Here is a 72,089-nt window from a genome sequence, read left to right as displayed (position 1 = left end):
GAAGGGGAAACATTTAAGATCTAGTTCCCCCACTGTGGTCCATATAACATCTGTCCACCATGACCACTGTATGTCTTATCGGATGAAAGAAAAAAATAGGGATGGGGAGAGTTGTGATTCACCTCTCAGATCCTAGAAGTCCGTTAGTGGCGGAGATTGGAATACATTTTACTTGCCTGAAATTTCCATTTCCTAGAGTCCGCAGCCAGCGCCCAATGGGCAATTCTACTGCGGACAGAAGACATGTTAGTTAGTACTGAAAACACCTAATTAACATATCAAGTGCTGCTATAAAAGGAGAGAGTCTGACACCATGAAGGATATGCAGCAATAGGAATTTAAGGGTGGGAAAACGTGCTGCCTACAGACTCCAAGAAATGATCATTTTACTCTTTCCCGTAATAAAATAAGGGTCAGCAAAGTTTGGAATTCTTCTACCTAAGGCTGATCTCCACAGGAAGAATGGCTAGTATGTAGTGCCTAAGGAAAGCAGAATTGGATGGAGGACCTCGATGCATCTCTGCAGATTTGTTCAAGTGGGAACTTGTTCGACCCATGAGGCTGAAGTTGATCTAGTGGATTGGGCGCTGATCGTGGCCAGGAAGTAGATAACAATCTGGAATAGTATGCCGAATCCATCTGGAAAATGAGGCTTTACTGCCCTTGTTAGAACCTGAGAATTAAAGAATCAAGCTTTCTGCCTTTCTGAATGGAAGAATGCTATTAAGATAGAGAACAATTCTTCACATCTAGAAGATGGAAATTTTTCCTGTTTTACATTTTGAGGGTCAGGAAAGAAAACTGGAAAAATTTCGATTTATATCAGTAAATGAATTGAATTTTGGAAGAAAACCCATCATCAATCTGAGCACTATGTGATCAATGCAGTCTTTCAGATAGGGCTCCTTAGAAGAAAAGACATTCTTTTGGCAGATGCAATCGCCACCAGGAATAAAGTCTTGAGGGATATATGCTTGTTTGAGGCAGCTTCAGCATTCAAATAATAAGAACACAAGTGATTCAGGACTATAAAGAGGTCTTATGATGGAACTGGAGCATGGAAAGCAGGTTTAAGATTTGTTTTATTGTTTGTTTAATAAACTAATTGTTATTAAAGTTTAAAGTCAATTACATAAAACATCTACAAAAAATACTGTATAGGAAAATAACTGGAAAGACAAAAGATGCAGATGGTGTGTAAGGAGGGGGTTAATCTCTTTTGCTTCCCTGAAATGGTTGTGAAGTCACAACCACTAGAAAGGCTCAATAGCGCCTGCTGCAGTCCCCATATGAAGTTGTCACAAAGTAGGAAAGAAGGGGTTAACACCACACTGCCGTGAAGAAATAGAATACAGTAATTGTTCTTGGTGATCTTTTATTCAAAAATCCAAAAAGATCACCATCAATGACAAATTGTATGTTGCATTATTTCGTCACGGCCGTGCAGTGTTAACCCCTTCTTTCCTACTTTGTGACTACAAAAAATACTGACTTTTTGACATATCGAGAAGACGTAATTATTAGCGATGACCGAATACCTCAAATATTCGGCTTCGTGAATATTTTCCGAATAGGTCGCCGCTATGCGAATATTTGATGCACAATGTAAGTCTATGGGAAGCCTGAATAGTCGTTATTCGGGTTTCCCGTAGACTTACATTGCGCATTGAATATTCGCGAATAGTCGAATAGCGGCGATTTATTCGGCAAATATTCGCGAAGCCGAATATTTGAGGTATTCAATCATCCCTAGTAATTATCCAAATGGTAACAAATGGCGAGTCACTACCAGGGTCCTCAAAAGGATCCTGAACATTACATCAACTACAACTCACCTAGACAAATTAATATTAACTCTCCAGTTACCAGTTAAATCTAAACTAGAAGCAAACAGTGGGGGGGTAAAAAAAAAAAGAAAAAAAGGACACATACATGAGGAAAATATAGTAGGGAAGCTGTAAAAAAAAATTCTCAAAGTACAGATATTGTCTCAAATAAGTCCACCTTCACCTTAATTAAGAAACACCACGCTAAGTCTGAACTGTGTGCAAAAAGCCTAAAAAAACCCTTCACTATATAAAGGAAAGGGCTGCACACCAGCGACAGTTCAAGTGGAATTAATGTAAAGCAGAAACTGCTGTGTGAATACCGACATGAAAAATACAATAACTATATGTAAAAATCAAACTATGACAATGGTATCTGCATAACTGCTATGAATTTTAAGAATAAAGAGAAATTTAGCTATTGAATTGATCACTACAACAGAGCCCCAACACCTCGTCATGGTATTCTCTTACACCTTCATATTAAGTGACGCAGATATTCTATCCTCCTTATATCTGAAATTTTACCAAGCAGATCTTAATAAGAAGATGGAAGTTTTCTTCCAATAAAGAGCAAACATCTGTCAGCTGGTAAATGCATAAAGTAATTTGGAAGATTGTTTACCCTACTTCTTAGGGGTAATATTAAGAATGTAAATCAGGAGATCCAAAAGGCACCTCTACCGTGTTTTTCCAAAAATAAGACACTGTCTTATATTTTTTTTGCCCCCCAAAAAGCACTAGGGCTTATTTTTGGAGGTCTTATTCTTGGAGAAACACGGTTGAGGGGTAAGTTTACCCCCCCAAAAAAGCAGACCCCACGGACGTCTGATGGCGCTCAGGTCCTCCCTGTGATCTCCAGTGGGTGCTGCACGCAGTCCTCCCCTGCTTCTGGCTGACTGACACACACACACACACCACATCCAGCATTAAATAATGCTTCCGGGCACAGGGAATGATGGGAGGAAGTCACGTGTGTCAGCAGGTCCTGTAAGCAAGCATTGTGGCAGGTCCTTGCACTCCACTGCACAGCCTCTCAGGATTCTGCCGGCGAGAAGAAATCGGTGTCGCTGGATGCGATCCGATGTGTGTGTGATCCAATGTTTGTATGCGATCTGATTAGGTGTGTGATCTGAGAGTGTGTGTGTGTGTGTGAGAGAGAGATCGGATATGTGCGGGTGTGTGATCCACTGCAAGGCCTCCCACTCAGCGTCTGGTGAGTGTGATTGTGGGGTGTCTGCTTTCTATAATGAAGTGTCCTGCAGTATCTAACTTTTTTAGCTGCACGGACACTTCATTATTGAACCGCGACTAGGGCTTATTTTCGGTGGAGGGCTTATATTTAAAACTTGCTCCGAAAATGCTGAAAATCCCTGCTAGGGCTTACTTTTAGGGGAGGTCTTATTTTTGGAAAAACACGGTATTTATAACAACTTATGGCTCGGTGTTTTAAAACAGATTCCCAGAACCCAGCTAGTCTAAAGCAGGACCGAAATATGTGGGTAGTGTGCCCAACGAGGAACCATAAAGGCCAACATATATAATGTGGTTAGGTATTAAGTTCTGGCGTGTGATACCAGAACATCAATATCTTGTGTTGATTTTCTTTATCGAGAGTGGAAATCGATGTTTTTGCTGCCTTACACGAAATGGTCTGACAAACCTGTGGCAATAGTGCCCTTCCCAAAAAGGACTCCAATACAAATTGACACCTTGCATACAGAAATGCTATGATATGAAACCCATGACCCCCCCACACCCCCAAACATTGAATGCTGGTCACGCATATGGCGCTCATTTATCTTTAATGCTCAAAGTGGCCACAGCTGCAATGCACATCTGGACTCTGGACAGCATACTGTATCTTGCTGCACGCTGTGCAATATGGTAGGTGACACGTTTGCACAAGCATCTGTGATACGTTGTCATAGGTCCTGCAATGTTGGTGGAGGGGTCGCATACACCTGCTGTTTGATGTGACCTCACAGAAAGAAGTCCAATGGGGTCAGGTCAGGTGAGCGTGGAGGCCACTCCACGCAGCCACCATACCCAATGATTTGTAGGAAGGTCTTCATGAGGTATCGCTTCACGTCCGCAGCCTTGTAAGTTTTACACGTTCTAAACATAGCATTTCTGTATGCAAGGTGTCGATTGGTATTGAATTGATGATGCCCTACAACTTTATAATTCACTTTTTATCCTCTCGTTCCATTTACGAGATAAAAATGCTAACTCCGTTGTTTTCCACCAGGTGGCACTATAGGTGGTTTCATTGTGTAGCGCATGGCTACTTTTCTATACCTAGACACCACTTCTATGCCTATATCTGCCGCCGTTCTCAAGTTAATGGCGGTAGACAGGATATGGGTGGACACTGTATAAACGTAAAATACAGCTTTTATTATACTCACTTATAGAGCTGTCTTGTCTGATGAGAACCGCTTATCTTGATCTAGCACCTCCTCTTATTGTGATCTTTGTCCTCTTCCCCGCTTTGTGTGGATAATGAGTCCTACTCAAGGTAGTTATACTTCATCAGCAAGTATTTCCCCCAGCAAAAAGCAGACTAGGGTTTTAAACTATTCTACTCAAGCTCTGTTGAAGAAGTATAGAGAAATGCTGAGAATGGTTCACACAGCAGTTAGGCAAAGAAACTTAGCACAATGTGTCTTATCTGCTGCACTAACTTCCCTCAAAATTGGAATATGTCCAGCAGTGCCACCAGCTCAGAACTGGCAGAGAGGAGTAGCATCCAGCTACATGGAAACAATGTCAAGTGACTCAGCTATACACAAAAACATAGCAACTGGGGTGCAGAAAAACAGCAGCAGGTGCTCTGGATTGAGGAGTCAAAATGTTAAGTATGTGGCTTTAAACAGAAGTCAGGTTGTTTGCTGAATGGCTAAAGAATGTTACAATAATGTGTGCAGGCAACAGTGAAGCAAGGTGGAGGTTCCTTGTAGGTTTGGGGCTGTATTTTAATAAACATATCTGGAGATTTTGTCAGCATTAATGATGTTCTTAATGTTGAGTTACACAGGTATATACTTATCTATGATGCAATACCATCAGGGAGGCATACGATTGTGCTTAATGGCAAATTTTGTGCCAATCTTCAGGAGTCCTGGAAATTATGAAGTGTGTCTGTGATTAAATATAAATAGTGTTGAGCGAGTAGTTAGCGAGTACTGTCTGCTATTCACATATTTGTTACGAGTATTATTGATCCCCTAGAGTTTGCTTACCGGCATAGATTGGGGGTGAACGATGCTATTCTGTTACATACTGTACATTCATTTTTGGAGAATGATGGAACCACTGTGCGAGCGATGTTCTTCGATTTCTCGAGTGCATTTAACACCCTGCAGCCACTTTTACTACACAAAAAGATGACTGATATGAAGGTGGAGGAGGGGATGAGAAATTGGATAACTGACTACCTATCAGATCGGCCACAGTTTGTAATGATGGGAGCAGTTGTGTCTAGCAGATTATTGAGCAGTGTAGGTGCCCCTCAGGGAACGGTGCTAGCGCCCTTTCTATTCACACTGTATACATCAGACTTTCAGTATAAATCTGATTTTTGCCACCTTCAAAAATTCTCGTATGACTCCGTGGTTGTTGGATGTATTAGGGGGGACCAGGGGGATGAGGAATATAGAAGGGTGGTGTCGAATTTTGTGGATTGGTGCCATGGTAACTATCTACAACTAAATGTTAAGAAAACTTAGGAGTTGGTGGCCAACTATAGCAGGAGAAAGATGGAATGTTTACCGATCACTATTGCTGGTCAGGAGGTAGAGCAGGTGGAGAGTTACAAATATTTGGGGGTCCACCTGGATAGCAAACTGGACTGGAGATGCCACTCAGATAGGGTCTACAAGAAGGGGATGAGCAGATTGTATTTCCTAAGGAAACTGAGGTCTTTTAACCCTAGAACGCGCAACCAGAGAAATCAACCATAGAAAACAAGTAACCTAGCAGGCCTGCGAGGCCCCAGGTATGCGTTCTAGGGTTAATGTGTGCAGCAAAATGTTAGAAATGTTCTACCAGTCTGTAGTGGCAAGTGTCATCTTTTTTGCACTCATATGCTGGGGTAGTAGTGTGCGGGTCTCTGATGCTAATAAGCTGAATAAGCTTATCAATAAGGCAAGCTCTGCTGTTGGCTGCAATCTTGACTCTTTTGAGGAGGTAGAGGAGAGAAGAACGCTGAAAAAGTGTATAGCGATTATGAATAATAATGCACATCCATTATATGAGCTATTCATGAGACAGAAGAGCACCTTCAGTAACCGGCTAATCCTTCTGAGGTGTAAGAAGGAAAAATATAGGAAATCTTTTGTGCCAACTGCTATGGGAATGTACAACAATAACATTAGTGTTAAATCATCAAGGTGAATATCTACTTTATTTCTTCTACTTTCAGTTCACTGCTGTGTATGTCCTTATCTAATGTATAATGTTCTTCTGTCAACTCTACTGTCTTGTCAATTATGTAATTCATGTTATGATTTAAGTGATACTGCTGTGATACCAGAATTTCCCATGGGATCAATAAAGTGTATCGTATCGAGTAGCAGGCGCAATGAAAGTCAATGGGATATACTCGCTAACTAGCGAGTAACCCGAAAGCCGTACTATTCGCTACTCGCACGAAAAGTACGGCTTTCTGATTACTCACGACTTAGCGAGTACTTCCCATTGACTTATTGTGCCCGCTACTCATAATGAATATGCGAGTATTGGACAGTACTCTCTAACAGCTTAGCGAGTACGCATGTTTAACTACTCGCTCAACACTATATATGAAGCGACAGAAGGATTTGCACACGCTTACATCCACAGAAGATCAGTGGCTGGTCCTCCAAGATGTTTGGAACTACATCCCCTGCCAAGTTCCTTCAAAAATTGTGCGCAAGTGTACATACGAGAATTGATGTTGTGTAGAAGGCAAAAAGGGATGGTTATAGCAAATAAGGATTTGATAGAGATGTCAATTTTGTTATCAAAATATGTATACATACACATACGTACATACATACACATGTGTGTATGTATGTATGTATGTATGTATGTATGTGTGTAATATATATATATATATATATATATATATATATACATATATATATATATATATATATTACACATACACACACACGTAGTTGAAAACAATTACCGTATTTTTCGCTTTATAAGACGCACTTTTTTTCCCCCAAAATTGTGGGGGAAATAGGGGTGCGTCTTACAAAGTGAATGTAACTTACCAGGCAGTAATGCGGCGGTGGAGTGAGTCACAGGAGGCTGGTGCGGCCGCCATGGATCCCCCGGCAATCGGCTGCGGTGGCGGTCACCATGGATCCCCCGGCAATCGGCTGCGGTGGCGGCCGCCATGGATCCCCAAGCAATCGGCTGCGGTGGTGGCCGCCATGGATCCCCCGGCAATCGGCTGCGGTGGAGGTCACCATAGCCGAAATCTTTATCTGCGCCTGTGCTGCCTCCAACGCGACTTCCGGAATATGGCTGCGGAGGTGACGCAGGCGCAGATGGAGATCTCGGAGAAGCGAGATCTCCATCTGCGCATGCGCTGCCTTCCGTAGCCATTTTTCTGAAGTCCATCGCGCAGATAGAGATCGCGGCTCTCGAAGATCGCGATCTGCGCATGCGCGGGCTCCATGTTAGATCTCTGCAGCAGACGGAGACTATCATAAGAAAGAGGAGAGAGAGAAGAACGATTCTCCCTCTCCTCGCTAGGGCTGGATGCTGATTGGTGGAGACAACTTCTGCAGAGCTGCCTCCACCAATCAGTGATCTGAGCCTGACAAATGTTATCAGTTGAACAAAGGGTCCTAATAGGTGAGCAAAAAACACTGAAGGGGAACACAACCCCCATCATCAGCCTTCAGAATATACTGTATCAATCGGTGTATTCTGAAGGATGATGGGGGCTGTAGTCCTTTAGTGTAAACACTCCAGGGAGGGACTAATGTAGTGGCCAAAGTGTAAATGTGACTACCACCCCCCTCATCTTTCAGAATACAGCCATGTATGGTATACAGTACATGGGTGTATTCCTAAGGATGAGGGGGGTGGTAGTCCCAGATCCCCATAAAAGTGTGTCGCGGGCGGAGGAGGGGACGCTGCGCTCTCCCACTGCTCGGGTCCGGCTGCCGCTGCTGCTGCGGCCTCTGCTGCTCGGTGGCTCGAGCGATGGGCCGGATCCCGGGGACTCGAGCGGCGCTCCTCGCCCGTGAGTGAAAAGGGGATTGGTTTTGGGGATTTATTGTTGTCCGTGACGCCACCCACGGTTGTGGTGATTGTGTGGACACCACCGCTGCTCTGTATGGGGATCCCGAGAGCGGTGACAGGGAGCAGCAGAGTTGTTAGTTCTCCCCCTCCGTGGGTAGGGGGTTGGTTGTCCCGGGGCCCAGTGATGGGGTGGAGGATGAGGGATGACAGGCCAGGTGCGGGGCCTGGTGAGGTGCAGGGTCGCGGGGGCAGCGCTGTGCCGCACGGCACGGTGGTACTCACTCAGCCTGAGACGTTGACAGTTCTCGGTAAAACACACGGCTGGAAAGACGGTTCCCACGGACAGCTGCTGTTGCTTTTCCCCGGTAGTTGGCGGTGACGGTCTCTGTCCCTGCACCTAGAGTAACTGTTGATAGCGATGGATTCCCACCGGTTACCCGCTCCCCGACTTGGATATGGGCCGGAGGAGCCCCCTCTTTTGCCCGCAGGCGCTGGCCCTGAGAAACTGGTGCCTTGGCGGTGGCGGTGTCTCTCTCCAACGGTTGGACTGTTGCCTTCAATCGGGACTTAGTTGTTGGGAGACCTGGAGGTCCCCTTCACTGACGGATTTGGCAAATTCACGGCGACTCCTAGCCTTGCCGGGATCCGAAAGGCCCCTGCCAATGGTGCTGGCTTCTCTTCGTATACCGTTCCGGTACCGCCGGGCCACCACCCGTCCACGGTCCTTTCGGCAACCTCCGATCAGCCTCTCCTGCAGACGGTCACCACCGTCTGCTAACCTTGCTGTTCTCAGTCTGGGGCACACACCCGGACCAACTTCAGGCTTTCAACTGTCACTTTCTCTTCCACCTTAACTCCTTTCTCTTGCTCCTCTACCACTTCACTCCTCTCACTTCCTCCTCCAACACTAATCTGCCTGTGTTTTCCTGCCTCCAGGGCTGTGAACTCCTCGGTGGGCGGAGCCAACCGCCTGGCCCACCCCCTGGTGTGGACATCATCCCCTGGAGGAAGGCAACAAGGATTTCTGGTTTAACTTTCGTGTACCTATCCGGGGTGTAGGGTGTGGTGGTGTCATGACCTGTGACCCCTGGCTTGCCCAGGGCGTCACATTCCCCCTTAGAAAAATGCAGACCGTCCGCGGGCTGCCCGTCCAACACCGGTTTTATTTTTCTGAAAAAGATGAAAACGGTAACATATACAAGTAGAAGAACATCATCCCACAACGGGAGGCACTTTTCTTAAACGTTACGGTAACGGTTGCGGCTGCCGCTCTCTCCCACCCAAGTAACCTGGCCCTGATGCTGCCCCTAAGAAACAGGCAGCATCCCTTGACCCCAGTCCTGAACCAAGTCACCCGAGCGGGATCTGTCCTTCCCCTCCAGAGGGTAGCCACTGGTTCCGGTGGTGGCTGGGCCCCAGCCTGCTCCACTGTGGGCCCTCTCTCCAACCTGCCTCTCCGGAGGCGGTAACGGTTAGCTGCAACACAACATTTTTATTTACAACCCACTAACGTTTGTGGTTGCCCTGCAAGTTCTCGGGCCTGTTCATAGAAGTTTCTATGCATAAACTGTAGATGGTCCCCGCGGGGACAACAATGCCGGCAACGGCCGGTTCAATCACGGTTGCTGACAATCAGATGAGACTTCGGTGATCATTTTCATTCTTAAAAACTTTCAACACTTTAAAACACATACAGGTGGTCCCAACGGGGACAATTTGCAGCGGTGGACCGCTGCCTTTTGCGGCTCAACAGTCCATTCCCACTCGTGGGGCTCTAGTGCCACCTTCACATGGTGCACCGCTCAGGACCCCGATGGTAGCTCGCTGCAGGCGATCTTCCTCCATATACATGCGGGCATGCTCATCCGCTCTACACCCCTCTCGGGCATCGATCTCTCTGCGCAGCTGCCGTTGCCGCTGCTCCCAGTCTGGGGCACTTTCTGCTTGCTCCGGTTCAGCGTGTGCGGGGGACGGACCCAGCCAGAGTCCCTCCGTGTCGGCTACGACCGGCACCTTCAGTAATGAGGGATCCCGCTGTGACATGGCCTGCTCTGCCTCCTGGCAGCTGCATCCCCGCCATGCCTCCGGTTCTTCTTTGATGACTGCCTCAGCCTTCGGCTTCTTCCATTGAAGCGGATGAGGGTGGTCATGAGCTTCTGCTGCAGGTCGGTCCGCCGGGGCGGATTGGCAGGGTACCGCTACCGGTGGTGGTGGTAGCGGGCCTAGTGGCGGGGCAGCAGCAGCCAACACTGGTAGCGGGGGAGGTACCAGGGCGAACGGGTATGGACCGGGTCCCTCAGCCGCGATGACCGACCCACTAGGGGTACAGGGGCGTGGGTCACTTACCCTCCCTTCCAAGACTCCCTCCACCTCGTGTCTCCGTATGGCCGCCACCACTTCCGCCATGTCGGCCTCCCACTCCTCTAGGACCTGCAGACGGCCGCTTAGCTGGATGGTCCGGACTTCCACCCACGCTGCGGGGCCAGGCGCGGGGACCACGGTGTTGTTGGTCGGACTCAGCATCTTTAGCAGCGGCCTCTTCCAGGAACCAGTCAATGGTCGCAGGGTCCTGGCGTCCCTGCTTCCATAGCCGCGCTCACATGCGGCCAGCCGCCATTTCGTCCCCCTTAGCCTCTTTCCGGCCCCTCCTCTATCGGGGCGGGGTTTTGGCCTTCGCGCCTCCGCTACTCGAGAAGACGCTCGAGCGGGAACTTTTCGCGCCAAAGATGGCGACTTCCGAAATTTTTCGGCCGGACACCTCCGGCGGTAACAAGGCGCACCTCTACCCAACGGCAGAGCGGTAATATCCTGTTCGTGACGCCAAGTTGTTGCGGGCGGAGGAGGGGACACTGCGCTCTCCCACTGCTCGGGTCCAGCTGCTGCTGCTGCGGCCTCTGCTGCTCGGTGGCTCGAGCGATGGGCCGGATCCCGGGGACTCGAGCAGCGCTCCTCGCCCGTGAGTGAAAAGGGGATTGGTTTTGGGGATTTATTGGTTGTCCCGGGGCCCAGTGATGGGGTGGAGGATGAGGGATGACAGGCCAGGTGCGGTGCCTGGTGAGGTGCAGGGTCGCGGGGGCAGCGCTGTGCCACACGGCACGGTGGTACTCACTCAGCCTGAGACGTTGACACAGTTCTCGGTAAAACACACAGCTGGAAAGACTGTTCCCACGGACGGCTGCTGTTTCTTTTCCCCGGTAGTTGGTGGTGACGGTCTCTGTCCCTACACCCAGTGTAACTGTTGGTAGCGATGGATTCCCACCGGTTACCCGCTCCCCGACTTGGATATGGGCCGGAGGAGCCCCTCTTTTGCCCGCAGGCGCTGGCCCTGAGAAACTGGTGCCTTCGCGGTGGCGGTGTCTCTCTCCAACGGTTGGACTGTTGCCTACAATCGGGACTTAGTTGTTGGGAGACCCGGAGGTCCTCTTCACTGACGGATTTGGCAAATTCACGGCGACTCCTAGCCTTGCCGGGATCCGAAAGGCCCCTGCCAATGGTGCTGGCTTCTCTTCGTATACCGTTCCGGTACCGCCGGGCCACCACCCGTCCACGGTCCTTTCGGCAACCTCCGATCAGCCTCTCCTGCAGACGGTCACCACCGTCTGCTAACCTTGCTGTTCAGTCCGGGGCACACACCCGGACCAACTTCAGGCTTCCTCAACTGTCACTTTCTCTTCCACCTTAACTCCTTTCTCTTGCTCCTCTACCACTTCACTCCTCTCACTTCCTCCTCCAACACTAATCTGCCTGGTTTCCTGCCTCCAAGGCTGTGAACTCCTCGGTGGGTGGAGCCAACCGCCTGGCCCACCCCCTGGTGTGGACATCAGCCCCTGGAGGAAGGCAACAAGGATTTCTGGTTTAGTTTTGGTGTACCTATCCGGGGTGTAGGGTGTGGTGGTGTCATGACCTGTGACCCCTGGCTTGCCCAGGGCGTCACAAGTGCATCATGCAGGTCCCCATAGCCGTGTCATCCACAGATCCCACATAACAGTTCATCATCCACAGGTCCCCCATAGCAGTGCGTCATCCACAGGTCCCCCATAGCAGTGCGTCATCCACAGGTCCGCCATAGCAGTGCGTCATCCACAGGCCCCCAATAATAGTGCATCATCCTCAGGTCCCCCATAACAGTGCGCCATCCACAGGTTCCCCATAACAGTGTCATCCACAGGTCCCCCACAGCAGTGCATCATCCACAGATCCCCCCATAACAGACCCTCCTGTTGAGTCTAAATTGTTAAAATAGTTTTTTTTTATTTTATTAAAATGTTTTAGCACACTATTTGGCTCAATTTTTTTTTTTTTTATTTTCCTCCTCTAAAACCTAGGTGCGTCTTATAATCAGGTGCGTCTTATAAAGCGAAAAATACGGTACTTCAATGAATACAGACAAGTTATTAAAAGATTACAAAAATATTTTATTGATATGCAAGACAGAATGCAAACGTGAGTACAAAACGTTTTACACACCACTGCTCTAGTGTCTTCTGGAAATAAATTAAAACATGCCTACAACAAAAACTAAAAGAATGAAAAAGTAAAAATTTAGAGCATAACATATTAAACAAACAATGAAGAAAAGAAAAAAACACCGTAGATACAGTATGTCAATATGTAGAGTCAGCACAGAAGCATTTTTTTTACAAAAGTCCAGTTAAAAAAATAGATTTCTATGAAACAGATAGGTCTAACACTTACAAAATTAGGAAAGTGGAGGTTTTCAACTTGCATTAGTTAATTAGAAGGCAAAAGGTGAGGACAAAACTCAAACATTTTGCACAGTAATGTGTCACGCCTGTTTTCTTGACAGTCAAGAATTTTTTTTATTTTTAACAGGAATCTGTCACCAGGTTTTTGCCACCTAATCTGAGAAAAGCATAACGTAGGGGCACAGATCCTAATTCCAGCGAGGTGTCACTTACTGGGCTGCTTAGTGTAATTTTGTTAATCTACTGCTGATTAAACGGTGCTTTTTTCATTAGAGGACTACTTGGTGTGCTGCCAGGTAGTCCAGCATATTCATGAGCTCTGTATATATGATCTGCAGAAGAGAAAAACACTGCTTAGCAAAATGACCACAAACAGCTCAATAAGTGACACATCGCTGGAATCAGAGTCTCTGTCTCTACATTATGCTGCTCTAAGATGGTTCGCAAAAACCTAGTGCAGATTCCTTTTAAACAAAAAGGCACATTTTCCCCAAAAATGTTTAATGGATGGCTGGTAGTTAAGAGGGTTGTTTGTTTTTAAACTTCATTCCCACTTCTAATATTTACAGGTCACCAATTGCCTTGTGTTAGGTTACAACACCTTTCTTCAAATAGGATACAAGTTTATATTCAGATTAAAGCCTTTTTTTTTCTAACCCTGTTTCCAAAAAAAAAATCCTGCATTAACACACAGTTTAGACTTGCGTTTCAGACTACCTGAGCACACAGGTATGCGATTGTTGCCTTCTAGGGCTACATGGCAATATTTGTGAGGAGACACTAAATTGAAGTGTTGCATTGTGACAACATACCGGTATCTAATCATTTCCAATGGTGTTGCACAATCATAAATCCATTGGATGTTCTGTCACAAAGCACTGAAGTCTAGGGCAAGTAATTTGCAAAAGGACATGTCATTTCAAAATTTTATTTTACAGCAAAATCAGAGTTTTTAAAAAGGGAATCAGTCATCAGTTTTTCCTATCTAAACAAAGACTAGCACCTACAGCATCGCCTGTGCTGCATTCCATAAAAGGTGTATATTATCCCCGTATACCCCCCAAAAACCTTTTTAAATTCTTGCTCGCTTTATGTAAATCTGGATGGTCTAATGGGCATCCTTGCTGGGTCTTCTGTCCCTCCTCTCCACTGCTGATCGCCGTTCTATTGCTTTAAGTGACGTGGATGACGCCTCGTGTTGTGTGAAATCTCGAGTCTGCGCAAAGACACTAATGTTTTAGGCTATGTCCGCAGTAGGACAGAACAAAGCGCACATGCATGAGCTGATGTCTCTGCGAAGAGGAGAGCCTTCACCCAGCTATGTGGTTGACGAAGGAGGTGCAATTCACATACCACAAAGCAATATGATTGTCATCAGCAGAGGAGAGGAGGGATAGACGCCACAGGAAGTACGCCTATCAGACCGGACTGTCCAGACTTAGGCCGGTGTCTCATTTGCGATTGCCTCGCGTGTATCTCCTGTGAGCAGTGTGAGTCCATGCCGGGTGATGCACTGCGAAACTCACGCGAGGCAATCGCAAGTGTGACACCGGCCTTACAGAGAGTGCAGGAGGATTTAAAAAGCTTTTTAGGAGGTATATAGGGGGAGTCAGGGGATAATATATACCCTTATGGAATGCATGACAGGCACTGCCGATGGTGGTAGTTTTTGTGCAAACATTAAAAAACCGGTGACAGGTTCCCTTTAAATTAGTTGTGCAACAGGAATTTACACAGATTTTTTTTGGCGCAACTTTTCTAAAAATTGCCATCACGCATCAAATGTCACCATGTAGCCCCGGCTTGAGGCTGCACTCACACGAGCCAGGATTCTCTCTTCCGAGGCAATCGATCATCATGACACACTGCACAAACTCCGATCAGAGTTTGAGCCCAATGTCATTTACTGGAATCAAATGATTCTCTCATATGAAAGAATCATAACAGGTGCGGAGAAGAGGGAGAACTTAATGTCTCCATCTTCTGTGTAGGCATATATCGGACTGCACTGGAATGACATCTGAATGCGTTCTGATGTTTTATGTACACCAATACATTACATACACCAATAGACTTAAGGGGTGCTCGTGATCTGATCTGTGGAGCCACACGATGCATGCGGCAGGTTTTTTTTCCCCTCATGCTGAAACAGCATGAAAAAACATAAAAAACAAAAAGCAAACCCTGCAGATATAACATTGGATAGCACTCGTCCGATGTGTACGCTCGTGTGAGCAAGCCAACAAGGAGGTATTCTGTACTAATGAAAAGGAATTGCATTATTAGCAACTAATAACTAGAGCTGAGCAAGTACCCAACTGTTCCATACTCGCTATACTCATAATGACTACTGTCTACTACTCGCATATTCACTTCGAATAGCGTGTGCAATGCAAGTCAATGGAAAAAAAAAAAAAACCACACTAACGAGTAACCCGAATACCACACTATTCGCTACTCGCATGAATAGTATGGCAATCCAGCTACTCGTTACTTTGAGCGTTTTCCCCAATGACTTGCATTGCACACGCTATTCGAAATGAAAACGAGTACTGTCTAATACTCGCGTAATGATTATAGAGAGTACGAATAGATAGGTACTCGCTCAACTCTACTAATAACCAGAGCAAAAAAAAGTTGCAGTGAAATTAATAATCTGCTTGGCTGCTTAACATTAGAAGTCCCAGAGAGGGGTCATTTAACATTTCTACCATTGGAACCCTGAGGAGCTTGAAATGTCTGGGACTTCTAGTGTTAAAGTCCAGAATAAAGGCTGTCATAAGTAGCAGTCTGCATTTTGCTGAGGCGTCCAAAGAGTGAAGCTGAATTATTTTCTATAGTTCGCTACCACATAATAGCGAAGGCAGCTTTATCATTGAGATATTAGGTCATCACAAGACACAAAAAGGAAGTAGTTATGATTGTGAGCACTTTTACAAGTTTTTGGTTAATGCTTTCTCTACTAAATGAAAACTTCTTTCTTAGTTGCTCTCACATGCACACAAAAGCCAACAATTCACAAGCGAGTCCACCTAAGGGTATGTGCGCACGTTGCTTTTTACCTGCTTTTTACCTGCTTTTTTGCTGCTTTTTCTTCTGCGCTGTTTAATGCCAAAATGGATGTGTTCTTCTATTCAAGCAAAGTCTATGGGAATTTGGGTTTCTTGTTCACACTATGTTGTTCAAAATGCTGCCTTTTTGTGGCAGAACTTTGGTCAAAAACTCAGCTTTGCAGTGCAAAACCCAAATGGCAAAAACAATTGACATGTTGCTTCTTTGAAAAGCTGATTTTTTGACCAAAGTTCTGCCACAAAAAGGCAGCATTTTGAACAACATAGTGTGAACAAGAAACCCAAATTCCCATACACTTTGCTTGAATAGAAGAACACATCCATTTTGGCATTAAACAGCGCAGAAGAAAAAGCAGCAAAAAAGCAGGTAAAAGGCAACGTGCGCACATACCCTAAGTCTTTCCAATATCTGAATCGTAATGAGGCTAACAAAAACCCCTCAAATGTGGTCCACCAGGTCTACACCCCTAATGCATTAGCCAAAAGTATCTCAATTAGTACTGCAAAAGACTGAAAGGCACTTCATAGAAAATGCACAGTTTCTATAAAAAAAAAAAAAAAAAAAAAAAATGTAAGATCAAATCATCCCAAAATTCAATCTGAGTCATCCTCGTTTTCATCATGGTAACTGCGATAAGACTACCTCCTTTATCGTCAATAGCATCTGCCCAGCCACTACAGCAGAACAAAGGGGAAAGTACTTTTTATACCTCCAGACATCCTGTGTTTCGTGTACCCCACAATGGAGTTTAGTGGGCAGAATGTCCAATCAGGAGACTGGACAGTATTTTTTCTCCAGTCTTGACTCTCCTTCCAGTGTACTTATTTCCCCTTTATTAGGTCATCAATGTCAGTCACCAGAATATCCAAACTATACATGACGACTGGTTAGTAAATAGTAGCTAAAGATTTGTATGGGCAGAGAACTCTGCATAGCTGGATTACTTGACTAACTGCAGCATGTAAGTTTAATAGTGAAGGTAAGGTAGTCAGGGGTGGTATAATATATATATATATATATATATATATATATATAATCTCACTTAAAGGGAACCTGTCACCACATTTGGTGACTATAAGCTGCGGCCACCACCAGTGGGCTCTGGTATACAGCATTCTAACATGCTGTAAATAAGAGCCCAGGCCACTGTGTAGAACATAAAAATCATTTTATAATACTAACCCAACGGTCGGATTGGTGTCTCCGTTCTCCGATGCCTCCTGCTTCGGCCATCTTTGTCCTCCTCCTTCTGAAGTCTGGGTGCATGACGCGTCCTACTTCTCACACACACTCGCCGTCATTGAGGTCCCGCGCAGGCGCACTACAATACTTTGATCTGCCCTGCGCGGGACCTCAATGTCAGCGAGTATGAATGACATGGGACGCATCATGCACATAGGCTTCAGAAGAAGGACAAAAGATGGCTGAAAGAGGAGGCGCCAGCACTGGAGAACGGTGACACCCATATGATCCAACTCCACCGCAGCTACCGTTTAGGCAAGTATTAAAGTGTTTTTTTTACGTTCTACACAGCGGCCTGTGCTCTTATATACAGCATTCTAACATGCTGTATATAAGAGCCCACTGGTGGTGGTCGCAGCTTATCGTCACCAAATCTGGTGACAGGTTTCCTTTAAAGTTTTCTGGTAATTAATACCATTATTGTAAGCTATAAAACACTGTAGAAAACTATGGACAAGCAGCAGAACCAATACAAAACAAATGAGAAGGTTAAGGCTCTGACAAGCAACTGAAGCTTTTCTTTCTCAGGTTCCAGAAGCAAAACTAGGGAGATTCGGGTACCCAAGTATAAAATCTATACAGCCTTAAAGGGCATCATTAAGATAGAAGTTTTGTCCTGAGTTCTATTGTCTAACGCAAGATAATATTGGACAGGGTATAACTCAATGACAAGGTTGAGCCTGCAAACTTTGACATTAATGTCAGCTAAAAAGTATTAAAAAGCTTTACTCCTAATGATAAGGCCCTCTAACAGGCCACAGGTATAAACTCAAAACTGCATGAGCCAGAATGATCAGGAATAGTATTGTAAACTCCATGTGATTTGAGCAGGACAAGTCAATTCCTGTTTCTTTTGTGGTGTCCTAGTTACCATCGAGTCTTTATGCAAGGCTAAGGCTGCTTTCACACTAAGTTTTTTTTTTTTTTAACATATGTCATGAACTTTTTTTGCTGTAAAAAGTGGATCCTGCTTTTACAAAGAAAAACGCATGCAAACATGTGTTATTTTGCAGGATCCTGCCACTTGAAGTTTATGGGCGGGCATTGAAGTCATGTGATCGGGAGTGAGGGGAATTGAACATGATAGACTGGGAGCCGGCATCCGACAGCTGCAAACGCTGGTAACCAAGGTAAACATCGGGTAACTAAGCGAAGCGCTTTGCTTGGTTACCCGATATTTACCTTGGTTACGAGCGTTTGCCACTCTCAGGTGGGGGAGAGAGAGGGAGGGGGAGAGAGACTGATCACGCCAGGCTGGTTTCTGAGCATGCTCAGTAGAGTAAGCAGGATCCTGTCTATCAGCATGCCAGCGTTCACATGCGTTTGCGTGCAGTATAGTCAGAATCCAGTGAAAAACAGTATTTGGACACAGCTCAAAAACGCTACAAGTAGCGTTTTTGAGAAAAGTTAAAAAACTGCAACTCGCTGGATCCTCACTATAACGCACGCAAACGCATGTTGACGCGAGTCCATTGCAAATGCATTGAAATGAAAAGTCATTTCATCTAAAACTCACTGGTTAGGACACAATGTCTTAAAAAACAAAACATACATCATGTAACCCCTCAATCAAACAGATTAAAACTTTTCAAGCATGACTTAAAATATATAAAAATTGGCTTTAATTATTAAAAAAAAGCTGTTGAAGCGACCGTCAGGGCTTTTGTATGCCATCTAAATGATCAGTTCCTGAGTGCAGTCTAAGGCCAGAATCACACTTGCTAGTGCCTCGCGTGTTTCTCGCGCGAGTCTCTCATGGTAGAACCCGGCATGGCAGCACACTATGCATACAGGAGCGTCTGAGCTGCATAGAGATACATGCAACCGACCCGCTCCTGTCAGGGGAGTGCGCGGCCAAGCCGGGTTCTACCATGAGAGACTCGTGCGAGAAACACGCGAGGCACTAGCAAGTGTGATTCTGGCCTAATAGGACAACATGCTCACTCGCACCATATGCCAATTATCTGTGTACAACCAAGCAGGTGGAGATGCAGTGGGGTTACATAAGATGCCCCCATCATGTCTTTATTGACATCACTTTGTAAAATAGTCAAGTCTTTTCTATCAGGCACAGATTACAGCTTGGAAGGCCAAAAAAAGACCCTACAGGTTAACTTTAAATGGACCTGACAACATGCATAATAGGTATAACGGTGGGTAGGAGAGTCGGGTACACGCTGCGCTAAACATGCATAAGTGGTTTTCACTCAAAGCACAATCACTAGCAGAAAATCTAGCAAATCTGAATACGGCCATCCACAAAACCCGCAACATGTTCTAATAAGCAACATGACTCCCAGGTTCAAACCACAACAGAAAGGCACAATCAAGATTTGGATAATTGTCATATCTATGCTAGAACATCTTCTAAACTAAACCATACTTATGGTTATCTGTTTCTACAATCGAGAGATGCCAAAGAAATGCAAAACAATTGTTAAGGCCAGCGGTGCTTCGTGTAAACAAAACGTTCACGTCACCATCGACACATGTACAGAAAGAGTGACCTCTTGCACATGAATTTAGAAAAGTTAGCACAATCATACAGTAAGGCATCATGATGCCAAAGCCAGCATTTACAGGAGACGTTCGTTTGCAATTTCCAGTAAAGCGCACCAATCACCAGGATTTTGCTATATAATCTAAAGCCAGTGCCATCATGCGGAGGCTATACATACCTTTGTCAGCCGAGATGTATAGGTTTTGAAATACAGGCGAGTTTGTGAAATGTACAGCTTTTTGATCGGCAGCTGCTGCCGAACAGCTAATAGCTGGGGTGGGTTTTGATATTGATTTCCGCAACCATGCCTGCTGACTCTCCCCACATCTTTTATTTATGCTAATAGCTAGTAGCATTTTACTAATGGTTGGGTTGGGTTTAAATTAAAGTTGCTAGAAGGACCTTGCTGACATACCCATGTGACCAGAAAATAATGTTGCTTCCTGGTATCAGCTAAGTTGGTTGAGGCCCCACCCCTTTTGGTCACATAGGTATGACATCAGCAAGGTCCTTCTAGCCATAATCATTAGTAAAACTTCTATAATGAAAGTAGCATAAATAAAAGATAGGGGGAGGAACATGCAGGAGGGCGGAAATCACTATAAAAACCCACCCCAGCTATTAGCTGCTGCCAATCACAAAGCTGTACATTTTGCTTGCCTGTATTTCAAACACTATACATCCCAGCTGACCACTAAAGGTATGTATAGAATCAGCATGATAGTGCCAGTATAGCACTGGCTTTAGTTTATATTGGAAAATCCTGGTTATTGGTGCACTTTAAATATGGAGATCTCTTCAATTAACCACCAGATGAGGGGATGCATCAAACAAATATTAAAGGTCACATTAAAGATCTGATTAACAACAGTGTACATCCTCAATAATTGACACCAGTTATTGCAGGTTTTTACCTAGTTGCCACAAGCAAATGGCTCTTAAATGCTGTAATCTAGATGGACAGATCTCCAAGTCACACGCATTTTATTGGCAGGCTCTGTAAAACTTTTTTCAATTCTTGTGGATGCTCAATTGGCTTAGAACAGAGCATGTACCACTGATGGAAAACCCCCAAGAATTTCTTGAAAAAACAGCGCTCTTTGGGCAATATAATTGATCACAAAGTGATCCCTGCCTCTTCAGTAATCCAACAAATTAAGTATATTACTTAAATTAGAGAACGCACCTCAAGCTCTCTTACACCAAGACAACGAAACAAACGTTATAAGGCCAAATATTTTAGATTAACGCATTCACAAGCATTGCTATTACATATCACCTACGTTTTTTGGCAAATTCCTTCTGCTTTACAATGTTCATATATAAAGAAAACTTCTATTTCTATTATATATCATTTTAAGGCTTGACCTGTACTATTATGCATTACTTTTGTCTATTGCTCTGGTTTGCATGAGTCACAAAAGTGCTAAATGAATAAGGCAGGGCTGAAGAGAACAGCTGGAGAGGGTATATAAAGCACCTACAGAGCGCTCGCTTAGAACTCCAGCTTAGTCTTTAGGGTTCTTTATACAACAAATAAAGTTTGCACACCTCTTCTAGCAGTCTAAAAAGGTCCAAAATATATCTCCTAAGTAATATTAAAAATAGTACTTGTGGCAACTAAAAGCCAAATATACAACCACTCAAAAATCAAACCTGCTACTATTCTTAAAAATCAATTCTTAAGACATCTTTTTTTGACAACCTGACTCCATAAACATGCACCATACAGAGCCGAGGTTGTCCGGTATTAGCACACAGATATTCCTTTTAGAAGCTGAGTACAGCTTAGGCTAAGGAAACAAACACAAAATATTAAATATTACCATGGGATAGCATCACGCTTTAAACTATCAACTAGAAAAAACCTCTAACATGAGGCGGACTTTATACATTTTGGTTGTATACTGCCATTTTCCGCTCAGTAAGGCCGCATGTTAAAGAAGCCAACACTGGTGGGAGACTCCTTTACAGTAACTGTGATGAGATTGGCAGTGACATCAGTCACAAAAACATGCTCAAGTAGACTGCGAGCCGGTTTCCAGTCTTGGCTAGCCTGGACGGACATGTCCTGGCTGGAAAGTGATGAATCATGGTCAGAGTCCAAACTGCTATCGTCGCCGGTGCTCAACTCCGCTAGGTCTTTGCGAGGCTCTGTCTGCGGTCCACGCTCAACAGTAGGGACATCTCTTGTGGAACCTGGAGGTCCGGTCCTTACTTGGCTTACTGCCCCACTTTTTCTACCCATCTTTTCAGTCTTACAATCTGTGGTTATCCCATGTGAAGGAGGATCATTGTTTTTCTGAGGAACACTTTTCTGAGCAGCATGCACACCAGATGTACCACTTAGTGTTCCCGCACTCTGCCCACCTTGAGTTTTGTTATGAACATTTAACGTTTGGGTTGTTTCTCGGTTCGCTATTCCAGGCCTTGGCACAGACTGATTTGTCTGTGGACTTGTGTGCTCTTCGGTATCATGTTTTACAGTTTTCTGGGCAGGTGGGCCAAGAACAATCTGCATTTTGGAGGCACCTTTAGATTCCGGAGTCTGACAGCTTCGTTTGGAATGTAATGCAGAAGTCATTAGTTTCCTGCTTGCCTGAGGGTTGTTTTGGGCTATTCGGCTCATATAATGCACAATCGAGCTCTGCCAGCTTAGGTTTCGGTTGGAATTCCCATTGGGATGGCTAGGAGAGTTCTTTGCAATACTGGAGAGCAGTTCTGCAGACAATTGTCGATTATTGCTTGTTACAGGTAGGTCTTTGGAATTTGATTTAAGAGCGGAGAATCCTTGTGCATTATTAGCAGCCTGTAATTTTTCTGCTGCACTCTTAGGTCCTGGCTTTGCTCCCTTGGTCCTCCGAGGGATTTTCTGATCAGGAAGCGATGGTTTTCTTCCCCTCTTCTTGCGGAGTTGCTCTTTTATCTCTGGCCTTACTACCACAGCTTGTGCTTTCTTCTGTGGAACAGGGTGGGAATCCCGTGGTCTTGGACATTGCGGAGTTTCTGTCTCACTGTCATCTGATGAGGATGAAGATGAAGAAGATGAAGAGGAGGACGATGACGAGTTAGAAGTAGAGGATGAGGAAGAAGAGCTGCTTGATTTGGGTTTTGGTGGCACTTCTGACTCCTATTGGAAAAACAGTATCAATAAAAATTAATGAGACAAGTTTTTGAAGGGCATTACTACTGAAAAGGTAGATGGTTTTGTTTTTTCTTTTTTTGTTTAAATACACTTAACATTTTGTCTATTGGCTTCCTCTAAACTTTTTATTTAGTCCTTACAGGGCAAGATTATTCTCACAAGTCTGCTATCATATGCATATGGTGCCTAGAGAAAATATACAGCAGACCAAGAAACAAACCACTAGGTTCACTGATATAATTCCATTTGAAAAGAAAAAAAAAAAAAAAAAAAAAAGAAAAACCACCATGTCAAATATAGATCTTTAATTCATACAGGATAACAAAAGATTGGACATATTGAGGGCCAACGTGCATTGATCTTCCTCAACCACAGCAAGTTAGGGGGGGGGGGGTGTTACACGGGACGATATATCGTGTGATCGCATGAGCGATCGCACCCGCCCGCATCGTTTGTGTGTCACGGGCAATTTGTTGCCCGTGTCGCACAAAGTCGTTAACCCACCCACACGCACTTACCTCCCAAACAACCTCGCTGTGGGCGGCGAACATCCTCTGCCTGAAGGGGGGGGGGGGGGGACGACGGCGGACGATCAGCGTCACAGCGACGTCACACAGCGGCCGCTCAATAGAAGCGGAGGGGAGGAGATGAGCTGGACGTAACATCCCGCCCACTTCCTTCCTTCCGCATTGCCGGCGGCCGCAGGTAAGCTGCAGTTCATCGTTCCCGGGGTGTCACACGGAGCGATGTGTGCTGCCTCGGGAATGAACAACTGACACGCAGAAGAAGGAACGATTTTATGAAAATGAGCGTCGTGTCAACGAGCAACGAAAAGGTGAGTATTTTTGCTCGTTAACAGTCGCTCGTAGCTGTCACACGCTACGATATGTCAAACGATGCCGGATGTGCATCATGGAATCCGTGACCCCGACGACATATCACCCGATATATCATAGCGTGTGACGCTGCCCTTAAGAGTCAGGAGACACATGCCTCCACATACAGATTAAATAGTTGACCAGTCCTAATATGTATACTTTAGCTTTCTACCCACATAACAGCCATTTAGATTTCAAGTCTTAACCTACGGGCGATTTTCTTCTTAAAACTTATTTTAACGTCAATATAGCCATATGAGGGCTTGTTTTTTGTGGGATAAGTTGTACTTTTGAATGCCACCATTTATTCTGCCCTACATTATACTGGAAAACGGGGGAAAAATGCGGTGAATTTGCAAAAAAAAGTGCAATTCCAGAATTGTTTTTTGGGTTATTTAAGGTGTTAACTATATAGTAAAATTGACCTGGACATACGATTCCCTAGGTTAGTATGAGTTCATAGATACCATATGCATTAGTTTTGTTTTTATCTGTGGTGAAAAATAAAATCCAAAAGTTTACACAAAAAAAAAATAAAAAAAAATAAAAAAAAAAAATGAATAAATAAAAATAAATTTAGAATTGCACGTTTGTCACCATTTTCCGACACCCGTAGTATTCTCATTTCTGAAGATCTGGGGCTCAGTGATAGCTTACTTTTTTTGCGTCATGAGATGACGTTTTTAATTATACCATTTGTGGGTAGTTGAGATGTTTTGATTGCCTATTATTGCATTTTCATACAACGTTGTGACAATCAAAATAGACAATTCTTGAGTTTTTATTTCTTTACCTTGCTACACCCTTTCCCGATCAGCTTAATGGATTTTATATTTTGATAGGTCGAGCATTTCTGAAAGCGGCGATACCAAATATGTGTTTGGAGGGTTTTTATGGTTTTATTTTCAATGGGGCAAAGAAGGGGGAGGGGGGATGATTGAAGTAATGTTTATTTATTTATTTACTTACTTACTTACAATATTACTAGTCCCCTTAGGGTATGTGCACACAATCAGGACCTGCTGCGTCCTGACCTGTGGCGCCGCGAGTCTCCTCTGCAGGAGACAGCAGTTGCTCGTGCCCATAATCTGAGTTCGGCCAGTTGCGGTCTCTCGATGTGTTCTCCCGGCTGATCCCGTGATGCTCGCCAGAGCGCGTTAGATCGCGCTGTTAGAATTTAAAAGCGGGATCTAAGGGTTTAGCAGGCGCATGTAGATTGGAGATCCACCCGAGCCTGTTAACTGCACATGCTGCTGATCAGATAAGTAGACACGTGCAGGGAATAATGCGGGCATTAAAAGGCCTAACATGACCAAGGGTTAATGTAAAATACTACACTCACCACAGTTTTACGTGGTCTCCCTCTTGGTCTTTTTCCTCTTCTTCTGTTCCGCAGCTCTTTTTCCTGTTCCCTAGAAATAAAGATTTACAGACGTTTGTGACAAAAACAAAAACGTGCCAAAAAAAAACTATGGCCAGCGGGCAAATTTTTACCTCTTCTGGAATGCCAAAAGTAGTCGTGGGTCAAGAATGTTTTCCTCAGGCTCCCAACTATTGTGCCTGTGCAAAATGAAAAAAATAAAATGACAAAGGCTTAGGCTACGTCCATGTCAGACAGCAAAATGGTTTTGAGGGGAATAAAACATTTAGACAAAAGTCATATGTATTCTGCAAAAATTGCAAGATCAGCCAGGTGTCTTTGGACACATCCAATCTTTGCTTTATTGTATAGAATTGATATAAAGGATCATTATTAACTCTTTAATCCAAGTTACAATTTGTGACTTTGGCATCATTCGCTCTTAAAAAAAGCGAAGATGGAGGGTTTGGCACTGGTAGTTGCAATCAGCTAATGTAATATCAGCACTGCTGACCTCCTGACGCAGAACTAAGGAGTGTTAGAGAATCCCTTTAAGGCTATGTGCCCACGTTGCGTATTTACATGCAGTTACGCTGCGTATTGCACTGCAGCGTAACTGCATGCGTCCTGAGCACAATCTATGAAGATTGTGCATAATCCATGCGCACATTGCGTTTTAGAACACAACGATTTGCATGCTGCCAAATCGCTGCGTTCTAAAAAAGCAACATGTCACTTATTCCGTGCGCTTTGGATGCTGCTCCCGCTCTGTCTATGGTGGGGGCTGCATCCAGAGCGCATGAAATCGGCTTTTTTCACTGCATCCATTATGCAGTGTTTCTGCAGTGATTTGAAGCGCACATGTGTTGTTCAAAACGCTGCAGAAATTTCTGCAGGGACAGGATGCGACGTTGGCACAAAGCCTAAATTCAGTCCAAGAGCTTTTTTCAGCCAGGTTTTACAGTTGTTTCCTGCTGGCTTAGTACCTAAAATGGGTTGTCCAGGCTTGGGGCACAAGTCTATAGTCATCTTACAAGATTGCAGACTCGTGGATCCTCACAGTGTGCAGTGCGCGCACAGATAGGCTTCTCCAATGCAAAATCGGGTTGTCATGTGACCAAAAGTATGCGATTTGCATACTTTCAGACACATTCTTACACTTCACTCAATTCCTACATAGAGCGAGGCCACGCCGGTCTAGTCAGCACGTGACTGCATATATGCAAATCGCACACTTGAGGTCACTCACCTGCCTGCTCCAGACACTGGAGAATCCTGACAGCATGCACACTGCTTGCTGTGTAAACTCCCAAGTCTGCAGTAACATACTGTGCAACTGCAGACTTATGCCCCAAGCCTGGAAAACCACTTTAAACCCTTCTCCATACCACCAAATTGACAACCTTTGTGCATTTCAGGAAAACTGAGGGATTAGCAGCAGTTCCAGAGCCTAGGATAGGAACTAATAACAACCAACTCGAAGTGGTAACTGCTTGGATATTTTGCTGACTGCTCCTCCCTTCTGTCTAAGGCCAAATTCAGATGTTCATGATGCAGGGTCCATGTGCAGACTCGCAATGGGACTCCTGTCCTGAACACAACAGCTTCATATCTAAATGATCCTATATTTCAGGGATACCTGTGGCCAAGTCGTACATCATGATCTACACATGGCCAGTGATTCCTATACATATGAATGCAGTCTAAAGCTGTTGCTTTTTAGTATTAGATCTTACCTGATCTTTAAATTTGTAGGCTTTTGGCAGAGGACGAAAAAAATTAAACACACACACACACACACACACACACACACACACACACACACACACACACACACACACACACACACACACACACACACACACGGGTCACTTCAGGAAAAAAAAAGTTATGTTGTCTTATTTGTGCGCCAAGTACCTCAATGTTATAAAATATAATCTGCTTCTCATGAATTCAGTTTAATATGTATTGATTCAATGTCTGCATACATCTTGGCACACGGTGTGCTGCTGTATTCTTCAGTTTGTCTGAATGCAGTCTAAGCAGCTTGCACCTGTTCACATTTGCTTGTTAGGTGCTAACGGTCATCTTGTTTCTTTGTAGTAACATTAAAGGGAACCGGTCACCAGAATTTTCGCTATTAAACTAAAAGAATCCCCTTCTGCAGCTCCTGGGCTGCATTCTACAAAGGCTCATCTTGCTACTGGCCCCCCTTTCAGACCTAAATAAAACACTTTATAAAATATTACCTTTTGCTATGGTAATGAGGTTTGCTGGCCCCGTGGGCGGGCTGTATTGCGTCCGTTATCCCCCCTCCTGCCGCTGTTCGCCGTCCCCCAGTGTTCATCTACATAGATGAGGCCGCCGCCCTCATGTTCCGCAGTGCTCCGGGAGTCTCGCGCATGCACAGTGGCACTATCGCGGGACTGAGAACAGTTTTCAAATCGCGAGCGCCGGTGATGTTATTGCGCAGGCGCGAGATTATGGGTGGCGCTGTGAATGTCATCACCAGCGTCATCCATGTACCCGCCCATAATCTCGCGCCGGTGATGATATTGCGAAGGCACGAGATTATGGGCGGGTACTTGGATGACGCTGGTGATGACATTCAAACCTCATTACCATAGCAAAAGGTAATATTTTATAAAGTTGTTATTTAGGTCTGAAAGGGGGGTCAGTAGCAAGATGAACCTTTATAGAATGCAGCTCATGAGCTGCAGAAGGGGATTCTTTTAGTTTAATTGTGAAAATTCTGGTGACAGCATTGCCATGCTCGGTACTCGTAACGAGCAGGGACGCTTGAACAGGCTCAACTTGGGTATAGTGGAAATCAATGGAATCTTCTGGAAAAATGTTCGAGTCACCCATTGACTTCCATTATACTCAGGTACTCGAGTTGAGCCCGTCTGAGCGTCTCTGCTTGTTACGAATAGCAAGCATGGTAGTGCTCACTTATCACTAATAGCTTTGCTATAGATTTCTTTAACATGAACCTGTCAGGTGCAATATGCACCCAGACCCACGAGCAGTTCTGGGTGTATATTGCTAATCCCTGCCTAACTGTCCCTGTATACACTAGCATAGATAAAAGGGATCTTTACAAAAAGTATTTCTAAAAATCCAAATAAAATGCTAATGAGACCAGCAAGGGCGTTTGTTCCCTTAGCTAGTCAGCCCCCTTAGCATATAAGCAGGCCCCTGTGGGCGTACTAACATGCTAATGAACGTGCAGTGTCAGAGGCATGGTCACACTCACCTGTCTGACCATTGCGTCAGACACTGGATTTCAGTTCAGTGCGCAGGATCCCAGACTTACACTCATGCACACTAGACGAGTTTGAAGCCAGAACGTGTACACCCGACTTCATTGTGCACATGAACCAAAGTCCGGGATGATGCGCACTGAGCCGAAATCCGGGAGTCAAACGTGATGGCAGGAGAGGGGAGAGCGACCATCCTCTGACGCTGCGCATTCATTAGCATGCTAGTACGCCCACAGGGGCCTGCTTTCATTCTGAGGATGCCGACTAGCCAAGGGAACTAAAGCCCTTGCGACAAGTCGCTGCACTCATTAGCTTATCATATGGGATGTTTAGAAATACTTTGCATGTATGTTACTATAGGTTGGGTCTGCTAGGCAGGGATTAGCAATATGCACCTAGAACTGCTCGTGGTTCTGTGTGCATATTGCACCTGAGAGGTTCACTTTAAGTCCAAAATTGGGAAATGGACCACAAACCCGACAAGGACAATCCTCACACCATTATTGTGACGTTCAAAAAAAAAAAAAAAAAAAAAAAAAGCAGAAAATGCACTGGAATGCGGCACATTTCTGTGGGAGAGGGTGTACTCACAGGGATCCACGTGGAGTCTGTATATTGCAGGACGGCGGTGCTTCACTCCGTGTAAAGTCCCAAATACAGGTGCAAATACCAAGAAAAATGGAGGTCACAGGGCACCCTGCCTTAAAGGGAACCTATCCGGTCAAAAAAAAGTTATAACCTACAAGCAGGAGCCTGTGTGAGCTGCTAACCCCTTCCTACCCATCCCTGTGTTGTAATAGTGTGTAATATAAAACTAACAAAGTACGTTTTATTACTTACATATTCCCTATGTAAATAGCACGTTGCATCGCCCTGTGTGTTGGCATGCTTTCAATGGTATTGCACCCCTGTGGGTGTGATACCGTGGATTTTCATGATCAACGTCACTTCTGCAGCTTCAGAATCTCACGTGTGCACTTACCATTCTTGCCATCTTCTCATTCTGGCTTCTAATGTGCACAGCGCAGGACCGGAACCGCAGGAGTATTCGGAGAATGCGCAGTGCGTGTTAGAAGCTGACACACAAACACCAGGATGAGGCGGCGGTGGGAATGGTAAGCGCGCACATGCGATATTCTGAAGGAGCAGACGTGACGTCGCTGATGTAAATCCATGGTATCACACCCACAGGGACGTGATATCATGGAAAGCATGCTAACCCCCACAGGGCAATGTGCTCATTTACATAGGGAATATGTAAGTAATAAAACGTATTTTATTACTTTCATATTACAACACAAGGATGGGTAGGAGGGGGTTACTAGATCACACAGGCTCCTGCTTGTAAGTTATAACACTTTTTTGACCTGACAGGTTCCCTTTAACCCCTTCACGACCTTGGACGGATCTATCCGTCCAGGATCGTGTCCCGTTAAGCCCCGCCCCCTGCCGCGGGCAGGCGGCGTGGATCGGCACACATATCAGCTGTTTTCAACAGCTGACATGTGTGCCTACTAGCCGCGGGTGGAATCGCTTCCACCCGCGGCCATTAACCCCTTAAATCTTGCTGCCAAAGTCTGGCAGCAAGATTTAAATGCGCGCGGCCATGTTTGTTACTCACCGCCGCCCCCACCGGAAGTCACGTGTGTTATCACGTGACTATCGGTGGTTGCCATCGTAGCACAGGGTCATGTGATGACGCCTGCTGCTACGATGTTTCACTTTCATTTTCCCTCGGCCGAGAGCAGAGGGAAAACCAAAGTGACTGAATCTGCTGATTACAGCGGTATAGCTGTGATCAGCAGATAGCGATCAGCAATCGGATTGCTGATCGCTATAGCCCCCTAGGGGGACTAGTAAAATAAAAAAAAAAACAAAAAACCTAAAAGTTCAAATCACCCCCCTTTCCCCCCATTGAAAATTAAAGGGTTAAAAAAATAAATAAATATACACATATTTGGTATCGCCGCGTTCAGAAATGCCCGATCTATCAAAATATAAAATCAATTAATCTGATTGGTAAACGGCGTAGTCGCAAAAAAATTCCAAACGCCAAAATTACGTTTTTTGGTCGCCGCAAGTTTTACGCAAAATGCAATAACAGGCGATCAAAACGTAGCATCTGCGCAAAAATTCTACTATTATAAACGTCAGCTCGAGACGCAAAAAATAAGCCATCACTGAGCCATAGATCCTTAAAAATAAGAACGCTACGTGTTTCGGAAAATGGCGCAAAACGTGCGCCACTTTTATTGGACAAAAGTGTGAATTTTTTTTAACCCCTTAGATACAAGTAAACCTATACATGTTTGGTGTCTACAAACTCGCACCGACCTGAGGCATCACATAGATACCTCAGTTTTACCATATAGTGAACACAGTGAATAAAATATCCCAAAAACTATTGTACGATCACACTTTTTTTGCAATTTTTCCGCACTTGGAATTTTTTTGCCGTTTTCCAGTACACTATATGGTAAAACTTATGGTTTCATTTAAAAGTACAACTCGTCCCGCAAAAAACAAGCCCTCATATGGCAAGATTGATGGAAAAATAAAAATGTTACGCCTCTCAGAAGAAGGGGAGCAAAAAACAAAAACGCAAAAACGGAAAGTGCCCGGGGGCTGAAGGGGTTAAGTCCAAATCATGATTACAGGTCCCGTAGAAGCGCCTGGTCGGTGTGAAACGTCCGTCGTCCGAAGCGCTCTCCCCTCCCTTGCTGTAATATGGATTCATTTGTTGGTATAATTCAATTCTGATATGAAAAATAAATTCAGACTTAAAAGGCTGAGTGCCCCGTGACCTCCATTTTTGTTCACACCATTATTGTGGTTGCTTCCGCCTCTGATTTCAGTGTGCAGTAAAAAAATAAATAAAAAAGGGACACTGGCCCATACAGGTACCACCTGCCAGCTAGTATATACTCTCTGTTTCTGCCTCATACATGTAAGGAGAGAGGGTGATTGTCAGCAGCGGTACAAGAGCCCAACAATTGGACTTTCCCCAGTAAATAAACCGCCTGTAATAGTATATTCTGCATGTATAGTAGGAAGGAATATAATATATTATATATATGTACACATATACACACACACACACACACACACACACCTGGCCACAGGTGGTCCAGACAGTGGCACCCCCCCCATGACCGGACAGTGCACACACATCACACAGGGGGCTGCGAGAGAACAACATTGGGGGTCGTCAGATGAAGCCGGGGGCGGGACCCAATCCCCCAGGGCTGGAGGAATAACATGGCAGTCAGACAAAGAGCCGAGTACTCACTTGGAGGACCATCCCCTCCACTTCACCAGGTATTCCGCGGTGCCCTGCGCGAGAAAGACACGAGAGGGTCACTAGTTGATATTGGGTGGGGGCGGGGCAATAGTAACGGGCTGCAGATGGGGGACAGTTACCTTCCTCAGCCTCTTGCTCAGGATGCACTCCGCCGCGAACACCTGCTCCCCGACCGCGCTCAGCTCCTCCATGGCTCCCACGGGCGGCCACAGGAGTCACTCCTTGTGTCTTTATCCACTCGAGTCGCCACGAACAACGCACAAAGCAGCGCGGGAGCGAGCGGAGGTGCGCGCCTCTTCTTCCACGCCGTCCAATAGGAGCGCGCTACACAGCGGCGCATCCGGGGCGGAAGAGCGTTCTGTGAGAAGGTAGCATCATTTACATAAACCCGCCCACATTCCTACATGTAGGCGTGGCTTCGAGCCTCAGCGCTGAGGGAGAGACAACAAGTGAGGGCGCGATGAGACTGGGCAGTGATTGGTCAAGAATTGGGCGGGTAATGAAGCTGCTGTTTATGGCCGGGTGCAGGCTGTACGTGACGTCTGACGATATATCGTGAGGTATTATTCGCCTCCAGTGCCCCGTCATTTTGGCCACAAGAAGATACTGTATAAAGTCGCTGTTGATGCAGTTGTGGAGATAGCTGTCTGAGAATTAATATGAGTGCTATTAAATAAAATATTTTATTGGAAAAGTGTCAATTCGTATTTTTCCAGTAACAATTTTTTGTCAGTATTTGTCTATTTTACATAAAGGGATTTTGTGTACAGAATATGGGGCAGACATTACTGTTTCACCTCATACTGATCGCCACATCAGAAAGTTTCCACAAAGCGGAAAAGCTGGAAATGTACAGTTTATTTGTGATGAGGAGATATATACTCACAAGATGGCGTGTGAGGAACAGGCTGTGTCTTGCTCACTCGCCAATAATGATGATGGGTCATACGGCAAAAAAATCCATAAACCAGACAAACCCCATTGTAGTAAATTGGGACCTTGTTTTAGTTCCATTTCCAGAATTCATGTGGAACAGTGAGACCGCTCTCACCACCCTGAGCTCACAGACATTGGCTAAACATTCCCCCCTCTCCTTTCCTAAGCTTTTCCTGCTTACCACCTATGCAAGTTGCTATACACTTCTCCATCCTTGATCTGTCTTTGCTGGACCTTGCCCTAAACCAGGAATGTCAAACTCAAATGCACATAAAGCCAAACTTAAAAACTTGGAGAAAGTCGTGTATCAACCTACTCGCGGACTCACCATAGTACTCCATACTTAATAATGTGCCCCACATAGTCCTCTATACAGAATAATGAGCGTCACATAACCCTTCATACAGAATAATGGGCCCCATAAACTCCTCCATACAGATGAATGTGCCCCACATAACCCTCCATACTGAATAATGTGCCGAAAATAGCCCTCCATACAGAATAATGTGCCCCACATAGCCCTCCATACAGAATAATGTGCCCGACATAGCCCTCCATACAGAATAATGGGCCCCACATAGCCCTCTATACAGAGTAATGTGCCCCACATAGCCCTCTATACAGAGTAATGTGCCCCACATAGCTCTCCATACAGAATAATGTGCCCGACATAGCCCTCTATATAGAATAATGGGCCCCACATAGCCCTCTATATAGAATAATGGGCCCCACATAGCCCTCTATACAGAGTAATGTGCCCCACATAGCCCTCTATACAGAGTAATGTGCCCCACATAGCTCTCCATGCAGAATAATAGGCCCCACATAGCTCTCCATACAGAGTAATGTGCCCTACATAGCTCTCAATACAGAATAATGGGCCCCACATAGCCCTACAAACATTATAATGTGCCACACATGGTTCTCTACAGAATAATGGGCGCCTGGGATTACAGGCAAAATAAAATCAGCCTGTGGGCCAGAGTTTGACATATGTGCCCTAAACCCTTCCCCCCCAATATGTTCATTGCCAAACATTTAACGATGCATTAGAATTCATTACACTGGTCTACATTTCATAAAAATATTTCTGCTAACCTAAGTATGTTTGCTAATTTTACTGAAATGAAAGGTGTTGTTTCCAGATGAAGTAAAAATAAAATATGCAATATGTACATTTTTTTCACAAATGGGAAATGTTTGATTAAGGTTTTAAAGTGGAATATCAGGGCTACTAAGAAATTCTGAAGAAGCGATAGCATGTAATATATTTGTTTCATGCAAAGAACGAGTCTATCTAACCAAGTGTCACACTAGGTATGGGGAAGTACCAGGCAAATGGCAACAGGGAACGGAAAACCTGTGTCTAAGGAAGGGGGACATGGTGACCCTTGACCAAACCTTTAGCTGGTCCCTGGTTCCCCTGACCACACTAGATAGGTTCTGCACCTATGCGTCAAGCAGGATACCTGACCCTAGAACTGGGCCCTTGGTAGGGAACGGATGAGATAAGCACTTAGTCAACCCCACTAAGCCAAGGCTACACGCTGCGTTTTTTGCTGCGTTTTTGCTGCAGTTTTGTGGTCAGAACTTTCTGACAGTTGACTTCCCAGCAACGTCTATGAGAAGTCAGATTTACTGTGCGCACATTGCAGTTTATTTGTCAGCGTTTTATTTGTCAAAAGTTTGTGACAAAAAAATGCAGCATGTTCATTCTTCCTGCGTTTTTGTCAACATTTGTCACAAGAACGCAGCAAAAACGCACGTTGTGAAAAACGCACCGAAAACGCAGCAAAAACGCATCTACAATTACAACCATTTTTTGTGACATTTTCAGGCTCTTTCTGATAAGGTGTAGTTTTGGCTGCAGTTAGGCTGCAGTTTGTCTGCAGTTTTGGCTGCAGTTTGTGAAAAAAAAGGATGCAGCGTGCGCATGTAGTCTAAAGAAGACACAGGGAGCACACACATGTCAAAACACATGAGCAACTTATCTCCAGGATGACTCAAGGAAAGTGCAAATCTCAAAATCCCCTCTAAGGCCTCTGTCACATATACGTGCCTCCGGTACGTGTTTTGCAGTTTTCTCACGTACTGGAGACACGTACACACGTTGACCTATGGATTCCTAATGGTTTGGACACACGTAAGTATTTTGGAACGGAACGTGTGTCCGTTCCGTACTTACGTTTGTCCGTGTGTTCCTCACGCCGACATGTCCGTTTTTCTCCGGCATCACGGGTGTCACACGGCCCGCACCCGTACCACACGGATGTAGTATGTATGCGGTCACGTGTGACACGCGCCAGAGAAACATGTGTCATTATTTTAAAATAAAAAAAACACCTCCATAAACCCTGCAGAATCTTCCGCTGCAAACAGTTGCTGCCAACCGCCGCTCATTATGAGCGTGTTAAGGAGGTGGGCGTGATGTCACGGCCGCTGATCTCCGCCCCTCCGCTCAGCCAGAAGCAGCATCAGCGGGGAGTGGGCGGGACTGGAGCCGAAGATCAGTACCCTGGACAGCAGCAAGGACCACGTGAGTATTCAAATTACCGGTTCTCCGTGTGTTATCGCGGATAGCACACGTAGAACACACGTGGCCCGCACGTACCGGAGACACGTACTTACCAAACGCAACACGCAGGGAAAATACATGTCTCGCGGCACGTGCGTGATTTTAACGTACATGTGACAAAGGCCTAAAGTGAAGGCATGCTCACAGCGATGAGGATAAAGTGACAGAAAATCACATTTAAAAAATATATAAAGTTTATTTTGAATACCACAAAAATTAAAATGTTCAGTGTACATAAAAATGTGAAAAGATAGGGTATTTCCTATATAGAGATGAACAGGTGCAGGTAATACCAGACTGCCCAGAAGGTGGAGCACTCTGCTGTGCTATAAAGTTTAATACCAAATGAAAGCTAAGTAGCCTAAGTAAAATATATGTGAAAAGTATTGGTAACTAGCTAGATAGCTCAAAAATAGACAGAGTGCCCCCACACTGTATGTTGTAATTGGGAACATTGAAGATCATACCTGGTTGGTAGCCAATTAGTCCTGTGTCCCTATGGCCCCGGGAGACTCAGGGAGAGGTACAGAAACAAACACTGTTTCGTCATATGGATACAAGCTGACTGCTTGGATCCAAGACCTGTAAAGGCTTTTAACTCTATCCCCAGCAAAGACCAAGGGGAAATGAGTGTATTTAAGGACACCAAAGGAAGTGCCAATCATTAACAGCTGAAAGGTGAGGAAATCCACAGGGTCCTGAAGGGAAAGGATTTAACCTCAAGCAGAGAAGATAATGTTAGGGAGCAGTTTGTGCAGCCAAACCCTGCGACCTTCTACGGCCGGACACCAGAGAACTATCTGTCAAGTGTGACACATCCGTGACAGTACACCACTTCTACGAGTGGTCTCCAAACAATCAAGACCAGGTTTATCTGGATGGGAAGCATGAAATGAACAAACCAGCCTTGTGGTGTTCACATCCAATGCTGCCACCCACATCCTTTCTCCTGGACCGTAACCTCTCCAGTGCACCAAGAATTGAAGGGAACAATGTAGAAAATGAGAATCAACGAGCTTAGCTATTTGAAACTCTAAATTACCATCAACCATGATTGGGGCGTGCAGCAAGGGGGGCGGCTCCGAAGGTACCACATACTTTTTGAGCAGTGACCTGTGGAATGCATTGTGGATCCTAAGAGACTGAGGTAATTCCAGATGAAATGCTACTGGGTTAATGACGGTGGTTACTTTATAGGGACCAATAAAACTAGGTCCCAGCTTCCAGGAATGAATCTTCAACTTAATATTCCTGGTAGACAATAACAAATTGTCATTCACACTTAGGTCCGGATCGAGCAAGCAATTTTTATCAGCCATATGTTTGTATTTGTTACCCACCTGCTTCAAATTACTTTGAACCCTTTGCCACACAGAAGAAAGCGATGAGGCAAAACGATCTTCAAGGACTCCCGAAGCCCCTCTACCGCTAATGGTACTAAATTGCATATGGAAACCATATGCACTAAAGAATGGTAACTTGCCAGTAGACTCCTTGTGATGATTATTTAAAGCAAATTTGGCCAATGGTAAGATGTTGAATCATCATGGCTCTCAGAGATAAAGCACCTAAGATAAGTTTCCAAATTTTGATTTATGCGCTTGGTTTGACCATTCGACTGAGAATGGAAGGCAGAAGAGAAAGACAACTGCACTCCCCCAATTGAGCACAAAATGCTTTCCCAAATTTGGAAACAAACTTCTGATGTCCTGTAGTTCGGGGACGAGCTACGTTTAACCAAGGGGGAATGTGACGACCTGGCCTATCAGGTCATCACAGGGTTTTGTGCAATCTGCCCTTCTGTGCAATATCCACCTCCTCCTTGGTTACGGGTCCCTAACAAATAGTGTTGCCAAAATCAGCTAATCAAGATCCTAGGAACACTCTGCACCACACCCACCAGACATACCAGTGGATGGCCTGAGTGGAATAGGGTTGCCCACCTGGGGGGTTGGTTAAGTGGAGGTCTGGGGTGTCAGGAGTCAGTCTGAGAAAGGGAGAGTGTAGAGTTGGAAGTGAAAGTGAGAGGAGGTCAGGAGCTGGGCTCCTTGGAACTACTATGTAACAGATGTTAGTGACAAGGGGCACGGCATTGTCGTGGAGGACAGCCGGCGGCCTTGTACCATCACCGAGCTGGGACCAGGGCACGACGGGGTACGTGGACCCTAGGTCAGAGAGTAGCCTCAGGCAACCTGACAATTTGCCCGACGAGCCTTCAAGATCCGCTCTCCACCCGCTCCAAAATTGGGGTACTAGCGCAATGAGAGGGATAGGACTTTCCACTAAAACGGTCCAGGAAATCCCAAGCGTGAACCCTGAGAGCAAGCTCCCTCATTTAGCCACACTGGGGAGCGGGACCCGACTAGTTTTAGGCTACAGGGACCAACCAGAAAGAAACAAGGAGCCATGGGAAAAGGTCACAGATCAACAGGCAACACTAACAGAAACCGGTCCCAAACGTGCTCCCCCTCAGCGGCAGCGGTGTCCAGAACTTTAGTTTACTAAAGTTGTCGGTGTCAGCATTATTGGACTGAATGAGTATGCAAGTGACCCTTACCTCCCCAACGGCACCTCCCTGTCACCATCACCGAGTCGAGGGGCATCCCCCCTACCCATGGAGGAGTTAAACAACTGGCTGCCCATTCCATCGCCACCGGGTACTCCCAGCCGCAGCAGTGGTACTCCATCTTACCACACACCACAGGTGGTGTCACGAACTCTCAATATTCCAAGCCCTTGTAAATACCCCCCCTTCATTCGGGTGGCCGCGAGACCCCTGGGTCTGGACGCCCCTCGAGCCACCGCGGATCCGGACTCGAGCAGCTCGGCTGCTGACACGGGTTTAGTACAAATACAACAAGGAGATCTATTTCTGCTTCATCGACTAATGCAAAGCCTTTGACTGTTTTGAGCACCTGAAACTTTGGAATACCGTGAAGGATATGAGTGTGCCAAACCATCTGATCAGCCTTGCTAGGAACCAGTAGATCGACCAAAAAGCTACAGAACATGGTGACACAACATGGTTCAAAGTAAAGCGACGTGTCAGACAAAGTTGCATCCTGTCACTATTTCTCTACAATTTATATCCAGAAGTTATTTTCAAGAAGCCTGGAACTTGCCAAAAAAGAATAAGGAATCAAAATCGACAATCTTAAATAGGCAGACAATACAACATTGATAGCAACAAGTGTAGATGGAATGAAGGACTAATTATGGAGTGTGAAGACAGAAAGCTTGAACTTGGAACTCCTACTCAATACAAAGAAGACAAAGGTATTGACTACTCTCAAATATGACCTGGACACATTTAAGATTGACAGAGACAAACTGAAAGTTGTAATGGACTTGAACCTACTCAGATCAATGATCACTCAAGATGCAGCAACGACACCAGAAGTCACTATCAGAATACTGTAGCTATGGGCAAACCAACAATGAAGTCACTGGACAAGGTCCTCATATCGAGGAACATTTCACTGGAAATGAAGACACGGCTCATACATAATATGGTCTTTTCTGTAGTAATATATGGATACGAAACCTGGATGATAAAGAAATAGGACAAAAGAAGAATCAACACATTTGAACCTTTGAAATGTGGTGCTGGAAAAAGATGTTATCAATACCATAGTTGGCAAGAAGAACAAACTAATACATTTTGGAACAAATCAAGCCAGACATGTCACTTGAAGCAAGGATCATCATGCTATGACATGCCTACTTTGGACATATCACAAAGAGGGCAATCACATAATGGTCGGAAGAATAGAAGGAACAAGGTGAAGAGGAAGAGCAGCAACCTGTTGACATCATACAATCAAGATAACGGTGGAGAAGACCCTGATGGACTTACTGTATGTAGGCTTGCACAAGATCGATCTTCCTACATAGCGTTCATCCATCAAGTCACCATAACTTGAGATTGAGGTGAAGGCCGTTAAATAATAATAATAAAAGTAAACTCTGAATACTTCACATTGTAACAAAGTGTCATATCTTTAGTGTTGTCCTGTGAAAAGATATAATAAAATATTTACAAAAATGTGAGAGATGTATTCACTTTTGTGATATATTGTATCTAAATTATTCTGAGATTGTTTTTTCGTAATACATTGTACTTAATGTTATTGGTAAATTTAGTGAATATAGCAATGAGGTGATTAAAATTTAACCTTTAATGAGAATAGATAAAACAAAACACAAATCAAAAAGTGCTCATGCAGTAAAAACACTGCCAATCTGCTGTGTTTTTTAGGTGACCCATAAATAGCCAGTATATTATTGGGTACCACCTATGTTCCTCCCCAGCGGGGATTAGAAAACACATAAAGTGAACGGTGCAATAAATTAATTTAGCGCAGGATATGCATATGACAAAGATCACATCAACCTCATGAATCAAATAATGGATTGATCTCACCCAGTCCAGTCGTCAAAATCCATCCTGCCGATGAACCGTCCACTCAGGTCATATAGGTGGGTCAGGAGCAGGGCCTTGCTTAATAGTAATATACTGGCCCTAAATAATATAGCATCCCCCAGTTGGTCCTGGTGCCTCCCAACGTGTTTCTGGCTTGTCAGGGGAGATGCGTGCACCATTCAAGCTTCCAACAGGACATAAGCCCTAACTGATCCCAGCTAGGTATATTCAAAGACTGAGTCAGTCTAGAATAACATTTCTGTCATGTCTACCTTATGTCAGCATCATTTTTCAAACATGCTTTTGACTCGCCCACCCCAGGGCCTTAGGTGACTCGATGTTGAGCCGGACTAGTCCGGGGTAGTCAGCGGTGGCGGGGCCCGATTCCATGACCCTGGTGGAGTCAGTTAATGTGGCGCTATTGGGGTTGATGATAGTGTTAAAGTTTATGAAAGATTCGTGACGCCACCTGTGGTAATTTGCAGCTATGGAGCCGCAGCTGCTGGAAGGGACCTCCGGGGCTGATGTTATGGCAGCTAAGGTGTTTCTTGCTCTCCACAGGTAGAGCGGGTACCCCGGGGCAACTTCTGGTGCTTTATAAAGTCTATGGTGTTTGTGGACGAGGTGCAGGGCCGACAGGGCAGTGGAAAGGAACAGACACAGACAGTAATTTCCTTTTACCTTCTCCTTTACTTGTCCAACCAGTGAAATCCGAGGAGCCTGTTACAGGTGGTAATGGTGATCCAGTGGCCTGGAAGCAGTCGGGGGTCTCACACTGGCCAGGTGAGTAATGAGGCCTGCTCCCTACGCTCTGTATGTGTAAACGGGGTCCCACTGTTTCAATATACTGAGACCCGTTCTGCTGCTCTCTGAGGTAATTTGTTACCTCTCCCGTATGGCGGGCTACGTGGACTGTCAAAGGTGCCATTCTTTCTAACTGGGCTCCTAGCCCTGGCTTTGCAGTTGCACCTCCGCAAGGCTCCCTGAAACTCCAGGTTTAGAGCTCCCTCTGCTGGCCTGGGAGAGAAACTGTGTTGAATGATGGTAGTTGTCGCGGGCGGAGGAGGGGACGCCGCGCTCTCCCTCTGCTGCTCGGGTCCGGCTTCCGCGGCCTGCTGCTGCCGCTGCTCGGTGGCTCGAGCGATGGGCCGGATCCCGGGGACTCGAGCGGCGCTCCTCGCCCGTGAGTGAAAGGGGGTTTTTGGGTGTGGGGATTGTTTATTGTCCGTGACGCCACCCACGGTTGTGGTGATTTGTTGACACCACCGCTGCTCTGTATGGGGATCCCGGGAGGGATGATATGGAGCAGCCAGTTGTTGTGTTGCCCCTCCGTGGGTAGGGGTTGGTGATCCCGGGGCCCAGTGATGAGGTGGGAGATGCAGGGCTTGGTGGGTGCAGGGACGCGGGGGCAGCGCTGTGCCTTGCGGCACTGTGGTACTCAGCCTGAGACGATGACACAGTTCTCGGTAAAACACACGGCTGGAAAGACGGTTCCCAGGGACGGCTGCACTTGCTTTCCCCAGTAGGTGACGGTGATGTCCCTTTTCCTGCACCTGATGTTTCTGTGTTGGTAGCGATGGGTTCCCACCGGTAACCCGCTCCCCGGCTTGGATATGGGCCGGAGGAGCCCTACTTTGCCCGCAGGCGCTGGCCCTGAGAAACTGGTGCCCTGGCGGTGGCGGTGTCTCTCCTCAATGGTTGGACTGTTGCCTTCAATCGGGACTTGGTTGTTTGGAGACAGACGTCCCCTTCACTGACGGATTTGACAAATTTACGGCGACTCCTAGCCTTGCCGGGGTCCGAGAGGCCCCTGCCCTGGTGTTGACCGTTCTTCGTATACTGCTCCAGACCGCCGGGCCACTACCCGTCCGCGGTCCTTCCAGCAACCTCCGAGCAGTCCCCCTCCAGACTATCACCGCCGTCTGCTGACCTTGCTGTCACTGTCCGGGCACACAGCCGGACCAACTTCAGGTTTTCTTACTGACACTTTTACTCTTTTCTTCTGCTCCTCTACCACTTCACTTCTCTCTTTCACTTCCCTAACTTGACTTATCTCTGTTCACTTAGCTCCTCACTCAAGCTCCCCCTGAGCTAATCTCTGTTCTGTCTGGTTCTTCCCGCCTCCAGGGCTGTGTACTCCTCGGTGGGCGGAGCCAACCGCCTGGCCCACCCCCTGGTGTGAACATCAGCCCCTGGAGGAAGGCAACAAGGATTTTGGTAGCCTTGGTGTTCCTAACTGGGGTGTAGGGTGTGGTGGTGTGATGACCTGTGACCCCTGGCTTGCCCAGGGCGTCACATACTCACTGGCCAATGGATTTCCCCAGCTACCTCCAGGCTCAACACTGCTGTGGCAACCAGACCGCTGGGGCGCCACACTTCATTTAATTAAGTTAAAGAGGCTAAAATTTATCAGCAATTTTTCACTTGCTTTTCAAGGAAATTTACAAATCCTATATTTTACAGACCTATTCAGTGTTAAAGTGATTTAGAGGCATGCATACATTGGAAAACCCCCAGAATTGAGATAATTTTAAACACTACACCCCTCAAATTATTCTACACTGCTGTAAGGAAAATTGCTAACACTTTAGGTGCTACACAGAAATTAAGGCAATGTGGAATAAAAAAATGAAAAAGTACATTTTTTTCCATAAAAAATATTGCTTTAGCTGCAAATTGTTCATCTTCACATGGGGTAATAAGAGAAAATGGACACAAAAATGTATAACACAATTTCTTCCAAAAGTGGCAATATGGCAATATCCCATATGTAGTTAAACATTGCTGTTTTGGCACATGGCAGGTTTAGAAGGGAATTTGCTATTTGGAACATAAATTTGGCTGGAATTGAATCTTGACATCATATCTCACGAAGAATATAGCGCTATTTGATATTTGCCTGAAATAAATCGTGCATGCCATTTACATTTAGCAGAAACCTCGCACATGTGACCCTTTTTTGGAAACTAGACCCCTCAAGGAATTCATCTAGGGATTTGTTGAGCATTTTTAACCCTCAAGTGATTTAAGTAATTTTCTAACATTTAGATGTAAAAACAAAATGTTACTTTTTTTTAAGTAAAATACTGTTTAAGCATCAAATGAATAATATTCACAAGGGGTATAATGAAACAGCCGAGAAGATCATGCAGATATCCTACCAATTCCAACAATTTGTCAAGAAAAAAACTTTGCTGCCTCCAATCATTAGTACAATTACACAATTGACTGACGAATGAAGAACAAGGCCACGGCTGTTTCCACTACTAGGTCAGCTATTGGGGAGCTCACAGTGAGCATGTGGTGTATATACACCTCCGATTCCAGCTCATGGAATATATATATATATATATATATATATATACATATATATATATACAGTATATATACAGTATACACACACACACACACACACACACAGTACAGACCAAAAGTTTGGATACACCTCATTCAAAGAGTTTTCTTTATTTTCATGACTCTGAAAATTGTAGATTCACATTGAAGGCATCAAAACTATGAATTAACACATGTGGAATGAAATACTTAACAAAAAAGTGTGAAACAAATAAAAATATGACTTATATTCTAGGTTCTTCAAAATAGCCACCAAACTCTTGGCATTCTCGTGATGAGCTTCAAGAGGTAGTCACCAGAAATGGTCTTCCAACAGTCTTGAAGGAGTTCCCAGAGATGCTTAGCACTTGTTGACCCTTTTGCCTTCACTCTGCGGTCCAGCTCACCCCAAACTATCTTGATTGGGTTCAGGTCTGGTGACTGTGGAGGCCAGGTCATCTAGCGTAGCACCCCATCACTCTCCTTCTTAGTCAAATAGCCCTTATACAACCTGGAGGTGTGTTTGGGGTCATTGTCCTGCTGAAAAATAAATGATGGTTCAACTAACCTCAAACCGGATAGAATAGCATGCCGATGCAAGATGCTGTGGTAGCCATGCTCGTTTAATATACCTTCAATTTTGAATACATCCCCAACAGTGTCACCAGCAAAGCACCCCCACACCATCACACCTCCTCTTCCATGCTTCACGGTGGGAACCAGGCATGTAGAGTCCATCCGTTCACCTTTTCTACGTCGCACAAAGACATGGTGGTTGGATCCAAAGATCTCAAATTTGGACTCATCAGACCAAAGCACAGATTTCCACTGGTCTAATGTCCAATTTCTTTGTAGCGTTTGATGGTTTTTGTCACTGCACTTGGGGACACTTTCAAAGTTTTCCCAATTTTTCGGACTTACTGACCTTCATTTCTTAAAGTAATGATGGCCACTCATTTTTCTTTACTTATTTGCTTTTTTCTTGCCATAATACAAATTCTAACAGTCTATTCAGTAGGACTATCAGCTGTGTATACACCAGACTTCTGCACAACACAACTGATGGTCCCAACCCCATTTATAAGGAAAGAAATCCCCCTTATTAAACCTGACAGGGCACACCTGTGAAGTGAAAACCATTTTCGGTGACTAAATCTTAAAGCTCATCAAGAGAATGCCAAGAGTGTGCAAAGCAGTAATCAAAGCAAAAGGTGGCTACTTTGAAGGACCTAGAATATAAGACATATTTTCAGTTGTCTCACACATTTTTGCTAAGTATTTCACTCCACATGTGTTAATTTATAGCTTTGATGCCTCCAATGTACAATCTACAATTTTCAGAGTCATGAACATAATGAAAACTCTTTGAATGAGAAGGTGTGTCCAAACTTTTGGTCTGTACTTTATATATATATATATATATATATATACATATATATATATATATATATAGCTCTGGCAAAAATTAAGAGACCACTTCCAAATTTTCAGCTTTTCTGATTTTTCCACACCATCACACCTCCTCCTCCATGCTTCAAGGTGGGAACCAGGCATGTAGAGTCCATCCGTTCACCTTTTCTGCGTGCGTCGCACAATGACACTGTGGTTGGATCCAAAGATCTCAAATTTGGACTCATCAGATCAAAGCACAGATTTCCACTGGTCTAATGTCCATTCCTTGTGTTCTTTAGCTCAAACAAGTCTCTTCTTCTTGTTGCCTATCCTTAGCAGTGGTTTCCTAGCAGCTATTTTACCATGAAAGCACGCTGCATAAAGTCTCCTCTTAACCTCTTAACAGTTGTTCTACAGATGTGTCTGCTGATAGAATTCTGTGTGGCATTGACCTTGTCTCTAACCTAAGCTGCTGTTAACCTGCTATTTCTGAGGCTAGTGACTCAAACTAACTTATCTTCCGCAGCAGAGGTGACTCTTGGTCTTCCTTTCCTGGGGCGGTCCTCATGTGAAGCAGCTTCTTTGTAGCGTTTGATGGTTTTTGTCACTGCACTTGGGGACACTTTCAAAGTTTTCCCAATTTTTTGGACTAACTGACTTTCATTTCTTAAAGCAATGATGGCCACTCATTTTTCTTTACTTACAATTTGTATTATGGCAAGAAAAAAGCAGCTAACAGTCTATTCAGTAGGACTATCAGCTGTGTATACACCAGACTTCTGCACAACACATCTGATGGTTCCAACCCCATTTATAAGGCAAAAAATCCCACTTATTAAACCTGACAGGGCACTCCTGTGGAGTGAAAACCATTTCCGGTGACTACCTCTTGAAGCTCATCAAGAGAATGCCAAGAGTGTGCAAAGCTGAAGGGGGGTAGCGGAGACTGAATAATGGAAATATACATTGACGAAAAAGGGGAAGGAGCAAATTTGATGACCGTGACAAATATTTGATCGATAAATTGTAAAGACTATGTTATTTGATATTTTGATTTGTTGACCCTTATTTTCTTCATTCTGTACCCTATTTTACCATTACCAGAAAATAAATAAAAATTTGGTTTAAAAAAAAAAATATAAAAAAGATGTTACAAAGGGGACAAAACAATGCAATCTACAGTTAAATAAAATAAAAAGGATAAAAAAAGAAAACTACTTCAGCTATGAAGTAGTCAACTCAAACTTCTGTATTTATTAAAGAACCATCACTCCCACATAACTCCCATATGGTGATGTCATGGGATGTGGCTCTGGTCTCTAGAAACTCATTACTACCCCAACTTTCAGGATATTTTCACCCCTAGAAATATCAGATTGAAGATATTGTGGTTATATTTCTTATTGCGATTTTAGCTTTCTATAGAGAAGAAACATGGCATGAATAGCATCATCCATCTGACCGATATTAATTTGGGCCTCATGCTCAGGCAACCCAATTATATAAAAATATGCATGTTCTTCCTCTCAGAACCACGATGCTGAAAATGTGTCTTCCATAACCAGGCCTGCTATAAGAACCCAAATATTGATCTCCTTGCTATTGCTCCACTCCTTGTACTGTCGTCTTTTGAAGTTCAGATGATTTATCAATTGAACTGATAGACGTGTTGCTTCTCAAGCTTTATATATATAAAAAAAAACCATATGCCTTACAGCAGATGTACCACTTCAATTACCTGTTCACACCAAGGGGTCATTGACAGCTTAACATGAGTCAGCTGTAGTGTTCAATTACAAGCCCTTGGTTAATTTCCTAACTATGATGAAGCCAGGTCTTAATAGACTGATCCTTAAATATCATTACATTATGACAAGGGGTAATAGGACAAAGTGGACCCTATAATTTGCTAAGCTATTTTATTCGAACACAGTGATACAAAATATCTGGTCAAAAACTAATGTTTGGGCACATGGCAAAGCTTGGAAAACCAAGAACAGTTTTTATTTTTTTAAATGCAAATTTTGACAAAATGTTGCATTTACAGAGCCCTCGACATGCTAAAAAAGCGGAAAGACCCACAAGTCACCCTATGTGGCGAATTAAACCCTATAAATAATAATCTATGGTGTATGGTGACCATTTTAAACCAATAAACTACATCACAGAATTTTAGTATAGAAGTTAAGACTGTGAAAATGAAAAATGTAAGGTTTTTCCTCTACAATGTTACTTTAGCCTCAAAGTTTTAACTCACAAGTAGAGTCAGAGGAGAAAATGGACAGACAATTTCCAATTTTTGGCAATGCCCCATATATGGTTGTACACTACACAGCGAGAGTTGGATGGGAAAGAGCACTACATGGTTTTTAAAATGTAGTGTTTGTTTGACTAGATTGTGGGTTCCCCTAGCAGAACCCCTGGGGTGCCAAATCATTGGAAACCCCCCATTTTAGCAACTTCACTGCTTAAGGAACTCATCTAGGGGAATTGCAAGTATGGTGAATCCACTGGTGTCTCACAGAATTTGATAACATTGGTATGTGGAAATATAACATATTGTGATAAATATCTCATTTTTTTATTATTAGGTGCAAATTTTTCATTTACACAAATGTAATAGGTGAAACTAGACCTCATGATTTGTTGTATAGTTTCTAGCGAATGCTATTATTTCCAATATATCGTTGAAAACTACCACTTGGTCACACCGCAAGCCTGAGAAGGAAAGAGCACTACATGGCTTTCAGAGTGCAGATTTTGCTAGAATAGTTTGCAGGAAACAATTCTGGAACCAGAACAGCAGGAAACCCATAACGGTGACCTCGTTTTAGGAATTAGTCAAATGATAAGGAAATGGGAAAGGAGAGTCAGCTCACTAGTAATCAGCACACTTGTTTCAGTAGTAGGTAATCATTGCAAGGAACCACCCGAGCTAAGGATACATCAAAGCTAACTTAGGGCTATTTCACACATCCGGCTTTTTGCCGGATTGCTGGATCCGGCGCACTAAAGTAGAGTGTGATACAGTACAATGGCAGTGCGACAAGCTCTGGTCACATGCTGTCATGTGACCGGAGCGTGTGATTTGGAAGTAGCCGCTCTGCTATTGTACTGTATCATACTGTACTGGAGAACGCCAGATCCGGCAATCAGGCGAAAAGACGGATGTGTGTAACGGCCCTTAAAGAGAAAGAATCCTCCAGCGATGAACAGGGAAGTACAAGATAAAACTTCACATTTATTATGAATCTTTAAAACATTGAGTAGTAATGACAGCGAATCTACATGGACCTTGATAGGCCTACCCGTTTCAGCGTTTAGCCTCAATCATGGTTTGACTATCATGGCTGTGGCAATATGTCCACATACCTAAGTGTGAAGTTTTCTCTGATACTTTTCTCTTATACTTGTTTTTACACAAAAGCTATGTATTTAGTGGCAAAACAGCTTTTCATGATTTTTTGTACTTCTTTTTTGTATTTTTTTAACTTTTTTATACTTTTTTAACTTCTATTTACTCTTTTTTACTTAGTTCCCTGTGGGACATGAATATTTTTCACTTTGATCGCTGGTCTCACGCTCTGTAGTACTTATACTAATGGCAGGGTCTAACAGACCACCGTATTTTAAGGTCATCAGATGACTTTGGGTTGCAGTAGCTACTATTGGCATTATCGCAGGGTGCCGATAGGGTTGAAGAGGGAGCCCTCTCCCTCCTTTAACCATCTAGATGCCACTGGCTCAATTAACAGATGCATCTAACGAGCTAAATGACCTAATCAGTTCCAAAACCAATCAAGACCATTTCCAAAGGGTTTCAGCTATTATATACAACCGACACCTGCAGCATTTTCACCCATCAGTGCTGAGGATTAAGGCCCCTTAATAATTGACTTGAAAATGTGTATCGGCGGTCATAATGGGTTAAAAAAAACTCTGATTGGCTATAGTAAGTGGATCGGCAATCGTTTATTAGCCGATTTAGACAAGCCAACCACACTTTTATGTCAACAGAACGATTATTACTATGATCATTATGTGTGCATAGAGGATCATTTTTCTTGGCAGCACATCACCTGTTTACATAGGACATGTGCTGCTGAGAACAATGATTTTCAAACAAGCTTAAATATCAGGCCCCCCAATAAATGAGCGTTTTACTTGTTCATTGAGTGAATGTCGACCTGTATAGACAGGCTCATTATAAAAAAACAAAAAAACATTTCTAGGAATGCTCATTCCCGATTATCAGCCAGAGTACATGGGTCATTATTATCCAAAATAAACAGATAGGATGCTATCCAGTTTTTATTTTAGCATTCACTCATCCTTTACATTTTGCTTGTCTTTCTTGTCCACATTGTAATTTTCATTATCTTAACAGTGGAATATTCACTCCTATTGTTTTGCATTTCTTATTGACCTACATTACTCTAACCTGACCTAAATAATAAATGTCTGCCGTTGCTCTCATATTTTGATTAGAATTATTCACTGCACATTCAAGTTTATAAGCCGTGACCTAATTGGAATTATAGCTGGGTATCTTCATCCTTATATTTTAGATTATTTGCTCTTTTTTAGCCTAAAGACTAAAATGAACCAATGAGTAGCATTAGTGTGACTTGCTTTAGTTTGCAGTATAAGAGTGAGAAGAATGCTTTTCTTGTACACAATAGGCGCCATAATGCCAATTATAAATTTTTTAACCCCCTTCCTGCCTTGGCCAATTTTCATCTTTGTGTTCTCTTTTCTTCTCCCCTTCCAAGAGCCATAACTTTTTTTTATTTTACCATTGATATTGCTGTATGAGGGCTCATTTTTTGAGGGACAAGTTGAAGTTTTCAATTACACCATTCATGCTGCTATAAAATGTACTGCAAATGGAAAAAGAAAGTCCAAGTGTAGAGAAAAGGCAAAAAAAATTGCAATTCTTTTCCTGGTTTGCGTCCTATGGCTTTCATTATGTTGTAAGAAATGGTCTGGCAATATTCAGGTCATGGTTGTGTTATCAAACTTTTATTTTTATATATATATATATATATATATATATACACACAGTATATACCCAGTATAGACCAAGACCAAAAGTTTGGACACACCTTCTCATTCAAAGAGTTTTCTTTATTTTTGTGACTCTGGAAATTATACATTCACATTGAAGACATCAACACTATGAATTAACACATGTGGAATGAAATATGTAACAAAAAAGTGTGAGACAACTGAAAATATGTCTTATATTCTAGGTTCTTCAAAGTAGCCACCTTTTGCTATGATTACTGCTTTGCACACTTGGCATTCTCTTGATGCGCGTCTAGAGGTAGTCACAAGAAATGGTCTTGCAACAGTCTTGAAGGAGTTCCCAGAGATGCTTAGCACTTGATGGCCCTTTTGCCTTCACTCTGCGGTCCAGCTCACCCCAAACCATCTCGATTGGGTTCTGGTCTGGTGACTGTGGAGGCCAGGTCATCTGGCGTAGCACTCCATCACTCTCCTTCTTAGTCAAATACTTACACAGCCTGGAGGTGTATTTGGGGTCATTGTCCTGTTGAAAAATAAATGATGGTCCAACTAAATGCAAATCGGATGCAATAGCATGCCGCTGCAAGATGCTGTGGTAGCCATGCTGGATCAGTATGCCTTTAATTTTGAATAAATCCCCAACAGTGTCACTAGCAAAGCACCCCCACACCATCACACCTTCTCCTCCATGCTTCACGGTGGGAACCAGGCATGTAGAGTCCATATGTTCACCTTTTCTGAGTCGAACAAAGACACGGTGGTTGGATCCAAAGATCTCAAATTTGGACTAATCAGACCAAAGCACAGATTTCCACTGGTCTAATGTCCATTCCTTGTGTTCTTTAGCCCAAACAAGTCTCTTCTGCTTGTTGCCTGTCGTTGCAGTGGTTCCTAGCAACTATTTTACCATGAAGGCCTGCTGCACAAAGCCTCCTCTTAATAGTTTTTCTAGAGATGTATCTGCTGCTAGAACTCTGTGTGGCATTGACCTGGTCTCTAATCTGAGCTGCTGTTAACCTGCAATTTCTGAGGCTGGTGACTCGGATAAACTTATCCTTCGCAGCAGATGTGACTCTTGGTCTTCCTTTCCTGGGGCGGTCGTCATGTGAAGAAGTTTCTTTGTAGCGTTTGATGGTTTTTGTAGCTGCACTTGGGGACACTTTCAAAGTTTTCCCAATTTTTCGGACTGATTGACCTTCATTTCTTAAAGTAATGATGGCCACTCGTTTTTCTTTACTTAGCTGCTTTTTTCTTGCCATAATATAAATTCTAACAGTCTATTCAGTAGGACCATCAGCTGTGTATCCACCAGACTTCTGCACAACACAACTGATGGTCCCAACCCCATTTATAAGCAAGAAATCAATCCCACTTATTAAACCTGACAGGGCACACCTGTGAAGTGAAAACCATTTTCGGTGGCTACCTCTTGACGCTCATCAAGAGAATGCCAAGAGTGTGCAAAGCAGTAATCAAAGCAAAAGGTGGCTACTTTGAAGAACCTAGAATATAAGACATATTTTCAGTTGTTTCATACTTTTTTGTTAAGTATTTCACTCCACATGTGTTAAATCATAGTTTTGATGCCTTCAGTGTGAATCTACAATTTTCAGAGTCATGAAAATAAAGAATCCTTTTTGAATGAGAAGGTGTGTACAAACTTTTGGTCTGTACTGAATATATATATCTTAATTTTAAAAAAATGTATTAAGTTACCATTTTCGGAGACCCCTCTGAGCCCTTTTTTTCCCACGGTTACATTTTTTTATACCGTTTTCAAGTAGGTACGAAGTTTTGATAAATTTTAATTGCATTACTTGTGTGAGAGGGTTCTTCAATTACAAAATGGCAAGTCAGTGTTTCAATTTTTTTTTTGCTTTAGGAGATTTATCACATGGGTTTTAGGGAATCTGTCAGCAGGTTTTTGCTATTTAATCTGAGAGCAGCGTAATATAGGGCACAAAAGCCTGATTCCAGGAATTTTATTCCAGGGACTTATTAGTCTATGTATTGAAGATTCTATGCAATCAGCATTTTTCCAGCAGGAGAAAAACACTATCTGACAAAATCTCACATAACAAGTAGGCTAATCTGTGTAACCCCACCCACACAACTGATTAGCAGCATGCTCACAATGCACTGTGTACACAGGAACCTGTCAGTCAGGGATGTGGGTTGGGTTACACACAGTGTAGTTCTTAGCTCTGCTGTGATGCTCTAATAATAGGTGTCACTAGATACACTAGTGGAGGAGTAGTCAAACAAGCCAAAAGGTTAGGAGCCGGGAATTCTCGTCTGTTCAAAAGAAGAGAGCAGAGCTGAGGTCTGGATACAAGCCGAGGATCTGAAAGCCAGGGGAACATGTCAGGTACAAAGGGAGAGAGTGGAGCCAAGGTCAGGATACCAGCCAGTTGTCTGGAAGTCAGGAGAACACGTCAGGTACAAAGGGGGAGAGTGGAGCCGAGGTCAGGATACAAGCCGGAGGTCAGGAAGTCAGGTAGTCAGGTCAGGGTCAGAGAAACAAGCAGGGGAGGGTACTAGGAACGAGGTATCGGGGCAAGATCAGGATGGTCACTTACGAGAGTCAGCAACAACTGCTGCAACATAGGAACTATCAGTGGCGGCATTCCAGGTGAAGTAGCTCCAAAATAAAGCAGATCAATCATCCGGAACGAGGCTCAAACAAACAAGCCCCTCCTACAGGGCCCGAGATCGGGAACAACAAAATCACAGGGAAATAATACAAAACCATGCATCAGCTCTGCAGGAGAGCAGTGCACCACAAATCAGAATCATGACATCTGCTACATTTCCATCAAAGAAAATATTCTACAAACACTGCACCAAGCAGCCCAGTAAGTGATACAACGGTGGAATCAGGTTTTCTCGCCCTATATTATGCTATCAAATTATATAGCAAAAACCTGCAGACAGATTCCCTTTAAAGAGAACCTGTAATCAGGATTTTATATCCCAAACTATTGACATGTATGTAAAGGTGCTTTTATACTGAGTAAATCCTTGACTTTCTTGTAGACATCTATTCTGCTGTTTTCGGGAAATCCATAGTTGAATTTATATGATAGAGAGCTGCAAATACAGTGGGTGAGCACTGCACTTCCAGTGCTTCAGCTTCTCTCCCTTCTCCTTTTCTTTCTGTTTGACTGACGAGTCAATGAAACCTAAAGCCCGCTACACACGCTTCAATATATCTCACAATCCGTCTTTGGGGTCAAGTTGTAAGTGACGCACATCCGGCATCGTTTGTGACGTATCTGCGTGTGACAGCTACATGCGATCAGGATTGAACGCAAAACCGTTGATCGCAAACACATCGTATCATTCTCTAGAATTGAGCGTTTTGTTGCAAGAACCTAGTGAATTGTAACGTGTGACATCCCTCATACGATTGTGATGTGTGATGCTATGTGCGCAGGTGTGCGCTCTGCACCGCAGCGTAAAAAAGGTCTGCTTCAGAGCGCAGCTGAAAAGCTGCGTTCTGAAGCGCCTCACAATGTCTGTCATGCACTAATCTCTGTCAGTCGGTCACTATCTCTGTCCCTCACTCTCTGTCCATGTCAGTCTATCCCCCTCTCTCATATACTCACCAATCCCCGATCCCTGGCGCTGCACGGCATTCACATTGCTCCGGCGGCTTTTACTGTTTTGAAAAAGCCGGCCGCCCATTAAACAATCTCCTATTCCCTGCTTTCCCCGCCCACCGGCGCCTATGATTGGTTACAGTGAGACACGCCCCCACTCTGAGTGACAGGTGTCACACTGCACCCAATCACAGCAGCCGGTGGGCGTGTCTATACTGTGTAGTGAAATAAATAATTAAATAATTAAAAAAAACGGCGTGCGGTTCCCCCCATTTTTAAAACCAGCCAGATAAAGCCATACGGCTGAAGGCTGGTATTCTCAGGATGGGGAGCTCCACGTTATGGGGAGCCCCCCACCCTAACAATATCAGCCAACAGCCGCCCAGAATTGCCGCATACATTAGATGCGACAGTTCTGGGACTGTACCCGGCTCTTCCCGATTTGCCCGGGTGCGTTGGCAAATCGGGGTAATAAGGAGTTATTGGCAGCCCATAGCTGCCAATAAGTCCTAGATTAATCATGTCAGGCGTCTATGAGACACCCTCCATGATTAATCTGTAAGTTACAGTAAATAAACACACACACATGAAAAAATCCTTTATTAGAAATAAAAAACACACACATATACCCTGGTTCACCACTTTAATCAGCCCCAAAAAGCCCTCCTTGTCCGGCGTACTCCAGGATGATCCAGCGTCGCATACAGCGCTGCTGCATGGAGGTGACCGGAGCCGCAGCAGACACAGCCGCTCCGGTCACCTCCACGCAGGTAATGAAGACAGCCGTGCGATCAGCTGCTGTCACTGAGGTTACCCGCGGCCACCGGTGGATGCAGCGGTGGCCGCGGGTAACCTCAGTGACAGCAGCTGATCGCACGGCTGTCTTCATTAGCTGCGTGGAGGTGACAGGAGCGGCTGTGTCTGCTGCGGCTCCGGTCACCTCCATGCAGCAGCGCTGGATGCGACGCTGGATCATCCTGGATTACGCCGGACAAGGAGGGCTTTTTGGGGCTGATTAAAGTGGTGAACCAGGGTATATGTGTGTGTTTTTATTTCTAATAAAGGATTTTTTTCTGGTGTGTGTGTTTATTTACTGTAACTTACAGATTAATCATGGAGGGTGTCTCATAGACGCCTGACATGATTAATCTAGGACTTATTGGCAGCTATGGGCTGCCAATAACTCCTTATTACCCCGATTTGCCAACGCACCAGGGCAAATCGGGAAGAGCCGGGTACAGTCCCAGAACTGTCGCATCTAATGTATGCGGCAATTCTGGGCGGCTGTTGGCTGATATTGTTAGGGTGGGGGGCTCCCCATAACGTGGAGCTCCCCATCCTGAGAATACCAGCCTTCAGCCGTATGGCTTTATCTGGCTGGTTTTAAAAATGGGGGGAACCGCACGCCGTTTTTTTTAATTATTTAATTATTTATTTCACTACACAGTATAGACACGCCCACCGGCTGCTGTGATTGGGTGCAGTGTGACACCTGTCACTCAGAGTGGGGGCGTGTCTCACTGTAACCAATCATAGGCGCTGGTGGGCGGGGAAAGCAGGGAATACGAAATTGTTTAATGGGCGGCCGGCTTTTTCAAAACAGTAAAAGCCGCCGGAGCAGTGTGAATGCCGTGCAGCGCCGGGGATCGGGGATCGGTGAGTATGAGAGAGGGCTGCTAACTTCAGTTACTCAGGAGATTAGCGGTCACCGGTGAGTCTTCACTGGTGACCGCTAATCAGGGCGCGACACAGACAGAGCCGTAGCATGACAATGAAGTCGGGTTAAGTTCACCCGAGTTCATTCTGACAGTGCGGCTCTGTCTGTGTCTGCTGTGAACTACCATTCACCGCTGCTACATGGCTGTCTGTGTCTGCTGTTAGCGGCCATGTAGCAGAGCTGAATGGCAGATGACATAGTAAAAACGCATCCCTACACATTACACACGCTTGGCAAGTCAATAAATAAAAAAAAAAAAAGGTGCTCAATGCATACGTCACAGAACACATGATCTAAAGGAGCGCACACAAAATTGACCAATTTAACATAGACTACTAACGCTCGTGTGACAGCAAATGAACGACCAACGTGAAATCTCATAGATCCCGTATGCAACCTGGGCGTGTCACATCGCAAATGCGATTGTACAACTAATTGCAACGTGTAAAGTGGGCTTAAGTCACCTGTAAGGCAGAGACAGGAGGCAGTCAGTGGGCAGGGAATGTGTAGAGAGGTTGAAGAGCTGGAAGTGCAGTGCTCACCCCACTACATTTACAACTCATAGCATACAAATTCAACTATAGATAACATTAAAACAGCAAAACAGATTTCTACAAGAAACATGTTAAAGGTATCAGTATTAAAGTGCCTTCACATATGTCAGCAGTTTGGGGTATAAAATCCTAATGGTGGGTTCACTTTAAATAATGTACTAGTTTGATAGAAGGCACTTTAAGCCAAAAGGCGGCGTTACACACCACGATATATCGTGCGATCGCATGAGCGATTGCACATGCCCTCGTCGTTTGTGCGTCACGTGCTATTCATTGGCCGTGGCGCACAATGTCGTTAAACCTCGTCATATGTACTTACCTCCCTAACGACATCGCTGTGGGCGGCGAACATCCTCTTCCCTAACTTCACACAGTGGCCGCCCAATAGAAGCGGAGGGGTAGAGATGAGCGGGACTTAACATCCCGCCCACCTCCTTCCTTCCTCATTGCCGGCGGGACACAGGTAAGCTGTGTTCGTCGTTCCTGGGGTGTCACACGTAGCGATGTGTGCTGCCTCGGGAACGACGAACAACCGGCGCACAGAAGGAGGAACAACATTATGAAAATGAATGACGAGCAACGATAAGGTGAGTATTTTTAAGAGTCGTTAACAGTCGTTCGGAGCTGTCACACACTACGACATCTCTAACGATGGTGGATGTGCGTCACGAATTCCGTGACCCCGACGACATATCGTTAGATATATCGTAGCGTGTGACGGGGCCTAAACATGTGTTTTTCTTTTAATGTGTCTAATTTTCATCAAGGGAAAGAGAAAGATTTGAATTTTTAAGTTTTTTAAAAACTTTGTTTTACATACTTTTACACTTTCTTTAAACCCTCTAGGGGAGTCAAATCTGCAGTTGTATGATTATTTGTTCTTTATGCCACAATATCACTGGGATACTGACAAGGCAGCCGTCAGGATCTTCAGCTGACACTTAGTTGCCTTAAGGCCGCTTTAAACGCTGCAATCTCGCTAGCGAGATCGCTAGCGTATGTACCCGCCCCCGTCGGTTGTGCGTCATGGGCGAATCCCTGCCTAGCGACGTTGCTGTGACCGGGGAACTGCCTCCTTTCTAAGGGGGCCGTTCGTTCGGTGTCACAGCGACGTCACTAAGCGGCCGCCCAATAGAAGCGGAGGGGGCGGAGATGAGTGGAACGAACATCCCGCCCACCTCCTTCCTTCCTCATTGTAGGCGGCCGCAGGTATGATGAGGTTCCTCATTCCTGCAGTGTCACACATAGCGATGTGTGCTGCCGCAGGAATGACGAACAACATCGTACCTGCGGCAACGATATTTGGGAATGGAGCACCGTGTCAACGAGCAACGATAAGGTGAGTATTGTTGCTTGTTAGCGGACGCTCGTACGTTTCACACGCAACGACGTCGCTAACGAGGCTGGATGTGCGTCATGAAATCCGTGACCCCAACGACATCACGTTAGCGATGTCATTGCGTGTAAAGCGGCCTTTAGGTCCAGTGCCCACACTGCGGATTTTGATGTAGATTTTCAGAAATCTGCAGAAAAATCTGCATGTCCATTGTGAAGCCAGCAAAGTCTATGAGAATTCATAAGTGCTGTGCCCACGTTGAGTATTTTTCCCTTGCATATTTGGTGCAGATTTCTTTTTTTTCTGCACTAAATCTGCACCAAATACGCAAGGGAAAAAAAAGCAACGTGGGCACAGCACTTCTGAATTCTCATAGACTTTTCTGGCTTCACAATGGACATGCAGATTTTGCTGCAATTTCTGAAAATACGCGTCAATACTACACAGAGTGGGCACTGAGCCTTAGAAACCCATCATCACTCAGTGATCGCGCCATGGACAGGGCAATGAGGCTCTGATACAACTTGCCCCTGGGATCATGCACACTAAATGCTACTGTCACAGGGGTTAGCAACAGGAATCAAACAAGCTGGCATCTGCTCCTAACCCTTTCCGTACACCCACACAATTTCTGTGACATATATTTGTACTCCACGTGTCTAAGCCTACCTTTGAAATTTTGCTGAACATTAAAAGCCTTATACTAATGTCTTACTTTTTTACTGTACAAATGAGTCTGTAAGTTAAGCTAAAGAGAATGTCAAGTCAAGAATAGATCTAAAATGGTGTGCCTATAGAGGACAACTGTAAAGCCTGCTTTACACCTTTCAATTTATCGAAATTATTATTTTTTTACAATATCGTATGCGATGTGACCCGCCCCCATCGTATGTGCGGCACGTTCAATTTTTTGACCGTGCCGCATAATCGATTAAAAGCTGTCACACATACTTACCTGTCCATACGACCTCGCTGTGGGCGGCGAACATCCACTTCCTGGAGTGGGAGGGACGTTCGGCGTCACACCGACGTCACACGGCAGCCGGCCAATAGAAGCGGAGGGGTGGAGATGAGCGGGACGTAAATGTCGCGGGCGGGGAGGAGGGTGTCAACGCTGCGCTCTCCCACTGCTCGGGTCCGGCCGCCGCTGCTCTGCGGCTGCTGCTGCTGCTCGGTGGCTCGAGCGATAGGCCGGATCCCGGGGACTCGAGCGGCGCTCCTCGCCCGTGAGTGAAAGGGGTGATTTGTTGGTGGGGGATTTGATTAATGTTCGTGACGCCACCCACGGTTGTGGTGATTGTGTGGACACCACCGCTGCTCTGTCTGGGGATCCCGGGAGTGGTGGTATGGAGCAGCTAGATGTTGGTTTGCCCCTCCGTGGGTAGGGGTTTTGGTAGTCCCGGGCCCAATGATGGGGAGGTCAGGATGGTGGACAGGCGGGTTATGGGGCCTGTGGAGATGCAGGGACGCAGGGACAGCGCTGTGCCGCACGGCACGGAGGTACTTACTCAGCCCAAGGATGATGACACAGTTCACGGTAAACAAACGGCTGGTTGGACGGGTCCCTCGGACGGCTACGGTGCTGATGTTCCGTGCAGTTAGCGGTGGCGGTCACTTCCCTGCACCTAAGTACGGTTCTTTGGTAGCGATGGATTCCCACCGGTAACCCGCTCCCCAGCTTGGATATGAGCCGGAGGAGCCCCTCTCTTGCCCGCAGGCGCTGGCCCTGGGAAACTGGTGCCTTGGCGGTGGCGGTGTCTCCCCTCCACGGTCGGACTGTTGCCTTCAATCGGGACTTTGCTGCTGGGAGACCCGAAGGTCCCCTTCACTGACGGATTTGGCAAATTATGGCGACTCCTAGCCTTGCCGGGATCCGAAAGGCCCCTGCCACTGGTGCTGGCTTCTCTTTGTATACCGCTCCGGTACCGCCGGGCCACCACCCGTCCACGGTCCTTTCGGCAACCTCCGATCAGCCTCTCCTGCAGACGGTCACCACCGTCTGCCAACCTTGCTGTCTCAGTCCGGGGCACACACCCGGACCAACTTCAGGCTTTCAACTGTCACTTTTCTTCTCTCACTTCCACTCCTGTCACTAGCACCACTGCCACTTCCTTCTACTCTCAAACTCAACTCTAAACTCTATCTTCACTAGACTGCCTGGTTTTCCCGCCTCCAGGACTGTGAACTCCTCGGTGGGTGGTGCCAACCGCCTGACCCACCCCCCTGGTGTGAACACCAGCCCCTGGAGGAGGGCAACAAGGATTTGTGTTCTGACCTTGGTGTTTCTGCAGGGAATGTGGGGTGCATGTGGTGTTGTGACCTGTGACCCCTGGCTTGACCAAGGCGTCACATTCCCCCTTAGCAAAACGTAGACCGTCCTCGGGCTGCCCGTCCAACACCGGTTTTATTTTCCTTTTTTTCTTTTTTTTCTGAAAAAGATAAAAACAACACAGTACAAGTAGAAAAACATCATCCCACAACGGGAGGCACTTTGCTTAAACGTTACTAACGGTTTTAACGGTTGCTGCTGCCGCTCTCTCCCACCCAAGTAACCTGGCCCTGATGCTGCCCCTAAGAAACAGGCAGCACCCCTTGACCCCAGTCCTGAACCAAGTTACCCGAGCGGGATCTGTCCTTCCCCTCCAGAGGGTAGCCACCGGTTCCGGTGGTGGCTGGGCCCCAGCCTGCTCTACTGCGGGCCCTCCCTCCAATCTGCCTCTCCGGAGGCGGTACGGTGGCAGTTGCGACGGAAACATATTTACAAGCCACTAACGTTTGTGGTTGCCCTGCAAGTTCACGGGCTTGTCCATAGGAGTCCCTATGCAAACAACTCCAATCGGTCCCCACGGGGACAACGGTGGCGGCAACGGTCGGTTGCAAATCACGGTAGGATAATCAGGTTACTTTCTCGATTCCATTTCACTTATCATCATTTTCAAACTTTTAAACAAACACACTGGTGGTCCCAACGGGGACTGGACAACGGTGCTCCGCTGCCATCATTCTGCACTTTCGTTCTCCCCACCCGGCTCTGGGTGGAAGAACCCGGGCTCCAGCCCCTCCATCGCATAGCAAGCACGGCGAGAAAGGGACGCCCGATACCCGTTGTTCCCACTCCGGGGGATGTAAGTGGCCTCCACGGCATGCAGAGCAATGGCTCCTTCATCTTCCTCCGAAACGGGCTCGGTGTCAGGCCCGGAATCATTATCGTCCATCCCTGCTCCAGACGGGTTGCCGCCAGCTACCGCAGCTTCCGGGCTCGATACTCTTTCGGCCACCGTGACGAAGGGGAATACGCCCGACGGGCCAGGCGCAGCACGGTGCACGGGCAAGGAGGACGGAGGCGGCATGGGGGCCAGGGGTAGACCGGGTCCCTCAGCCGCAGCGGCCGGTCCCTCGAGGACATAGGGGCGTGGATCACTCACCAGCTCCTCCATCATGGCCTCCATTCCATACACTCGTGCAACTGCAGCTGCATCCTCCACCTCTGCGGTCCACTGCTCCATCAGCCTACAGATTTGGCTCCGGTAGTGTCGGCAGATCCCTGCCGTTCGGGCTCTCAGCCATGCCGCTGTCCCGGGCACCAGCTCAGTAGCCTCCGTGTAGCTAGGTGGAACGGACATCTTTCTGTAAGGCTCAGCAAATCGCGGGGTCCCAGCGTCCTTGCTCGTATAGCCACGCGCTACATGTGGCCAGCCGCCATTCCGTCCCTCTTAGCCTCTTTCCGGCTCCTCCTCTATCGGGGCGGGGTTTTGGCCTTCGCGCCTCTACTACTCGAGAAGACGCTCGAGCGGGAACTTTTCGCGCCCAAGATGGCGGCTTCTGAAATTTTCTGGCCGGACACCTCCGGCGGTAACAAGGCGCACCTCTACCAGACGGCAGAGCGGTAAGATCCTGTTCGTGACGCCAAGTTGTCGCGGGCGGGGAGGAGGGTGTCAACGCTGCGCTCTCCCACTGCTCAGGTCCAGCCGCCGCTGCTCTGCGGCTGCTGCTGCTCGGTGGCTCGAGCGATAGGCCGGATCCCGGGGACTCGAGCAGCGCTCCTCGCCCGTGAGTGAAAGGGGTGATTTGTTGGTGGGGGATTTGATTAATGTCCGTGACGCCACGCACGGTTGTGGTGATTGTGTGGACACCACCGCTGCTCTGTCTGGGGATCCCGGGAGTGGTGGTATGAAGCAGCTAGATGTTGGTTTGCCCCTCCGTGGGTAGGGGTTTTGGTAGTCCCGGGGCCCAATGATGGGGAGGTCAGGATGGTGGACAGGCGGGTTATGGGGCCTGTGGAGATGCAGGGACGCAGGGACAGCGCTGTGCCGCACGGCACGGAGGTACTCACTCAGCCCAAGGATGATGACACAGTTCACGGTAAACAAACGGCTGGTTGGACGGGTCCCTCGGACGGCTACGGTGCTGATGTTCCCTGCAGTTAGCGGTGACGGTCACTTCCCTGCACCTAAGTACGGTTCTTTGGTAGCGATGGATTCCCACCGGTAACCCGCTCCCCAGCTTGGATATGAGCCGGAGGAGCCCCTCTCTTGCCCGCAGGCGCTGGCCCTGGGAAACTGGTGCCTTGGCGGTGGCGGTGTCTCCCCTCCACGGTCGGACTGTTGCCTTCAATCGGGACTTTGCTGCTGGGAGACCCGAAGGTCCCCTTCACTGACGGATTTGGCAAATTATGGCGACTCCTAGCCTTGCCGGGATCTGAAAGGCCCCTGCCACTGGTGCTGGCTTCTCTTTGTATACCGCTCCGGTACCGCCGGGCCACCACCCGTCCACGGTCCTTTCGGCAACCTCCGATCAGCCTCTCCTGCAGACGGTCACCGCCGTCTGCCAACCTTGCTGTCTCAGTCCGGGGCACACACCCGGACCAACTTCAGGCTTTCAACTGTCACTTTTCTTCTCTCACTTCCACTCCTGTCACTAGCTCCACTGCCACTTCCTTCTACTCTTAAACTCAACTCTAAACTCTATCTTCACTAGACTGCCTGGTTTTCCCGCCTCCAGGACTGTGAACTCCTCGGTGGGTGGTGCCAACCGCCTGCCCCACCCCCCTGGTGTGAACACCAGCCTTTGGAGGAGGGCAACAAGGATTTGTGTTCTGACCTTGGTGTTTCTGCAGGGAATGTGGGGTGCATGTGGTGTTGTGACCTGTGACCCCTGGCTTGCCCAGGGCGTCACATAAACATCCTGCCCACCTCCTTCCTTCCGCATTGTCAGCCGGAGCCGCGGACGGAGGTAAGTTGTCGTTCAATATTCCCGGGGTGTCACACACTGCGATGTGTGCTGCCTCGGGAACATTGAACAACCGCACGTTCAATCTTTGAGAAATGAACGATGTGCATGCGATGAACGGATTTTCATTCAATCGCAATTGCACAGAGGTTTTACACGCTACAATCATACTTACGATGCTGGATGTGCGTCACTTACGACGTGACCCCGCCGACACATCGTAAGATTTATTGTAGCGTGTAAAGCGCCCTTAAGGGCCTATAAAAGACATTTTTTCTTTGTACTTGTTGCAAGACTGCTTCTTATGTTGGACCTTTTAGAAAAGAGTAGTCTCTTGGACTAAAGTTTTGCATCTGTGCATATAGAGAGTGTTGGTAGTCTGATACACCTCTTGTCTAATGATTGGCTCTGACTGCTGCTCCCTCTCACTTCCCCTGCAGCTTTGACACCTCCTCCGCAGTTTTATTGTGGTGTATTACCACAACTCTATCAAAGGATTAATTTAACCGGAAAACACAAAATTGACTGCTTTTTTAGATTACTGGGGTAGAATGATCATAAAGTATAGACTACTAAATCACCACTAGATTGTCAGGTTGTTGTCACACCTACTTTATACTGTGGTAAACGAGGCTTTGCAAAGGGAAGTCTAAAGCCTGCTTTACATGGTACGACCGATTGTGCGATTTGACAATCGATCGTACCCGCCCCCGTCCTTTTTGCGTCACGGGCAAATCGCTGCCCGTGTCGCACAAAGTCAGTAACCCCCGTCACACATACTTACCTCTCGTGCGACCTCGCTGTGGGCGTCGAACGTCCACTTCCTGGAGTGGGAGGCACGTTCGGCGTCACAGCGACGTCACACGGCCGCCGGCCAATAGAAGCGGAGGGGCGGAGATGAGCGGGACGTAAACATCCCGCCCACCTCCTTCCTTCCACATAGAGCCGGCGGAGGCCGCGGGAGGCAGGTGAGCTGATCATCGTTCCCGTGGTGTCACACGGAGCGGCGTGTGCTACCACGGAAACGATGGTCAACTAAATTCAACGATATTATGGAACCTAACGAGCAGTACCCGACTCACGATTTGTGAGCGATACTGCGTCGCTAGGAGGTGTCACACAGGCCGGCATCGCCAGCGATGCCGGATGTGCGTCACAAAAACCGTGACCCCGACGATCTATCGCACGATAGATTGTCTGGTGTAAAGCAGCCTTAAGAGTTGCAAACTGATGATTGAGTTGAAAGGTATATAATGGTATATGTAGCGCCCCTGAACCCATCAGGGTGCTACAAGGTTCTGTATCCACAGCAGGATGCAGGGCCTACCCCCCTTAGGGACCCAGAACCTCAGTAACACCAAAAACCCAGGTAATCCAAGTTTTCCCCAACAATCCCCCATACAATGGTACCCAGCTAGGGTGGGACCATGGATGGCCGCCTAGAAGTGGAGCCACTCCAGTCCACTAGTTGACCAGGTGGGAGGGGCAGACTGTGGAGAGTAGTCAGTAATCAGAAGGAGAACGGCAGTGACAGTGGTAAGAGCAGCAGTGACTGTAAGAGTGGAAGTGAAGTGACACCCTGACTTGGGTTAACGGTGTCCTGGTACCCAGGAGACGTGGTTGCTGGTGGAGAACAGTGGAGTACTCCCGGAACTACGCCCCAACGGGGTACAGGACCCTAGGACAGGAAAGAGCTTCAAGCTGACCTGTTAACACCTGCACAGCAAAGGGGACCATCAAGGACCTTGCTGACCCTAAAGAATCCAAAGACTCAGTATCAAAGGGAGAACTGGGGACAGGACCAGAGACTCCAACCCCACAGGGTTCACGCTACCGTCAGTCGGACAGAAGTGGACAAACCACAGAATGGGGACCCCCAGTGTTCTATACCACGGGGACCCACTTACCAGAGACAGGTGCAGGGGAAGAAGGTACCAGAGAACCAGACTGGCACTTGGACGAAGGGAACCTGAAGGCGAAACCAGCCGGCCTCGGGCCCCCAGTTACTGTGTCAAGGAAGTGAGTAAACCAGTTGCACTAAATATCTGTGTGGACTCCCTTTTTCCAACGCCCACTGCACCATACACCCACTTGGGCAAAACCATTCTTGCGTAGGAACTACTATACTAGCTGCCAATACCATCAGCCCCAGTAGAGACATTCTGCAGTGGCGACTCCCTACTCCTTTAGCTGCAACACCGCAAGTGGCGTCACGTATAAACTTTATTCAACAATCCCCTGTAAATATCCCCATTACAAAAAGGGCCCAGGGCACAGAACCAGGCAACGGCCACCACCGTGACATTCCCAAGAGACACACTACCCATATCCCTGGGTGCTACATATACAGTAGATGGTTGTATGAATATGCTCAATTTATGTAAAAATGTACAATCTTATAATTACAGGACACATTTTATTGCTGTTTTTTCATAAAATATATTTTTTAATGGTCTGCAGTCAAATGATGTCACATGTATCATACATTTTATATTTTTACATTAGTTCTACATGTTTAAGTTACTTATTCCAAAATTATTACTGCAGTCAATTGGTTAACTATATGATTTGTCCATGTAACATGGTCTTCATAAGTCACAGACACTTATTAGATGAGTCTTCTTGGGAGTGTGTAAATAGTTACGTTGATTTCCACCAGAAATGTAATGTTTCTCATCCATGGTCTTCTCTTCATTCAAAAACAATTGAAAACTCTGTGAAAGATAAAAAAAATAACATTTTACATCACCTTGGAAAAGAAGGAAGTCTAGTAAAGAAAGCAGCACAGTTAAAAATGTTTGTAAGGGTCTGTATATTCTATTTTACATTAGGTTTGATGTATGCATCGTTAAAGTTGTAAGTATCTATTTACCTACTTATCAACCCCCATGCACCCAAATTTTGACAAAAAAGTGTCCGTATGAGATAACCAAGATGATTGTCTCTATTATAAAATGAATGTAGTCTATGTATAAGGCCCCCTTCACACTTTCGTGAAAAACACGCACGTGTGTTACGGGCCGTTTTTCGGGTCCGTATCCCGTTTTTGTGTCCATTTTTATGGTCCGTGTGGCATCTGTGTGAATTGCGTATGCTAGCCGTGTTTGTGTGTAGAACGTCCGTGTGTGCGTGTGGAATTAACGTGTATGTGTACGTGGAATGTCCGTGTGGAATGTCCGTGTGGAATGTCCGTGTGTGTGATGCACAATGTCGTTTATAAATGTCGGCTGACAGCCGACAGAGTTGCGCGATGAGAATGAACTCGGGTGAACTTCACCCGACTTCATCCTCATACCGCGGCTCTGTCTGTGTCGAATACTGATTAGCGGTCACCTGTGAAGGATTCACCGGTGACCGCTAATCCCCCGAGTGACTGAAGTTTCCCCCCCTCTCTCATACTCACCGATCCCCGATCCCCGGCATCTGCACGGCATTCACACTGCTGCGGCGGCTTTTACTATTTTGAAAAAGCTGGCCGCTCATTAAACAATCTCCTATTCCCTGCTTTCCCCGCCCACCGGCGCCTATGATTGGTTGCAGTGAGACACGCCCCCACGCTGAGTGACAGGTGTCTCACTGTACCCAATCACAGCAGCCGGTGGGCGTGTCTATTATGTGCAGTAAAATAAATAAATAATTAAAAAAAACGGCGTGCGGTCCCCCCCAATTTTAATACCAGCCAGATAAAGCCATACGGCTGAAGGCTGGTATTCTCAGGATGGGGAGCTCCACGTTATGGGGAGCCCCCCACCCTAACAATATCAGTCAGCAGCAGCCCAGAATTGCCGCATACATTAGATGCGACAGTTCTTGGACAGTACCCGGCTCTTCCCGATTTGCCCTGGTGCTTTGGCAAATCGGGGTAATAAGGAGTTAATGGCAGCCCATAGCTGCCAATAAGTCCTAGATTAATCATGTCAGGCGTCTCCCCGAGAAACCTTCCATGATTAATCTGTAAATTACAGTAAATAAACACACACACACCCCAAAAAATCCTTTATTAGAAATAAAAAACACAAACATATACCCTGGTTCAACAATTTAATCAGCCCGAAAAAGCCCTCCATGTCCGGCGGAATCCAGGATGGTCCAGCGTCGCATCCAGCTCTGCTGCATGGAGGTGACAGGAGCTGCAGCACACACCGCCGCTCCTGTCAGCTCCACGCAGCAAATGAAGAGTGCCGCGCAATCAGCTGAGCTGTCACTGAGGTTACCCTCTGTCAACACTGGATCCAGTGACAGCGGGTAACCTCAGTGACAGCTCAGCCGATCGCGCGGCTCTCTTCATTTGCTGTGTGGAGCTGACAGGAGCGGCGGTGTGTGCTGCAGCTCCTGTCACCTCCATGCAGCAGAGCTGGATGCGACGCTGGACCATCCTGGATTCCGCCGGACATGGAGGGCTTTTTCGGGCTGATTAAATTGTTGAACCAGGGTATATGTTTGTGTCTTTTATTTCTAATAAAGGATTTTTTCGGGTGTGTGTGTGTTTATTTACTGTAATTTACAGATTAATAATGGAAGGTATCTCGGGGAGACGCCTGACATGATTAATCTAGGACTTATTGGCAGCTATGGGCTGCCATTAACTCCTTATTACCCCGATTTGCCAAAGCACCAGGGCAAATCGGGAAGAGCCGGGTAGAGTCCCAGAACTGTCGCATCTAATGTATGCGGCAATTCTGGGCAGCTGCTGACTGATATTGTTAGGCTGGGGGGCTCCCCATAATGTGGGGCTCCCCATCCTGAGAATACCAGCCTTCAGCCGTATGGCTTTATCTGGCTGATATTGAAATTGTGGGGGACCGCACGCTGTTTTTTTTAATTATTTATTTATTTATTTTACTGCACAGTATAGACACGCCCACCCGCTGCTGTGATTGGGTGCAGTGAGACAGCTGTCACTCAGCGTGGGGGCGTGTCTCACTGCAACCAATCATAGGCGCCGGTGGGCGGGGAAAGCAGAGAATACGAGATTGTTTAATGAGCGGCCGGCTTTTTCAAAATAGTAAAAGCCGCCGCAGCAGTGTGAATGCCGTGCAGCGCCGCGCCGATGATCGGGGAACGGTAAGTATGAGAGAGGGGGGGGAAACTGACCGACAGACTGTGAGAGAGGGACAGACAGACAGAGAGACCGACAGAGAGACAGAGAGACCGACCGACGGACTCAGGGAGATTGCCGACATACACAGAAATAGAAAGAATGGCCGACATCACTATAAATAAAAACACCAAACGGACACGGACTATAGGTAGATGCATACGTGTTTACTAACGTGTGTGCACATACCCATAGTCTTTCATTGTGTCCACGTGTGCGTGCTCCGTGCAGATAACGGACATGCATCCGTGCAAAACGCAAACACATACGGATCACGGACACGCACACACGGACATAATGAAATAACGCACGTGTGACCACAATCATAGATTAACATTGGTGCATGTTTGTCCGTGTCTCCGGTATATACGGAAACGGAACAAACACGCACGTGTTTCACGGACGTGTGAAGGGGGCCTAAAGCTGTAGTGGATGGTGAGATATGGAGCCTGAAAGTCAAACATTCAAAACATTGTTACCCTTTTGCTTGTCAGTGTATACTAGGCTGCTATGTGTTAATATACCTTTTCTTCTCTTGTTTAAGATAGCATAGTCTGCTACTCCTTCTTATACATACTGTAGGTGGACTACACTCAAGGGTGGACATACCATTGGTGCAACTAGCTGCACAGTGGCCCGTGATTTAATCAACTTTTGGACTGCAAAGGGTTCATAAATTGTTCTTGCACGGGGGCCCTCTTCTGCCTGTGATCCCTCATGATAACACTAATTAAGTTTTTTTTTTATAATGAGAGTCATAAGCTAACCACTCTTAAGCGTACACAGTGTAAAAAGCTGGAGGGAAAAGAGCGCAATAGGGTCTTACCCAGTAACAAGGAATAAAAATAATAAGGGAATGTCCTCACCTTATTGATTTGTGTATCACACAACCAGAAGTAAAGCCTGTAACCAGCTGCTGCAGAGTCCACATGCTGAAGAAGCCAAAGATCGCTCGGGAACACTGTAAATGTGGAACCATTACTGCGCTGCTGGAGATACGACACAAATCCAGGAGACGTAAAATACGAGGTGGTTTAATTCAACGCATTTCGAAGTGTAACCCCACTTCATCAGGAAATCCACCAGTATGACCTGGTGTGGTCATACTGGTGGACTTCCTGATGAAAAAGTCAGGTTACACTTCAAAACGCGTTGAATTAAACCACCTCGTATTTTACTTCTCCTGGATTTGTGTCGTATCTCCAGCAGCGCAGTAATGGTTCCACGTTTACAGTGTTCCTGAGTGATCTTATGCCTACACAGTGGCATTCGCAGGAAGTATACAGGAATATTCTCAAACAAGTTTAAGTCACAGACCACAATCTAAGTATTTTATTTAAAGGGAATCTGTCAGTAGGTGTTTGCTACCTCATCTGAGTGCACCATGATGCAGATAAAGAATCCAACAATGCATCACTGGGTGCAGTAGTTCTGACACAATTATAGTTTTTACATTTAGCAATGCAGCAGGGCTCCGAAAGATGCCCCTGCCCACATCAGGCTCTCTTTATGCAATGTCTATAGACTGAACTGCTAATCACACAAAGAGGGTGTGCTAGACAAGCTGACCTCTAGCTGATTTAATTTCAAAGGCAGGAGGAAATCGGGTTTAAATACCGCGCCACAACCACAGGAGTCCGGAACGTATAAGTAAATCCCCTTTATTTTCTCAGGTCTACGCGTTTCAGGGACATATCCGTCCCCTTCATCAGGACAATATACAAGGAATAATATTGTCCTGATGAAGGGGACGGATATGTCCCTGAAACGCGAGGACCTGACAAAATAAAAAGGGATTTACTTATACGTTCCGGACTCCTGTGGTTGTGGCGCGGTATTTAAACCCACTTTCCTCCTGCCTTTCAAATTATCTTACCGCTGCGGGACTGCTGCCTTCCACGTGACTTCCATGTGTAAGGGGTTGTGACTGGCACAACCTGATAAGGTGAGTGTTTTCCCAACATTCACCCCATACCTGTATACCGGATAAGACCCTATTTGCGCCTATTCTTTCCACAGCTTGCTTCTTTTTCCTCTAGCTGATTTAGTCCATCAATGATAATCTCCTGAAGCTAAAATAAATATTGCAAATAAACAAGGGCACACAGTGTGATAAGAGATACATCTGTACCTTTAAATACAATACACAGCTTATTTCGGACAAATAAAAACATTTTAAATGCTTGAAAAACAGTAGGTATCTCTTGATTCTAAAACAAAGGCTTTTGTCATATGTAAAATCTGTGACATCAATAAGAGAAAACATGTGGCTTAAACAATATTATAATGTGATGGTTAGGAAGACATATTGGCTGGCGATGAAATTATTATTTCAGTTGTATTTCTTTTAGTTGCTGAGTTTAGAAACTTAATGGCCCCGATTTATCATAACCGGCCTTGTTCATGCTGATCTTCATGAAGGAGTATGTTGGGGCGGACACTCATGATTCATTAAAAGACACATGCATCTGTCAAGTGGCATGCACCTTGCTACAAACCTTATTTTTAATCTTAGTATTTTATGACCAGCTACGATGTCATACGCTCATTTTGGTGTTTTTTGGCATGAAAACACCAAAAGTCACAAAATGTTGGCGCAACTTCATGTTATGCAAAAATTTAGTAGCTTTTGAAAAAGTAATTTACTCCAGAATTCTGGAGTAATCACTTTGATGAATTAGGGCCTCTGTACATGTCCTGCTCATGAAGGTATCAAGTCTTTATTTTACAAAATTAGTTACAGGGTTTAGACCAAGTATGGCAGATATTCCTTGTCTATTGTATTGCATTTATTAGATAATTTCCTGATCGTTAGGTGTCCAACTGCTGGAAATCAGCTGATCCCAAGCACATTCTCTTTGCAGAGTCTCATCTAAATGAAGAGGAAGTCAAGCATGTGCACCTTAGGTTCTCCTCATTTTCTAAGGTCCGTTTCCCAAATCCGGTATTTCACCGGATTACCGAATATGGCACACTCCAGTACAGTGTAAGGCCTCTGTCACACGTTCGTGCCTCTGGTACGTGTTTGACAGTTTTCTCACGTACCGGAGACACGTACACACGTGGACCTATGTATTCCTAATGGTTTGGACACACGTAAGTATTTTGGAATGGAACGTGTGTCTGTTCCGTACTTACGTGTGTCCGTGTGTTTCTCACGTTGACATGTCCGTTTTTCTCCGGCATCACGGGTGTCACTTGGCCCGCACCCGTACCACACGGATGTAGTGTGGATGCGGTCCCGTGTGACACGCGCCTGAGAAAACTCACGTGTCAGAGAAAAAAAATATATCTTTACTCACCTTCTCCAGCCCTCCTGTCTCTGCCGCTGCTGTCACTTGCTGCCGACCGCCGCTCATTATGCTTATTTAATATTCACTTCACTGCAGCCTGAAGCAGCAGCAGCGGGGAGTCAGCAGGGCTGGAGACCGAAGATCAGTACCCTGGACAGCAGGAAGGACCATATGAGTATGCAAATTACCGGTTCTCCGTGTGTTATCGCGGATAGCACACGTAGAACACATGTGGTCCGCATGTACCGGAGACACGTACTTACCAAATGCAACACGCAGGGAAATCGCAGCACGTGTCTCGCAGCACGTGCGTGATTTTCATGTATGTGTGGCAGAGGCCTAATACAGTACTATGGCATCACGGCAAGCTCCAGTCACATGCTGTCATGTGACTGGAGCATGTGACCGGAGCTTGCCGCGATGCCATTGTACTGTATTACACTGTACTGGAGTGTGCTGAATCCGGTAATCCGGCGAAATGTCGGATGTGTGAAATGGGCCTAAGGGGCACTTTGCACACTACGACATCGCAGGTGCGATGTCGGTGGGGTCAAATTGAAAGTGACGCACATCCAGCGTCGCAGGCGATATCGTAGTGTGTAAAGCATTTTTGATACGATTAATGAGCGCAAAAGCGTCGTAATCGTATCATCGGTGTAGCCTCGGTCATTTCCATGAATTGGGAAGGGCCGATGTTACGATGTTGTTCCTCGTTCCTGCGGCAGCACACATTGCTGTGTATGAAGCCGCAGGAGCGAGGAACATCTCCTACCTGTGTCCCGGCCACAATGAGAAGGAAGAAGGTGGGCGGGATGTTTACGTCCCGCTCATCTCCGCCCCTCCGCTTCTATTCGTTGTCTGCCGTGTGACGTCGCTATGATGCCGCACGACCCGCCCCCTTAATAAGGAGGCGGGTCACCGGCAAGAGCGACGTCCCAGAGCAGGTGAGTGCATGTGAAGCTGGCATAGCGATAATGTTCGCTACGCCAGCTATCACCATGATATTGCAGCTGCGACGGGGGCGGGGACTATCGCGTTCGGCATTGCAAGCATCGGCTTGCGATGTCGTAGTGTGCAAAGTGCCCCTAAGAGACTGCCAGAAATAGCCAAGTTTAGTGGTTGGGTTCTCAGCAGTCGTACCCCTGACAATTAGAAGGTTATACCATTTTCTATAGATGCAGGTAACTTGATACAAACTTTTAAAGTTGTACTTACCATAGAACAAGCCAAATAGTTCACATAAATAAAGATGAAAACTGTTGTTTAAAATGAGATTTAAAATGAGATTGACCCACCATTGTATATAACACTCAGTGTATAGATCATAAAAATAAATATTATTTACAATTTACATGATGTTAAAAAAGGATCCAGTGAAGAGTTATGACATTTTCATACAAACAATGGCACCACTGGGGGATAAAGTGCCAAGCAGTGTGCAGGTCCATCAACTGAGCTGGGCTACACAAGTATAATTCTCTGCAAAATGATTCACTATTCACTTCAGAGCAGCAAATATAAATAGGAACAAGGGCAGAAAGTGATGCCTATAGGCTACCCTGCAATTAACAAAGGAACACTATACAGAGACCTGGCTGTGAGCAGAGTTGTTGGGTATGTGTGACCAGCATCATTCAGGTCATTAGATGACCTGAATTGATTACATCGTAGCTTACTGGTCTTGGAGAGCCAGAGCAAATCCAAGCTAATTTAAAGAGTTAATAAGGTTGTCCATGCTTTTCTTTAAGAATATTGTAATACAGTTTGGCTGTAAGAATCATCTTTGCTGTCAATGTGGATAATACCTTACCCTAGTCCTTTTTTTTCTCTGTGAGGGTATATCCTGTATTTGCATTCAACTTTGTGGTGTCTCCACAAACAGATCTCAAGTGTATGCATTACCTATGTGAAATGGCATGTATTCACGTAACAGAGTGCACTGGTGGACACAGACCGAAAAGGGCCCCTGTGCAAGAACAATATATGGGCCCTTTGCAACCCAAAAACTCATCAAAATGCACCATTCTGCCTTCT

The 72,089-nt window shown here is 45.7% G+C and overlaps 2 protein-coding genes across 4 annotated transcripts in view; both read right to left on the bottom strand.

Moving 5' to 3' along the window:
- Nucleotides 1-16,181: 16,181 nt before the first annotated feature.
- Nucleotides 16,182-31,843, bottom strand: LOC142311358 (chromobox protein homolog 2-like). 2 transcript variants are annotated; one of them, XM_075349708.1, is made up of 5 exons: nt 31,659-31,843; nt 31,528-31,571; nt 25,110-25,175; nt 24,958-25,027; nt 16,182-22,722 (listed from the first exon to the last, which is right to left on the bottom strand). In XM_075349708.1, exons 1-5 carry the CDS (start codon nt 31,728-31,730, stop codon nt 21,514-21,516), a joined length of 1,461 nt encoding a protein of 486 aa, XP_075205823.1. In that variant the 5' UTR covers nt 31,731-31,843; the 3' UTR covers nt 16,182-21,513. The 2 variants fall into 2 exon arrangements, with proteins under 2 accessions (XP_075205823.1, XP_075205824.1); XM_075349709.1 differs by having other exon boundaries at nt 24,961-25,027.
- A 32,235-nt stretch (nt 31,844-64,078) lies between these two features.
- ENPP7 (ectonucleotide pyrophosphatase/phosphodiesterase 7) overlaps nt 64,079-72,089 on the bottom strand; it is a 67,003-nt gene continuing 58,992 nt past the window's right edge. For both annotated transcript variants that reach the window (XM_075349703.1, XM_075349704.1), the window contains one exon: nt 64,079-64,378. The gene's annotated coding sequence lies outside the window, so the exon portion shown is untranslated. The remainder of the gene's footprint in view (nt 64,379-72,089) is intronic.

Source organism: Anomaloglossus baeobatrachus, chromosome 5 (genome assembly GCF_048569485.1).
Source record: "Anomaloglossus baeobatrachus isolate aAnoBae1 chromosome 5, aAnoBae1.hap1, whole genome shotgun sequence".
Taxonomy (NCBI): domain Eukaryota; kingdom Metazoa; phylum Chordata; class Amphibia; order Anura; family Aromobatidae; genus Anomaloglossus; species Anomaloglossus baeobatrachus.
This window is presented reverse-complemented; position numbering and strand designations above follow the sequence as displayed.

Bases quoted from the DNA above. Each gene is read 5' to 3' on its own strand.
- LOC142311358 (XM_075349708.1), bottom strand. From the start codon at position 31,730: ATGGAGGAGCTGAGCGCGGTCGGGGAGCAGGTGTTCGCGGCGGAGTGC. The intron at 31,572-31,658 runs GTAACTGTCCCC...TTTCTCGCGCAG, and splicing joins TGAGCAAGAGGCTGAGGAAG to GGCACCGCGGAATACCTGGT. The intron at 25,176-31,527 runs GTGAGTACTCGG...CATTTTGCACAG, and splicing joins TGGAGGGGATGGTCCTCCAA to GCACAATAGTTGGGAGCCTG.